Here is a 72,089-nt window from a genome sequence, read left to right on the forward strand (position 1 = left end):
CTCTACTATGAGAATGAAGAAGGCTGTATGCTTCAGATCATTCAACCCCAAGATGGTTGAGCCTCTGTCAACCCCAGGGACTGTGGGGAAGAACCACCCCCTACTCATGATGGACATTCAACAAAGCGAGAATCAAACTTTTGTTCTGTTAAGCCACTCAAGTTTTGGGGTTGCTATGGTTGTAGCACATTATCAGCCTCTATTGATTAAAATAGATGCTCAAACCCTCTTGCACTGGTGGGAGTGTGAATTGGTACAGCCACTATGGAGAACAGTATAGAGGTTCCTTAAAAAACTAAAAATAGAATTACCATATGACCCAGCAATCCCACTCCTGGGCATATACCCTGAGAAAACCATAATTCAAAAAGAGTCATGTACCACAATGTTCATTGCAGCACTATTTACAACAGCCAGGACACGGAAGCAACCTAAGTGTCCATCAACAGATGAATGGATAAAAAAGATGTGGCTCATATATACAATGGAATATTAATTAGCCATGAAAAGGAACGAAATTGAGTTATTTGTAATGAGGTGGGTGGACCCAGAGTCTGTCTTACAGAGTGAAGTAGGTCAGAGAGAGAAAAACAAATACCGTATGCTAACGCCTATATCTGGAATCTAAAAACCCGGTACTGATGAACCTATTGGCAGGGAAGAAATAAAGACGCAGACATATGTATACATATAAGCTGATTCACTTTGTTGTACAGCAGAAACTAACACAACATTGTAAAGCAATTATACTCCAATAAAGATGAAAAAAATTTTTTAAATAAAATAGATGCTCAAGACTTCAACTATTTAGAGAGTTAGATATAATCAGGTACAATATTGCATAATTATTGCAATTAGCAAATATGCTAAAAAATCAACTTCCAGGTAAAGATGACATATTTAACATAAGTATGTACTTTTCTTCCCTCCTGAAACCCCATTAAAAGGCAAAGAGAGTAACTTGTTCCAAACAGAAAGAGAATCAAGAATACAACGGGGAAACATCGTTTCCCGTTATCTAATCAAAACATCGTTTTGATTAGTTAAAACAATGGCATCTAATTCTGGTAACAATAACATATCCCATAATTCTTTAAACCATTTGTATCTGTGGATAAAAGAAAACATACAAAAAAAATTTTAAGGGCAAATAAAGGGAGATTTTATAAGACATACACTCACAAGGATATAGCAGCGGGGACAATAGCAACAAAATTTTGGAATCTGAAAAGCAGGTGGATAAGTATTGAGGGACATATTACTTAAGAAGGCTGAATCTAAGCCAGCAGTAGAGAAAACTGAGGTTATAACACAGAATCCTCAAAAGTCTAAGTGAGCATGCAAACCGGCTACTCTGGAAGTGGATGTAAAGGGAGGGGAGGAGGCTAAAATAAAAAGGCTGGGTTGAAAGCATTTGATTTAATTAATTAATTAATTAATTTGCTGTGCCACGTGGCCTGTAGGATCTTAGTTCCCCGACCAGGGATTGAACCTGGGCCCCCGGCAGTGAAATCACAGAGTCTTAACCACTGGACCTCAGGGAATTCCCTGAAAGCATTTTAGAAATTAGTTTCTATTCATTGTGACTCGGCAAATGCTCTTCTCTTCTCTGGTGGAGGACTAGAGGGTTATGTTCTGAAGACAGTAAACCAGAGAGTCTCAGGGCAATGGAATATAAATGAAACTTCTGGACTATGGAGAGATGGATTAAGTGAGCACTTACACAGAAAATTCTGAGAGACACAACCTCTTCCTCTTCCATCACCCTGGGCCTCAAAACTTGCCAGAGTCTTTGTTAAAGAGCTTGGCTAGTTCAAGAGGAAAGATGTTGGAGATTTTCAATAAAACAGGGTATCTAGCTCAGAGCTTCCAATCAACTTGTAAGCTTCCCACTCAAATGTGAGCCTAGGATGAACACTAAACACCAAAACAGACAGATGGACAAAAGTAACTGGAGAAACTGAGACCACATAGAAAAAAACAAATCTTCAAAAATTATCATAATATCCTCACATAGATAAGAGAACATATTGCAATCATTAAAAAGGCTATAAAAATAAATATTCAGAAAAAAAGTTCTGTGAAATTAAAAATAGAATTTAAAAAATCAATAGAAAGATAGGAAGATAAAGTTGAGATAGTCTCCTAGAAAAAAGATGGAAAAGACAAAGTAATAAGAATTGAAAAATAATAAGGAATTGAGAAAAACAGTCCAAGAGGTCCAATAATCAAATGATGAGAATTCTAGAAAGAAAGAACAGATAAAATAGAGGGGAGGAGATTATCAACAAAATAATTCAAGAACATTGGCAAAACAGAGTACATAAGTTTCCAGATCCAAAGGAACTATCATCTGAGTGACCAGGAAAGAGAATGAAAAGAGACACACATCAAGGCTTTTCACTGTGTGGTTTCAAAAGACTGGGAACAAAGAGGAAATCCTACAGTCTCCCAGACAGGAAAAAAAAAATGAAAAACAAGTTTTATACAACACATCAGGAATTCCAGTGGCTTCAGATTTCTTAATAGCAAATATTGAAAACTAGAAGAAATGCAAAAAATATTTTCCTGTTCCTATTTCTATTCTTAAAACTAGATACCTAGCTTAACTGTCAATCAAGTGTCAGGCAAAAATAAAAATAGTCTCAGAAATTGAAGGTCTCAAAAAATTTACCTTTTATATATCCTTCCAAGGAAAGTCACCAGAAGACATGCTCCACCAAAACAAAGGAGTAAACCCAGAAAGAAGACATGAGATCGAAGAAACAGGGTATCCAGCTCAAGAGAGAAGTGAATAAAAATCCCCAGAAGAGTGAAGAAGATCAGAGACGCTAGGATAACCCTTGCAGACGAAAACCTTTCCACACTGCAACAAGTCATGGAGAAACTTCTTCAAAAAGATGAAAGTATTAGAATACCTAGTGTGAACGTATTTATTGAGAAAAGATCCAGATAATTGCTGGAGAATATGAATCAAATTGGTGATAAATATATGGAAAACTGAGCAAACAAATGAACAAAAAGATAATTATTGATTCCAGGTAATGTAAAAAGTTGTGCAGGAAGGGAAAATTATCCACATTTACTAGGTTCAGCTCTTAGTGGCATACATATGATTTTAACAATTTAAGCAATTTTTAAATTAATTTTTAAAAGTTCTCAAATTCTTATTCATCATTTGATTCATTTTCAAAAGAAGCTTTTCTTTCTATCCATCCATCTATTTATCCATCTATCAACCATCTATCATCTATCTATCTATTCAGTATTCTATCATGTATTTTTGATGATTCCAGTTGAGTAGCTAAGTTATCCTCTGGTGCCTTTGTTAATCTCTCAGAGACCATCTGCTCCACTGTGCCTATAGATGCTTCTCTTTAATGGTTTGCTTTTCCTCAATGCCTGCTTGTCCACCTATAATTATTATTGAAAGATGAGAGTGACCACTGTTGGTCACTCCACTGACTTTCCCCAGCAATTGTGGAGGGACCATTCCTATCCCAGGCCTCTGCCCTGAATGGGAGCGTGCTTCAGTCCTCTTTGGGTGGATGGGAGGTGATGTTCCCACAAACGGACTTCTTTTCAGGTTGGGCAAGCAGAGAGCACATGCGCAGGTTAAGGACTCATCTCAATAAATCAGAGCAAGCCAAGCAGATATTCCTCTAGGAGCAGAAAGCTTTAGGGCATTTCACTCATCTACAGAGCTGCTTTCCTTTTATTTTTCCCTTTCTGGGAGACAGAGCCTCCCCTTTATTTACAGAATTCATCTCATCTTCTACCTCCTAGGAGAAAAGACCACAGCCAGCCCTCTGTGTACTAGAACTGAGGACCAGTCCAGCTGGGCTGGCAACCCTTCAATTAATTATGCTGCTAATTGCCACACAGGCTGCCCATTCATTCAACATCATTCAACAAATATTTCCAGCTCTTGTTGATGACCTTGGAGTTTTTCCAGGGCTCTGTGGGGAAGACTGGTACTAGCTTCTTCAGTGATCCATTGCAGATGTCTCTATTTGTGATTTTCTTGGCTCTATTTTCCCTGTCAAACCAGTCTACTTTATAATTTTCCAAAATTCCTTAAAATTTCTGCAGATAAAACTGTCTCTGTTTTCCAGGACTGCTGAAGATTTAACCTCATTCTTATCCTTTTTTAGTCCTTTTCCTGGGATTTGAAGAGAAAATGGAGAGATATATACATGCTTAGTCTCCCATCTTGGTATAGAAGCTATGTTCCTAATATTTCTTAATTTATTAGAGTTCTCAGAGTACATTCACAAGAAGTGTATGTTGGTTGCTATATTTTCTGCATCCTTGCATTTCTGAGAATTTTTAAGCACCCTCTCACATAAACAACAGCTGGGTATAAAATTCTGGTCTCACAATCTTTCCATCTCAAAATCTGTAACAGTGTTTCCCCACAGTTGTCTGATACTTGGAGTCACCATCTGGTGACAAACTGCTTTTAGCTCTCATTTTAGTTGTTGATCTCCTTCTTTTTAGATACTTACTGTATTTTTTCTACAAAATACGACGTTTTAATATATATATCTATAATATAACTCAACGTGGTTCTCCTTTTTCTCCATCATGTCTCCTATCTCATATCTCTTTTCAAGGCATGAGATGTAACACTTTGCCATTCATTAATCACCTCCCTTCCACGTACTTCTTTATACCTTCTCTTAAATCTCTCCCCTTTCTTCCAAGGAATTTCTACTTTGCCAGTTGGAGCTCCTCTTCAGTGAGAAATGGGCTCTTCTAAATCCTCTGTCACTTCACCTTCATGCCATGTTTGAAACGTAGTTCTCCCCTTAGAACACCCTTCCCTGCTGTTTTTCCAAATACTTGGGTTGGGGGCAGGGAGGCAAACTTTACTACATGTCATTTAAAGCCTCAATTTTTCAACCACATCCTGGCAGCTACCATCTGCCTAGTCTCCTGGTTGTGACCCCCTCACTGCTGAAAAATAGGTGCAGAGCCTTCCCTAAGACTCCAGTTGCAGGGATCATGTGCATCCTTTTAGTGGAGGGCCTATGAGCGCTCGGTGTATAAATGGTAAATGATGCTGTGGGAGAGGATGACATTGGTAAAGAGGGTGGGGGGGGAGCAAGAAAAGAATGATGTTGAGAATGAACTTCTCTTCCATTCTGAATATCATTCTCTTTTACTCTCCACTCTCGTAAGCAGTGTCATCCTCTCCCATGGCACCATTTACCATTTATACACCAAGCGCTCCCAAGGCCCTACCTCCAGCCTAGATCCCTCTTCCCATTTCTAGATCTAATTGCCTCTTTAATGTCTCATTGACACATCAACTCAGCAAGTTCAAAGTGGAACAAATAATACAACCTTTTACGAAAGTTCCCATCTCAGGACACCTGTCATCCTTGACTCCTTCTTCCTGATGCCCACATGCAATTAATTTAAGGTTGATTCTACCTCTTAAAAACTTCTTGCATCTACCTACTTCTCTCCATTTGCATTGGCCACTCCCCTAGTTTAGATTCCCTTTCCCTCCTTAAATTTCCGTGACGGCCTCCTAACTGGTCTCCCAACTATTCGTCTGGCTCTTCTGCTGCTCATTCTTCACTTCATCACTAAAGAACCCGTTTTTGTTTTTTTTTTTTTAAGATTTATTTATTATTTATTTATTTTTGGCTGTGTTGGGTCCTAGTTGAGGCATGCGAGATCTTTCATTGTGGTGCACGGGTTCTTCGTTGTGGCACTCGGGTTTCTCTCTAGTTGTGGCATGCAGGTTTTCTCTCTCTAGTTGCGGCATGCAGGTTCCAGGGCACGTGGGCTCTGTGGTTTGCAGCACGTGGGCTCTAGTTGAGGAAAGCAAGCTCAGTAGTTGTGGCACATGTGTTTAGTTGCCCCACAGCATATGGGATCTTAGTTCCCTGACCAGGGATCAAACCCGTGTCCCCTGCATTGCAAGGTGGATTCTTTACTACTGGACCACCAGGGAAGTCCCTAGAGAACCTTTTGAAAATACACATGCAATCATTATTTACCGAAAGTCCTTATCTTTTTGTTACATCCTTAGTCGTAGCAAAAGGGTTAAAGTGAGTCATACAGACAAGATCATTTGTAACACTGCCTCTGTTTTTCCATCAGCCTCACTAATTCATCTTTTCTTTGACTTTCCAGGCTTACAGGAATTTTTTAGTTATTCGAATGTGCCATGCTCTCTTTCAGTTTCAAGACCTTAACCAGGTTGATTACATTCCTGCTCCCCTACTAAGACCTTTTTTATTCAATCAGATAATGCCTACATATTCCTCAAGTCTGCTAAAATATCACTTCTTCTGGAAAGTCAACCCTGATCCCTTTAAACCAGTTAAAGTTCACCTCTTGTAAGCGTGTCACCTCTGTCCCAGCACTTTCCATGCTTTACGCCACTGATTGTGATTTGCCTAAGTAGACTCAGCTCTATTGGAAGAGGGACCATGCCCATTCTGTTTAATTTTTTTTTCCTTGCTAAGAGCTAATATATAAATGTGCTTGATTATTTTCATCCAATGAGTGGCTTTATTAAATAAATCTTTCCTGGGATTTGCTAAACCTTTTAAATAAGATGGTAACCCTTACTCATTTTAGCAACTTTCTCTTCCATCACTGTTTTGGTGATTTCTTCTCTCTAATCTGTTCTGTTGTATACTTTTAGAACTCATGATGCACAAAACACATTTCTTTTCTTTTCTTCATCCATTTAGTGTCAGTACGCTTTTCCTCTGAATTCTGAGAGACTTTCTTAAACCTCCTTCAACTGGAGCACTTCAGTGTTCCATGGCAGTGATCTTCCTTTCACTTCTTTCATGAGGTTTTAACATTTAACCAGCTGGCTTTTTGTCTGTTAACAATCTGCCTGACTTCAGCTCTGTACCTTTTCATGACTAACCTCCTCTAGGCCCACAGATGCCACTGCCTCTCGAAATTGGTCAGAATACCGATTAGAGATTTTCATACACTTTATTCTATCTCATGTAGGAATTTCATTTCACAGGCTGGATTTTTCAGATTGTTTCTCTTCTTTGGCAGAATCGTGTGTGTGTGTGTGTGTGTGTGTGTGTGTGTGTATTTCCCTCTGTTTGCTCACATTTATAGAAGTGAGTCTACCTGACAGGGGTTTAGTTTGAACCACTTTAACTACAATAGTTTAACTCTTTCAGACTTAGGAAAAGGAAAAATGAAAAATCTAGGTTTGCTTTGCTGAAATTGAGGTCCACTTTTCTGTAAGGAGTAGGAAACAGCCAGTGGCAACACGGCCTTCGGGCCTCAGGTTGTACTTCTGGGTTTGTTGTAAAACCGGAAATCAGCTGGATCGGCGCCTGCCTTCATGACTAGTACCATCCCTGCTACTGTAGGTCAAAAAAAATAATCACACCTGGTTTCTCTGCCCCATATGATTCTGGGTGCTTTGAGCTCATCAAAGGTAGAAACAAAGCTCATCTTTCCCTGATGCTAACCTGTCCAGGTGGATGAGCACGCATGACTCCCAGATACATGGGGTCCTTTCAGGGAGTCCTAGCATATTCTTCAGCCAGGCTGCAAGCAGTGAAGTCCACAAGCCAATAAATTCTCCTCTCCAATCTGTGCTGTAAAAAGCACCTTAAGATTTCTGACATATCGATGGCAACCATCAGCAGATTGGTGAAGAATTTTCTCTATTTGTTCTTAGTCACATAAATGGGAATGTAAAGACAGCCACCTTTACCCAAATGTTCATCCCAGAATCTCGTGTTAATGGCACTGATTTCATTTGTGGTGTGCCGCAAGTTATGTAACCTATGCTGTGTATCATCCATCCAAAGACACAATCAATTTTTAAAAAGTCTGAATGCCTAAGATATAACTTTAAGCTCTGGCTCCCCCTGCTGGTTCTGCAAAGAGCACTAAGACCCTCTGGAACTCGGCTGAATCTCTCCTCTGTTGCACTGACAAGGCTTTGAGTAAAGCTGAGAAGTTCACAGCTGGAGCTAGACACATCTCTAAGAGCTGGTTAATTTAAATTCCTAAGAAGATTTTAGCATTTCTTAGGAGACTGCCAGCAGGAATTTCAGTACCACTTCAGGGAAACTCTTCAGGTCTGAGCCCAAGTTTGTGAGGAAGGTCTTGGCTTGGTCTGGACTCTTCAGAGAGTCAATAGGGAAACACAGCCCTGTCCTCCAGGAGGGCATAACACATGTGTTTCCATAACACATGGAAAAGAGAGTATATCCTTCTCGCCTGTAACTATGCTGCCTCAGATTGCTGGGAAACGGCTTCTGCGAGTTTAGAAGAAGAAAGCCTTCTTTGTGATTGAAAACACACACATGCATGCACAATTTCTGATTTTTCTTAACAAGATAAAGATGGGATAATTTAATACTCTTAGTGAACTCTTATTAATTCCATCTTTCCCTCATTATCTATAATGGTTATAAAAACTACAGTCTGACTGGTGTTTTATGATTTGATCAAATTCAGAATTATGAAATTTAATCAATCAGAAGGGTTTCTGCTATTCGTGACTCTAAAAAACTTGATGAAAAATATGAGAATCAATTTGTTTTTTCCTCTCAGCTTATGGTGCTCTCAACATGCATGTGTTTTGTGTTTGGAAGACTGACCTTTTCTTTCCTCATTACCTCAGGCTATGATTCAACTAGTAATAATAATTATGTGTGTACGAGTGTGTGTGTGTGTGTGTGTGTGTGTGTGTATACCTTTTGAAACAGTCATTTCTATGTATGCATATGAAAGTGTTTCCATTTGAAATTACTGTCAAAATATTAAAAAGGCACTTTTGGGATTATTAATGAACTAAAATAATGCGTTCCTTGTGCTAAATAGAGACGGACTTTGCCTAATAAAATCACTTTGTTAAGGATAACACGCTTAGAGGTTTCCATTGTGTGATTTTTCATGCAGTAACTCCCTGAGTCACTTCACTGATTCTCTTCTTATTCTACTTGAGATTCAATCTGCAGCCTCTGCTGTCTTCAGGGCTTGCTTATGTGGGTTTTCTAAAGACATTATTGATATATTTCTGCATGATTTGAAAATATTTGACATTTAAATAAAAATGTGTATTGCTTAAAAAAAACCTTGGTTACAATTAAGTTATGTTAGAAAACTTAAGCTGCAGAGAGGTGACATTTGTCCCTGATTCTTTCTTTAGACTCACGAAGGACAGACAAGGCTGCAGGAGGGGTCACCCAAGGAACCATATTTCCTACTGTCTTCAGAACTTTGTGTATAAGTAGTCAGAGGAGCCAGCAGAGATGTTACCAGCGGACCTATTGTTTTTTCTACACGTCAGGAAATGGTGCCCTAAGTCAGAGCACCAAATCTCCCCTCCCCAGTGACTGGGATCTACAGGACCAACGACTAAAGCTGGCCCAATCAGTAAATTCTGGACTTTCATGGGTGTGACCAGAGAGGGAAGACCAGAAAGGGATGATCTGTCTTATGCTGCACTGAACCTGAGAGGCAACCACCTGGTCACCACCTGGAACCTGAGAACGGGACAACAGGAAGCATGGAGATGAGACGAAACCAGTTACATCACCTGAGGCGCCAGACCCATCTTAGCCTAAAACCTTCAGCTTCTCAGGTACATGAAAAAACACCATCCTTTTTATTGTTTGTAAAGTTCCTTGGGTTTTCTATCATTTGCCACGGGAAGAGTTCCAACTGATAAAAAAAAAAAGCGCTAAATTTGAATTTTACAACTAAAGAATCACAACACGTCGGGATGAGACCTGCACAGGCCCCACAGCCTGGTGGTGTGAGGAACCAGGAAGAGGGTGGCTGGACACAGAGGTTCCCTTCACTTTCTTTGCCACCGGCTTCAACAGGCCGAACGTGGCCCAGATGTGAGCTGAGTGCTTCCATGCACCTTCCGTGCATGTCGCACCTTCCAGCTCAGAGCACACGACCTGTGGATCTAGAAGCTCCTCCTACTGGCTATCTGGTTTGGTTTGGGCTTTTTGTAGAACTAGAATTATCAGTAGAGAATTATTTAGCCCTGCATTTTTCAAACTTGGTGTAATGTAGAAGGACATCCAGGAATTCCCCTTGGGAAGGATTTGAACGGGGCTGGGGTCTTGGACCACCACACACACACACACACACACACACACACACACACACACACACACGCACGCACACACTCAGTTTTCTCTCTGGGCTTCCTGTACCTCCTTGTCCCTCTATTCCCAGACACTGAGTCTCGGCTGACAGCCCGGGGAAAGCACAGACCCTGAGAGGAATTCCTTCATCTTGACCAAGCACCATCTCCTTCTGATGAGAAACCGCCTCCAGAAACCTTGAGGAAATGCCCTCAAGTATTCAACTAAGGCAGGCTGAGCACTACCGGGAGGTCATCTGATTATCGTACAATTTTTTAAACTTTTATTAATATTCAATTTCTGCAAGCAACACATGAATACATTCTAACAGGATAATATTTAACAAATAGTCCAATAGTCTAAAAATAAACTTCCTCTTAAGTCTTCTGCCTCCTCCATGGAGGAAACTACTGTTAATACAGTGGAAGGGGGCTTCCCTGGTGTGGCGCAGTGGAGAAGAATCTGCCTGCCAGTGCAGGGGACACGGGTTTGAGCCCTGGTCTGGGAAGATCCCACATGCTGCAGAGCAACGAAGCCCGTGTGCCACAACTACTGAGCCTGTGCTCTAGAGACCGCATGCCACAACTACTGAGCCCAGGTGCCAGAACTACTGAGCCCGCGTGCCACAACTACCGAGCCCATGTGCCACAACAATGAAGCCCGTGCACTAGATCCCGTGCTCCGCAACAAGAGAAGCTGCTGAAACTAGAGAAAGCCCACGCACAACAACAAAGACCCAATGCAGCCAAAAATAAATAAAATAAAAAATAAATAAAGAATTTTTAAAAATACAGTGGAAGTTTCAGGCTCTTTCATAGGCATATTTAAAAATCTAGAGTACTCCTTTGTGGGGCATTAATACAAAAATGGTCAAAGTAAAAAGGACCTTGAATGTGTTTACTATCCTGATCTTAGTAATCATTCCACAATGAATATGTGTATCAAAGCATCACATTGTACACTTTAAATATATACAATTAGATTTGTCAATTATTCCTCAATAAAGTTAAAAAAATTAAAAAGGACCTTGAGCATATCGGTGAGCTTTTCCTGTTTAAAACTCCATGTTCTGTATCTTATTATCATTATACTCTCTCTGTTATAGGGCTGTTTATTGGTAAAGCACTTGTATAAGACTTGTCTCTATATTTGCTCTGAGACTAGTTTAGACTTGTATTTCCCAGCCATTTAAATTTCTGCCTTCCTTTGGAAATATAAGACATTGAGTTCTTTTTTAGTGTTATTTGAGATTTCAAAATAATTGTTACAAATGAAAACAAATAAGCAATTGCAGCATGAAATACACCGTTCAGACTACACTCCCCACCCCAACCCCCCTACACTGCTCTTCCCCGGCCCCTGCTTGTTGGACATAGCAGACAGCTCTCTCTCCACGTAGGGATGCCCCTTTTACCCAGCAGCAAGACATGCCTGGGGAATATTCTAGTCTCTGGCTCAGAGGTGACTAGACGTTTATATTCCACATACACTGATAATCACACAGCTGCATTTTAGAGTACTGGAGCACACATAACAGGACTGCTAATAAAATACAGACTGATAAACTCATCAGGAAGGCTAGAGTGGGCCATTCCTGAGAATTAATGGGAAAATCCTACAAGATTCCCCATGGTTACTCAGCACAGTAAGGGAGCTGGGATGGTGTGATTTTCTTTTTGTACACGTTGCTATTTTGAGTTGAGTTCTCTGGTGTGTCATGTGGGAAAGAGCTGAAGTCACCAATCACCTTGACTTTTGAACTGCTTGCCCGAAAATGTTTCTTTTCCCCCAACTCTTTAGAGTTTGATACAAACTAAGAATGGCAAACACTATAGATGAGGTGATGGACATGCTGTAAGGAGCTGAGCCTGTTATCTGAAGATTAACCACAGAGGTCCTGAAACGGGGCTGGGGTGTTTCAAGAAGAATCTCCCACGAGGTTTCCGGGTCAGCTTATTGGGTCAGGCTGGTTCTACTGTGAGCTCTGCTTTGTCAGGGACTCTGCAAGACCATTTCTCATCGTTGACAGAACATGGGCAAGAGGGGAAGAAAACATACGACATGCTGCTAAGAAAAGCAAGGTGATCTAATTTATTTTAGATGGGGTTCTTCTTTATTGGGGGAAAATGACTCATGAGCTAACCGAGGAAAGGTTTGCATGGATTTCTCCCAGCCTCCATTTCTATAATTACCCACTAAGTATAACGCTGATCTCTCTCCAATACAAGTCAGCCGCCGGATGGGTTAGTAAGAGCCTCTGCAGACACACTCACTAAATTTCAGGCGTTCCCCTTGTCCACCAGACCCTGCCTCTGAGAACAGGTCCAGGTCCCACGAATTCATGCCCCATCACCCAGCTACAACCGTGCACCTCCATGAGGTCTGCAGGAGAGCCCAAGCCTCTCCGGGGTGCCCACAACCTTATTTTTCACTGGGATCTGGACCTCTTTGCATTAATGACACCCTCATTAATAATTTAATCAAATGAATTCCTCCTGCTCTGATTTCACAGTCATCCAGCAAACCTATGACTATAATGTGACATTCTATGAAGATGTTGTTCTAGCATAATATAAACAGTTGGCAATTAATACTTGGTAATTAATAAGCTGGCATTCTGGCTCTTGTGAACTTCTGAGCACGACCCCAAGCCCAGGGATTGGGCCAGGATTCTGACCATGAAGTTTCCATGCCTAAAAACCAATAATCCTCTCTTTCACAGCAGTAATGCTACCAGATGAGATGTCCTGCTAAATTGGACAACTGGATGTCCCAGTGAGATCTTGCAACTACAATGGACTCATGTAGGGGAAAATAGATCTGCTGCTGTGGGCTAAAAATGTGTATAAGGAAATAGTGGGGAATTACAGCAGGCAGGTAGAGGCCCTAAATGACAGGCTCATGTCTTTGGCTTTACCAGAAAGTCATCAAAGACTTCTGAATGTTTAGTAAAAGTGGGTGAAGGTAAGAAGGGTGAGAACAGAGAAATGGATGTTTTGTTGTACTATTAATTTAGGTCTATTCCCATACATAATTTAACCTAATCCTATCGACATTGTGAAGTGGAAATGTCCTTCCCCACTTTATGGATAAGTGAACCAAAGCTGAGTGAGCTGTGACTTGGCTGAGATCGCTCAGATAGTTGAACATGACATAGAGGCAGATACTGTGATTTCAAATGCAGTGTTTATTCCCTGATTATTTAAATAGCCCTGTATTAGTGTGAGGACACAACTATCCTAGTCAAGCCACCATAATAAGGTTATACTTGCCTGCTAGACCCTGAAATAATACAAACAATACCTCTTTCCCCGCTGGAGTGAAAGGGTCTATAAATCGTTTCCTATTCTATAAAGCTGAACATGAACTTAGGCCCAAGAATCCTATGAACTGCATGTCCAAGCAGCCTTCATGACTGTCCTATGCCAGCATGTTCCCTGCTAGGGTGGGCCCTTGTCCTGGTTCCTTACTGGCTGAGCTTATGTAAGTTTATTATATATCCTGGCACTGGCCTGGCCCCTCCATCTGCCCATCTAATCAAAGGATACCACGTTATGTTACTTTGATTTTGTCAAGAGCAGGACTAGAGAAAAACGTATTTTCACTACAACCAACTGACTTAATGATTGATGTCAACGTTACTCCACAAACTCACTAAAAACAGCCATCATTTTTGTTGTCTGATCAACAAAATGAATATATAAATAAAATATAATGTGAACACAAAAATGGTTTTACTCTCATCGGATAATAATTATCCAAAATGAGGGAGTTTGGTGGATGTTGGTAAAGAAAAATGAGAGGCTTGCTTTGTATTTATAACAATGAATGGGGATTTATGTGTTTTGGTCTTCGAGAACTTCATGATTCTAAGAGGGGGCATAAAATGTAGATCTAGGATGATTAACGGTGTTATGCAATCTCACCTGAAAATCCTAGAGACTACAATTTGTTAAAAAAAAAAAAAACTTAACTGATGATCAGAGAACAAGCTCATGTCACCAAGTGTGAAATGAGAGAAGACCTCTAAAGGCTGGGGATTTGCAAAGACCTTCCCATTATAATGGCTTAAACAACTGGGTGGTGGAGAAGGACTCTAAATCAATGGCACTCCTCACTCTTCTTACAAAAAAGCTTGAAAGAAAAGGTGTTCTATAAGGTACATACAAAGGTGGACAGGAGATTAATATTTTATGTGAATTTTAGACAAGTGTACTTCTGCAGCCTGCTCTCCAGACAGGACATATCAGCCAGTTTTCTAAGATACTGGTCCCACTGAATTCCCCTGAACTGATGCTCAGTTCTGCATTATACTATAAACTTCTTGATAGAGAACATTCTATATTCTCCTGATTGGTATTTCTTATGGGGTGGGGGATGGTAATAAAGAGGGGTAAGCTTATATGCCAAACACTGTACAGATGTCATTTATTTTCAGCCTCCCAATAACCAGGCCATGTTTCTGTTTAATAGAAAATGAAAAGAAAGCTCAGAAACACCCAAGAAACTTTCACAAAATCACACAAAGTGTATGTATGTGTCTGGGACCTAGAATTGCATCCAACTCTGTCTGACTCTGAAAACCACGTTCTTTCCTTGATGTGACATGTTCATATGTTCTGCCCCACCTCTCATGCGTAGAAACCCCTCAGTCAAGCTCATTAGATCAATTAATGAATGACTCTTCAAGGGAGATACCAGCAGCCTTTGACCATGCAAGGCGCTGCTGCGATGGACTAATGCGTTATGTCTCCTGACGGTGACTCTAAAGGGAAAATAGGATTTGGTCTGTCCTTAGCATGCACAAACATAGACTCCCGCCTTCAACACACAGGCACCCCTCCACCTCCAGACCACATTCATTACTTTGTTCCTCTGCATCTGTTTGAGTGATTTTTGACCCCTGACAGTGACTCGGTGGATTTTATTTCTACATCCCTGAAACTCTCAAGAAGGCACAGATCTGTTTGCTCAGGGCTGATCTGTGCCTGGGGTGAGAGGCTGGCATGAGACAGATGAACCTCGAGGTGGAGACTCTGAAGCCTTGAACTACGCCACGCCTTTGAGTGCCTGGCTGAGCTGCCGAGTCCCGTTTTCTCGCATCTGGAAGCCAGTCATCTGTACCCACTCCCAGGTTTAGGGCAGCCTGTGCCTCCATCGTGTCAATGTCTTTAATGAGTACTCTGATCTTGCTGGTTCCCGAAGCTCATGCAATGCACATAAATCTAATCAAACAGGAAATCTAAGTTACTCTACACTGGCGAGCTAAGTTTTACATATGGATCTAAAAAACAACAACAACAAGCCCTAAATCAGAAAATCCCCTTGCTTTTGTGCATTTGCCAAATGAACAGATTGCCACCAAAAGAGGAATCTCTTCATTTCCTACAAAAGACCAAGGAAATGCTTTGTGTTGGTTATTTCCCTTGCCATGCCACATTGGGATATGGATGGGAAGAGATTGGAAAGTGTCGTTATCAGTGATTGTGTACTGCCATGGGAAGAAGAAGTCCCACTAGATAAGAGTGTAAAGCATTGGGAGGGGGGCTGGCTGAGTTCTCTTAAGTTCCTGTCCTTCCTATTTTCAGAATTTGCCTGGACTAAACGAACACAGATGACAGTGCGGAATCAATAGGGATTTTTTTTTTCCAAGTCCGTCAAAGCTGTGGGATCTTTCACATCATCACCATTTTATTATTCCTGTATTGAATTGTTCCATGAGGACCTTATTCATCTCCTACTTTTTTCCGTCCTGAGGCAAAGACAAAAGCTCTCTTGGGCTGTGAAGACACTGCTGCTTTCTTCCCTGTCTGCTCTCTCCTGCAGTAATCAACGTTTATGGCCGCAGTTACAGTAAAAATAGCAAAAGTCAATATTTGTGCTCTGTATCTGTCAGATAATAAAGCTGGCTAGAGGCATGGCTACATGACATCTGCATGCAACACACAGGGACTGGTCCCCCCTATCCTTCCAGACAGTTTGTCTAAAGATGGCGTCATATTTGCACAGCTGAGATTCCCAAATCCCCCATGTGTGTCCTTAGGGAAGCTCAAGATTTTTGTTTGATTTTTGATCCTGTTGATTCTGGCCTTTGGACTGGGAAAGTTGTTAAAAAGAAGCAGAAGGATGAGAAAAGAAATATGAAAGTAAGAAAACGAGACAATAACTACTCAGAAAATCTATCTAACAGTCCTCTTTGAACTATTGTTTTTTACACCTTGCCTACCTCTAAGAAGAATAGTAAGAGACAAAGAAATGACAGAAGAATTAAGAAGAAGGACCCTAAGACAAGATGGAAAATAAGAATTGATTTCAAAGGTTTGGATTTTAGATGAAGACCTGGGTTTCAGTTTTGGCTCTGTGATCTGGGGCAAGTATCTTAACGTAAATTAGCCTCAGATGTCCTAAAAACGGGAATATTAATAGAATCCAATTTGTATAGTTGTTGAAAAGATTAAGTGAGATAAGGTGAGGAAAGCATTTAGCACAGCAGGCGGTAACAATACCAGTGATTGCAATTATCAAAGCAAAGTGATTTTTAAGGGAACCAGTTTACTTTTCCTTCAAATAAGTCATTAAATGACTAACACAAGTCTCCAAAAAAAAAAAAAAAGCAAGTGTGGAGGGTTTGCATTATGTTGCATTTCTTTACTACTATTATTATTAATCTCCTACGGCTTAATTCTTATGCATTTCCATCTTGTTCAATATTTCCAAGTCAGAATAATAGTCCTCGTCTGGGGGCACCATTGCTATAGTTGTTCTTCAGTTTGATCACTCAGGAATCCTGTAGCATTTCACAGCCACTGTGCACTGTCCCCCCCATATAGGCTGTGTTCCCTTCTTCCCTTTACTGCAGTTGATTGCATGCAACAAGCTCATCTGTCTCTAAAAGGGACACATTTTGTAATATGTGAAATAATTTTAGGTGAATGAACTTCCTTATTTCTAAAAGTCATTCATTTTAATATGTATTAGAGAAAATGTAATAGCAGACCAAACCCATGATTTCCTAGATATTATCCTTTAGGCTGAAGATAAAGCAATGTATGGCTGAAAAATTTACAATGTATAAAAGATTAAATAAAACATTGATTAGGCTGGGGGTGCCTGCTCCTATTTCCCAGCTCCTTGCAGTGCAGTGGGGTCACGTGTCACTGCTGAGCAGAAGCCTTCAGGAGCCTGCATGTACTTCCCAAGTTATCTCTTACAGCTACAGTGACTGATGAGGCTGCGTGGTCCAAATGATGCAGGTGTACGATGCCGAGCCTCCATCAGCCTGGGTCCCTGAGTGACTGTGGAGCAAAATACCTATCGACCCATGACCAACGGGTAGTATGAGTGGGACCACTTCTTTTGTGATAGTCTTCTGTTTCCAACAAATATTTATTTAATTTTCATTTAATATTTTCTAGTATCTTGTTCTGAGTTATTTTCTTCCAATTATTCAATGTCTCCTCTTTTCCCTTCTACTTTATACTCATTTCTTTCCATCTGATATTATATATATATATATATATATATATATATATATACACACATATATATAGAGAGAGAGAGAAAGAGAGAGAGAGAGAGAGAGAGAGAGAGAGAGAGAGAGAGAGAGAGAGAGAGAGAGAACTATTATTAAAATGTAGGCTCATTGTTTAACAAATACTTATCAGCACTAATTCTATGCCTTCTATGCCAGGGTCTCTGCTAGCCATGTAAATATAGTGATAGGCAAGACAAATTTGGTCACCATCTTTACAAAACTGAAAACGATGCTTGGACAACCACTGGTTTCTTTAGACACCCTTCTGTTTTCCTTCTCATCAGAATTATTGTCATTTGTGTAGTCAGAACGTTGAAGGGTCCCTCATCCCTTCTAAGCTAAGATCCATTCAAATGCCACTAGCTACAGAATAATGATCACCCATTCTCTGAAAATCCGTCCAAGTCTCATTCTAAGCACTGCTGTCATCTTTTAAATATACCTATGTGCTCCCAGCTGAGAAATCAGCCTACTCAAGCAGAAGGTGGATGTGCTTGGCTCAGGTGAAGAAAGACTAAGACAAGGATCCCTGAGTGAACATCACTGTCCATGAACATAAAGGGCTTCTCAAGATTTGCTTCCTTCTCAGACTGAAGCATGTTGTGTGAAATAACTTACATGATGATTTTCCCAGCTGGTAGCCTTTTGGAAAGGAAAGCCCTGTTACGCTACTTCTTTCTGAACTAACATATTTCAAGAGATTCACTGTATTATTATAACGACTTTTAGAATTTTTATTGCAAATGTTCACTGTAGCAGTATTTGAAAAATATAAACAGAAAAAGAGAGTAATCAATACTGTGTGGTACTGGCATAAAGCTTGACCTAGAGATCCATGGAGGAGAATTGAGAGTCCAGAAATAAACTCATGCATTCATGGTCTCTTGGTTTTAACAATGGCCTTAAGGTAATTCAACGAGGAGAGAATAGACTTTACAATAAAACAATGGAGCTGAACCCCTACTTCATGCTATATGCAAAAATTAACTAAAAACAGATCAAAGACTTAGCGGTAAGAGCTAAAATCGTAAAAACTCTTGTAAGAAAACAGGTGAAAGTCTTGGATTAAGCAATGTTTTTGTAGATATTGTTGTCAAATCCAAGTTCATGTGCCCAACACACAGTGAGCCCAGACAAACTGAAACAACAGAGTTTGGCGCAGAGGAAGGTTTATCAGTCAAGGAGGTGCCCACTGGGAAGATGGGAGACATATAATCATCTCAAATCCATCTTTCTTTCTTTTCATAGGAACACAGCTGAAAATTTAACAATTTTATAAAATACACCGTAGGGGACTACCAGATAGAACAGACCTCTGATCACCCATACTTAATTATTCACAGCCCATGTTGTCAAATACCTAGAAAACAAACCAATGCAATGCAAAATCATCTCCCAGGGTCACAGTTCCCTAGCCTCCAAAAGGGAAATTTCCAAACAATGCTTCATCACAGACAAAGCCAAATGACCAAGCTTGAGTCCAAAAGGGAGAACCCCAACCAATGCTCTGCCATAGGCAAAGCCAGTGCAATAGGGAAGAATACCCTGGTGTCACATATGAGCTCTGTTACTTACCAGAGAGGTCTCAACTTGCCAATACAAGTACATTGTTTTCTTTACCACAAAAGTCAAAAGCACCGTGGGTCAATGCCAGGTCTTTCGAGCATTAGCTGCCTACACTCCTTCTTCCTTGACACCTGCAATAAACACTGCACTTTCCTTCACCACAACCCAGTGTCAGTAGATTGGCTTTACTGGGCACGGGAGAGCAGACCCCAGTTTGGTTTGGTAACAATATCACATCAAAAGCATCACGTCAAAAGCACAAACAACCAAAACATAAAAAATAAAAAAAGATAAATTGAACCTCATGGGGACCCACTCAGAGTATAAAAATTATTTGTAAGTGAAAGCATTTGAGCTAGGAAGACGCAGAAAGAAATTTTATCTGAACTTACCTTATCTGACTGAAGCAGACCCTCCAGAAAATACAGCTGCCATTTGCCCCACTCTTAGGGCGTTTCCTGTGAGTTCAGCTGAGATGCAGACAGACTACCCCATTCCATTAGCACTTAAAAGTCCAAGAGAACCTTTCATACCTTCCCACTGAAGTCCTAAAAGCAAATACAAGAACAAACAAACAAACAAATCTTTGTTAACTTCTGCTTACAACACTTTTACCTCTGGCTATTGAGGGAGTTACTCTCCGCTGAGAGCATAAAAAAAACCTTGATTTTCCTCCTGCTAATCTATTGTTAGCTAATTTGCATACCCCGGACCACTGGGCCCAAGTTGTAAGAGGAAAAGTTTTCCTCCCAACAATCTCATCCAAAATAAAAACTTTCATGCTTCAGAGGACACTATCAAGAAAGTGAAAAAACAACCTAAATAATAGGACAAAATATTTTCAAATAATGTATCTAATAAGGGTCTCATATCCAGAATGTATAAAGAACTCTTACAACAAAAAGACAAATAACAGGGGCTTCCCTGGTGGCACAGTGGTTAAGAGTCCGCCTGCCGATGCAGGGGACGCGGGTTCGTGCCCCGGTCCGGGAAGATCCCACATGCCGTGGAGCGGCTGGGTCTGTAAGCCATGGCTGCTGAGCCTGCACGTCCAGAGCCTGTGCTCCACAACGGGAGAGGCCACAACAGTGAGAGGCTCGCGTACTGCAAAAAAAAAAAAAAAAAAAAAAAGACAAATAACCCAATTAAAAATGAGCAAAGTATTTAAATATTTCTCCAAAGAAGATAGGCAATGGCCAATGAGCCAAGGGAAAAGCTGCTTAACATTACTAATCGTTAGGAAAATGCATATCAAAACCACAATGAGAATGGAGTATTACTCAGCCATAAAAAGAAACGAAATTGAGTTATTTGTAGTGAGATGGATGGACCTAGAGTCTCTCATACAGAATGAAGTAAGTCAGAAAGAGAAAAACAAATACCGTATGCTAACAAATATATATGCAATCTAAAAGAAAATGTTTCTGATGAACCTAGGGGCAGGACAGGAATAAAGACGCAGACATAGAGAATGAACTTGAGGACACAGGGAGGGGGAAGGGTAAGCTGGGACAAAGTGAGAGAGTAGCATTGAGAGTAGTAAAATAGATAGGCAGTGGGAAGTAGCTGCATAGCACAGGGAGATCAGCTCAGTGCTCTGTGACCACCTGGAGAGGTGGGATAGGGAGGGTGGGAGGGAGACGCAAGAGGGAGGGGATATGGGGATATATGTATACATATAGCTGATTCACTTTGTTATATAGCAGAAACTAACACAACATTGTAAAGCAATTATACTCCAATAAAGATGCTAAAAACAAACAAACAAAAAAACACGATGAGAAAAAGGATGCTGTTTCTTAGATTGGTCCTTGGTGTCCTGCAAACTAAACTGACAAAAGACAGATTGGCAAGGGAAAGGACACTTTTTTTTTTTTTTTTTTCCTTTTTGCGGTATGTGGCCCTCTCACTGTTGTGGCCTCTCCCGCTGCGGAGCACAGGCTCCGAATGCGCAGGCCCAGCGGCCATGGCTCACGGGCCCAGCCGCTCCGCGGCATATGGGATCCTCCCAGACCGGGGCACGAACCCGTATCCCCTGCATCGGCAGGCGGACTCTCAACCACTGCGCCACCAGGGAGGCCCGAAAGGACACTTTTGTTCACACGCGTATAAACGCAGGAGTTCACAGAAAAATGTGACTCAAAAGGGCAGTTAGAAATGGGGGCTTGTATACCATCGCAATAGGTTAGGAAGAGGGTGAGAAGGGCACTTCTGAGAAAACAAATGACTTACTGGGAAAATAAAGGAGCCCTTAGGAGAATAGGTGGGAGATATGTTAGTTTTGTAACAATGTCTGTTTGGGTATGATACTGACTTCTTCTCTCAGAGAAGAGAAAATTAGACTTGCTCCCAAAAAAGGGGATTTATGACAATTGAGTTCTTCTGGGGGTCTCTGCTCTCAGGCAGATAAGGGATTTCAGGAACTCAAATGCCTTCAGTTCAAAATAATCGTGCCACAGTGGCTTATTCTGGATCCTTTCAATGCAATTTACTCAACAGTCACTTAGCTAGTTAGGAAGCAAAACAAAGAACTAGAATCCACGTCTTCTGGCTCTAGTTACGAACTGAACTGTCTCTTTGATAAGGTAAAATTATCATCTTTTCTTATTTCTAAAGCCATTGAACAGTTTCCACCAAAGACAGACAAACCTTGGTTTTGTGTTTTATAGGAAAAAAAAATCATTGCACAAGCGTGAATGTAACGGCTCTTTGGATCTTGCAATTGTTTCTGAATGTCAAATATTTCACTCTGTAACCTGCCAGGCATTTATCTTATTATGGTCATCTTCTGCCTTCTGATTTTTTTCTTTTGGAAACATATTTGAAGAACAAAAAAGAGAGAGAAATATGTACCTTTCCATCCACCGCAGACTAGCCCTAGGTGTTTGCTGGCAGCCCTCACAGTTCGATTGACAACCCCAGCTGTTGACAGGCTGCAGGGAAGACAAGAGAGAGAGAATGCAATTCATCAGGACCCTGGGCAAATGGGCATGTCTTAATGTTACCATTTTCCTTATGGTCATAATAACCCCCTGCATAGTACACCTGGAATAATTTAACTAAGTTTGACCTATCAGTTGAGAAATTATTGGGAAAGTATGCACTCTCTCTTCTTCTGCCAGGAGCTGGTGGATTCAACAGTGAGCAAGCCAGAGCCCACTCTCCAAGGCTGGTGATGTGCTGACATATTTCTGAAACGGATTCGCTTTCCTCTCAATTGTGCCCTTTACTGTCTCTGACCATGCTGTATGCAGCAGACACGAAGGTTACAAATTGGCTGCAAAGAGGTCTATGTTATTGTTTTCAATTGAATTAATAGCCATCATGTAAAATTCACGTGATCATATTTAAAAGCTTCAGTTCTGGCTTCTCTTGAAATATCAGTATGTTTGGTCCAACCTGGCTTCCATTTGCACAGACAGTACTTAGCTGGAGCTGGGTGGTAGCTCTCACGTGTAGACGGGAGGCATGCCCTCCAGGTTACTGGGATCACCACTACAACCTGACACCCCATTTCTTCCATTTCTGCTATCTGCTTGGGCCCTGGAAATATTTGAGTTTGCTACCTCTGCAGCAGAAAGCAACAAAGAACTGCTTGCAAAATTTCTCTTGGCTGTAAGATTATCGATGAGGTTCATGTTGTGACCAACCACTGTCTTAGATACTAGCTATTCATCCAGATGGGACTGTTTGTTTCTAATCCCATTTCTCTCTGTCTCTGTCTCTCTCTCTATATATATACACACACATTTTTTTTTTTTTTACTTCCTTCTTCTTTTTAACTCCATGAGAAATACCCAACTTCTAGTGAGGAAGCCCACATCTGAAAGGGATGTTTGAAGTAATAATCAGTCATAAACTGATTTTTCATCTCAGTCTCACAAATGGAGAATATTTCTTGCTATCTCTAGCCATGTGTTAATGGTTTCTCTGAGGTCACCTGTACAGATAGATCTTTTGAATTTCACTGGAACATGTGGTTTTAAGCTAGATGTTAATTGGAAACATTTACAGTGTCAAACATTTGATTAATGCTCTGGGTTTTAATTGAAAGGAATAAGCATTTCTTAAATCAACTCTTCACAGTAATATGTTTTTTTAAAAAAATATTCCTAGAGTAGATTCAACATTTATTTGAAAACTGAGTAATATTAAAAAACAATCTTCGGGCTTCCCTGGTGGCGCAGTGGTTGAGAGTCCGCCTGCCGATACAGGTGACGCGGGTTCGTGCCACGGTCCGGGAAGATCCCACATGCCACGGAGCAGCTGGGCCCGTGAGCCACGGCCGCTGAGCCTGCGCGTCCGGAGCCTGTGCTCCGCAACGGGAGAGGCCACAACAGTGAGAGGCCCGCGTACCGCAAAAAAAAAAAAAAAAAACAATCTTCATCACTGAGTACTGATTTGCTAGCATCCTTTTTATTTATTTATTTTAACATCTTTATTGGAGTATAATTGCTTTACAATGGTGTGTTAGTTTCTGCTTTATAACAAAGTGAGTCAGCTATACGTATACATATATCCCCATATCTCCTCCCTCTTGCATCTCCCTCCCACCCTCCCTATCCCACCCCTCTAGGTGGTCACAAAGCACCGAGCTGATCTCCCCGTGTAATGTGGTAGCATCCTTTTTAAACAAATATTTTGGGGACAATTACCAGCCAACTGGTAATTAGAAAAAAAAACAATCAAATGGCAATAAATGCAATACTGCTTTTGGCCGATGGCCAATAACCATTCAGAAACACACTGAAGGTGATTTCACTCTACTGTTGAGTTTTTGGTATAATACGAACATTCCACATGTTTATCCCTTGGATAGCATGGTCTAAGAAAGGGAAACCCATAGTCTTCACAGTGAGAGTTGCTCTGTGTGGCTGGGACCCTCTAGACTGGAAAAGTCAGGATGTGGTTTGGGGACTGAGCATAGGGTAATATTCTCCAGGTGTGAGAAGTCCAAAGTGGGACTCAGTTGAGCTCAGAAGAAGGAACATTTTGACTTTAATTTTTGTTGGTAAAGAACCCAAATTGGGTCTCCAGATGGTGCCCTGTAGACATAATTAAGCATTGCAATAAATCACATGCCAGTGACAAGGCAATTATTCTTGGGCCTTCCACCCCTGCCTTGTCAGGTGCGGGGAGAGGCACCCAGGCATTCTTTCAGGTGTTCTCAAACAGCACTGTGCTATCTATTAGGGGCCTGAAGGGAGATGCCGCCATTACTCCTTGCTGTCAGCCAGGACAGATAATAGGTGCAAGATGTCGTCTGGTGCTGGGATATTAGTCCTCGCGGCTGCCCTGCACTTTGTATAGTCAAAGAGACTCAGAAGAGAAAAGAAGAAAAAGTGTTACAAGGCCATGGCCACATAATTGCCACAGTTTGAGATGGAGAAAATTAAATATGCCCATTAAGTCTTTGATTTCCACATCACCAGGCAACCTGCTGTACATTTTTTCCCACTGAATTCACTACCTGATTGTTGTTTCCGAAACACGTATTCCTCATCCCTTTGTTCATTTAATGTGCACATATTTCAATGTCCTTCAAACCTGAATAATGTAAAACCTCTTTAAAACTCCCAAGAATATGTCCACAGACACATCTAGGGATATACATGGACAAGTTTGGGAAACACTGACTTAAGAACTTAAAATGTGATTCTATGAAAATATCTTATAATGCAGAATAATCAATGCAAAATAGAAATAACTTTCATTTTTAAATGGGTAAAAATATTTTCTAATATTTTAATGAAATGGACAACACAAAATGTTAAAAAGTCTCTTTAGTTTGAGAAACTGCTGTTGTATTAAATGTTCTCTATGTAACAGATACCATAACAGGCCCTGGGCCTACAAAGCTCTTTTTTTTTTTTGCATTACGCGGGCCTCTCACTGCTGTGGCCTCTCCCTTTGCAGAGCACAGGCTCCGGACGCGCAGGCCCAGTGGCCATGGCTCACGGGCCCAGCCGCTCTGCGGCATGTGGGATCTTCCCAAACCGGGGCACAAACCCGTGTCCCCTGCATAGGCAGGTGGACTCTCAACCACTGCGCCACTAGGGAAGCCCTTACAAAGCTCTTTAAGGACTGCCCTGGTCTCCAAAAAGAGAAAGAGGATCACAGAAGGTCTTCTGTGTTCTTACGAAGCCTGTGTATGGTTTTGCATTTGGGTCACCTTAGTGGGATTACATGGCTCCCCACTTCATTGTGGGTTCTTGAAACAGAAACCAAAAGATTCTCCAAGTCTTGGAAAGGACATTTTTCAGCTCTAGGGTCTTCTCACTCTACGGTTAACTAGAATCTTATATAAGCTTCCTGTGACTGCTGTAACAAATGACCACTAACTTGGTGGCTTAAAACAACACACCTTTATTATTTTACGGTTCCAGAGGTTAGAAGACTGAAGTCAGTTTCACTGAGCTAAAGTCAAGACATTAACAAGGCTGGTTCTACCCCGAGGCTTTAAGGGGGTATCTGCTCCCTCACCTTTGTGAGCTTCTGGAGGCTGCCTGCATTCATTGTCTTCTGACCCCTTCCTCACGTGACTCAATCTTTTGCTTCCATCATTTATCTCTTACTTCCCTCTGATCTCCTTTATCCCCCTTGTAGGACCCCTATGATTATACTGAGCACACTAGGATAAAGCATCTCAAGACCCATAAGTTAATCCCACCTGCAAAGTCCCTTTTGCTACATAAGGTAATATTCTCAGGTTCCAAGGATGAGGATGTAAACATCTTAAGGGTCATTATTCAGCCTACCGCAGAGCCTTAGGAGCCAAATCTGTTTTTTAGTCCTGACCCCTCACTTCCCGGTTCATGTCATCAACCATACATCCCAAGTTGACGCTGACATCACTTCGTATGAAAAGTCCCAGACCAGCTCATCTTCTCTTCCCCCTAAAATCTGTCCCACAACCCAAATTTTCTTTCTCTTATGCCTTTCACACAGCTTTGGAGTTGTAGTGTTATTCGAAAACTCAATATGCTTTCTTTATTCCCTATATGCTCTCTGTCCTCTAAGACCGGACACTTTGCCTTTGAAACGCCTCCCAATTTACCCCTTTGCTCACCTCAGTTACAACCAAACTCCCCACACTAGTCCAGTGTCCTGCTAAGAATTGCATGACATTTCTAGTTAGATTTTTATATCTTTGAACTAGTGTGCTTTTTATTGAAGTTAGTAGCAGCCAGAATAGAATAAAATTTAGGTCAAAAATGTCTGCATGAAAATTGGCAGCATCTGTGACAAACCCAAAATGAAAAACGCTGACATCTTTCCAGAGTTTTATTTTTCTTTTGGAATGCCTTTGATATGTCAAGCAGACACTACAATAGATACTGACCTGTACTTCAGAGCTTCTCCACACTGGCCCATCACACTGTCCACTGCAGTGTGTTCTTTGAAACTTTCTCCCTATTCCTATCCAGGGTCTTAATCACAGGACAGGGTTTCACATCTTCCTCTCCTCTCATTCACTGACACAAAATATTGGCACTCAGTTTCACCCTCTCCCATTTTTAGCAGGTAGTTTTATCTCCATTATTAAAACAGCCATCTAGAATAATGTCTCCCAAACAAACCTTGCTCTTAATGAATCTAAGATGCCACACTCTTGGAAGCCCTTGATGACCCAGCCCCATAGAACCCTCAGAAACCAGCATAAGGCATGCAATAGTCAAAATATGTGATTTAACAGTTTCTTGGTTGAACAACTTGTCTCTTCCTTAAGTTTGGAAATTCTTCTAGGACAGGAACTATGGCAACACATAGCAAATACTATTACATAATAAAACTACACAGAGGGCCTCCCTGGTGGCGCAAGTGGTTGGGAGTCCACCTGCCGATGCAGGGGATGCGGGTTCGTGCCCCGGTCTGGGAGGATCCCATGTGCCGCGGAGCGGCTGGGCCCATGAGCCGCGTCCGGAGCCTGCGCTCCGCAACGGGGGAGGCCACAGCAGTGAGAGGCCCGCATACAGCAAAAAAAAAAAAAAAAAAAACTACACAGAAGCATTTGTATTTATATTTCCAGTGTCGGTAAGGAAGCTGATCTCAGAATTTAACTAAATTCCTACCAGCCATAAGCAAACCACACCTTTGTAAGTAACGGATACTTACAAAGAGTAAGTTTAGTCTTTCAAGCATGTAAATTCACTGTAACATCAATTTTCTGGGATTTGTTAAACCTGGCTCATTATCAATCTCTTAATCCTAGTTCATGTGAATAGTGTAAACCTTTAAATATGAAGTTTCCATCCCTCCGTTTTAATCCATAATCTTAGCTGTTGTATAAAAGGAGTAGCATACACTGTTAATAATGGATTTCTGTCTCTATCTCACACACAGAAAGAAAACTGTGCCTTTATTTAACCATTTACTACCTAAGGATATACTTTGAATTCCTGTTTATACAACCTCTTGAATTTGTTCTTCATTGGAATTCTTATTGAACCACCTGTAAATTTTAATTTCAAAAAGGAAGGTTCAAACGCATCTCGGGATAGACTTCTGCACTAAGAGTGTGCAAGCATCTGTGTTTGGGTATCAGGAAGAAGCAACACATCTAACTTAGTGCTTCACTGGTTTGAGATATTAGGTCTTCTCCAGAGTTGGCTGAAGTGTTAGTACACAGAATTTACAAAAACTTAAATCTGTCTTCCTTTCCAAAATTCTTTTTATTAAACTCACTGGTATTTTCTTGAAGTCTTAAAGACCTGCAAATGAGATCATACATGAAAAGTTCTTTATAATGAGAAAGAAGAGCAACATTTTAAGAAATCTCAGCTAACCTGTCCCTTTTTATCAGTAAGCTGGTCTCTTTTCCTGTACCACATCATCCCGCTGAGTCACGGAGCCCACTGTCCCCAGGAATAAGGAGGATGTGAGGTAGGAGTATGGGAAGTAAAAGACCAATGAGGTAGGGGGAGGAAATGAAACATAAAGCCAGTCCTCCACTCGCTTGGGGCTGATTCATAAGGAGGGGAGGTTGTAGAAATGTCCATGTAAGTGTGGGGAGGGACTTCCCTAGCAGTACAGCAGTTAGGACACCACGCTTCCACTGCAGGGGGTGCGGGTTCCATCCCTGGTCAGGGAACTAAGATCCTGCATGCCATGTGGTGTGGTCAAATAAAAAAAAGTGTAGGGAACCCTGGAAGGTCAAGATTAGGGCCCTGCTTTTCCCACTGTGCTCTGCAGAAGACCATAAGTTTCTAGGGGAGCCATCATCAAAGGTGCAGCATTGATGGATGGAAACAATTAGAAAAATGGACTTGAGCTACCACTATTGAAAGGAGCCCATGTTCTAGATACGGTGGGCAGGGAATCCGGATGTTTCTGCATCCCCAACGATGATGTCAACATGCCAAAAGCATCAGGGGACTGAGGTCCACTGGATATGAAATGGAGACACAGAACATCGGAAATTAGTTACCAGAGGTTAAGAACCAAGATCATGTGCTGCAGCTATGGGTCCCCCCGAGGTACCACAAATGGTCAGTCCTCATCAATAGATTAGACCAGCCTGGTGCGAGGTCAGCACACAGCTCTCAGGCTCCTCCTGTCATTGCCAGGAGGTCATATAAGTATCCCCATATGTATGGACAGAAGTGGGGGAGGGGAGATGAAACTGACAGACTAAGCATTTACCCCCAAAAGATCTGATTAAGTATAAAAAGACGTTAAGTCCCCAAATCCTGAAATATTAATTGGTAAGTTTAGATACCACCCTCCGGCTCCAGCCAGAAGATAGCAGGTAGGGGCTTATTAGAAAATTCTATCAGTTATAGAAAACAAAAACAACTACCCTTTTTTGTATATATGAAATCTGAGTCGTGGGGTTTTCAAATTTTCTACCTCTCTGCATACCGGTAAGGTTTTTATTTTCGGCATTATTTAACACCTGATATCAGAATGATATACATCCTATATACATGTTTAATAAATATTTGTTAAATGACTCAGCAAACTCCGTCGCTGACCCAGTGGTATACTGTTATAGAGGGCAGTAAATGCCAACACCTCATTCCATCCCCCTTTTTCTCATTAGAAGCAACCATAAATACATAAGAGAATTGCCTGGGATGAGTTCCTTGTCAAATAGGCATGTTGGAGCCATCACTCATAAATATAGAGTCTAAAGCAAAGTGTTAAAACAGCATATATAATGGGCTTCCCTGGTGGCGCAGTGGTTCAGAATCCACCTGTCAATGCAGGGGACACGGGTTCGAGCCCTGGTCTGGGAAGATGCCACATGCTGAGGAGCAACTAAGCCCGTGGGCCACAACTACTGAGCCTGCGCTCTAGAGCCTGCAAGCCACAACTACTAAGCACATGTGCCACAATTACTGAAGCTCACGCACCTAGAGCCCACGCACCACAACAAAGAGCAGCCCGCTCGCTGCGCACAGCAACAAAGATCCAGTGCAGCCAAAAATAAATAAATTAAAAATTTAAAAAAACCTGGCATACATAATTATCCATGACAGGGACTCTGACCTCATTAAGAGCATTCAGTAAAAAAGACTTCTGTCTTTTCTCTCTTTCCTTCCAACCACAATTGGAGAGGAAGGAGGAGGGCAGGGGAAAGAGAGGGAAGGGGAGCTGCGTGAGAGCAGACCACTGGGCCCGTCCCTTCTCCTGCCTAAGCCCCTGCAGCCCACAGGCTTAGCCCACCCAGGCAGGAGGCAAAAGACAGAGGTTAGTAGGCATTAGATTGAAGGCTTTAAATAAACAGGACTGATTCTTCAGAACTCAAATGAGACACTTCAAAACCCAAAAGAGACTGAAAAGCATGGAATCTAACTGAGATGTCATTAAACATCCTCGCTGCCCAGAATAGAGAATGTGGTTGGGGAGGTTATTAGAAAAAATAAAACTGTCTCATGCTTGTCCCACAAAGTTTAGAGTCCTCAAGAAACCGGTTATACGAGGCTCACGACTCCTACATCTTACGGTCACTCTGAAAATTAAATGAGGGAAAAATTATGAGACCTAGTACATAGGAGGCACTTAATAGATGTTACTAACATTACTCTTTTCTTCTAAATGGTTTTTCACATATATTTATATTTATCTTCTTTGATGATACAGTCATTTACATATAAATTTATAGATACAGTCATTTACACAAAATTCTTAAAATAAAATTATTTATATTATTTATACTGATGCATAGTGCATATGTGTGTGTGTTTAAATGAAATGGCACCACCACCAGCATCCTCCCCTTTTTCCTAGGAGACAAGTCTGCACATCTCTATCTTGACTCAGAGACAACATTGGTCTACAGTTGCTTAAGGAAAAACCAAGAGATTTGGGTCAATCTAGCCAAAAAAAAAAAAAAAAAAAAAAAGTACGAGTCAACGCACAAAACTGGTAATGAACACAGTCTTTTGAGAGATGGCTAAGGGACCCAGTCACATTAAAGAAGATGGTTCCCATTGGCAGTAGTAAAAGTTGGGTAAATAAGAATTGCAGGGCTTCCCTGGTGGCACAGTGGTTGAGAATCTGCCTGCCAATGCAGGGGACACGGGTTCGAGCCCTGGTCTGGGAAGATCCCACATGCCATGGAGCAACTAAGCCCGTGAGCCACAATTACTGAGCCTGCGCGTCTGGAGCCTGTGCTACGCAACAAGAGAGGCCACGATGGTGAGAGGCCCGCGCACCATGATGAAGAGTGGACCCCGCTTGCCACAACTAGAGAAAGCCCTCCCACAGAACCGAAGACCCAACACAGCCATAAATAAATAAAATTAAAAAAAAAAAAAAAAAAAAAGAATTGCAGTTGGAGGGTCAAAACTTGATCATTCTTTCCTTCATTCCTTCCTTCTCTCTCTGTCTCTCTCTCTCTCCTTTTTTTTTTCTTTTTCTTTAACACCAACAGGTAGGTTTTCTACAAATGAAATCTCACTGAGAAGTCCAATACTTACAGCAGATAAAGGCAAAACTGCTCTGGTTGAAGCCGGGATGAGAACCCAGAGCTTACTCTGCTGAGACCCCCAGTGCGCCTACCCCAGAACACCTAAAATCCCTCAAAAAGGGAAAACACCACCACTCCGGGCAGTGCCAAGCCATTGGAAGTTCTTAAATAGCATGGTGGTTAAATAAAAACTCAACATTCCAAAAAGTCAACCTGGTAGAAGGGTGACACATGATGTAGACGCGACAGTAATAGCCCTTGGGGGACCGGGGGGAGTGTCTGTACTGTGTCAACAAGACTAAGCTAGAACTATGTTTCTCAGAATTCTCTTCCCAGTGCGATGCCATGGGAGAGTCCTGGGTGAGATCTGGAAGGCAGAAATGATGCAGCACCCGTGTTTATGACTGGCTGCTCCAGGGGCTTGTGGCAGCTGAACGCACATGGCTACATCTCCTCCTGCAGCTTCTGTAACTGCTGGACCAGCTGTGTGTTTAGATCATGGCACAGGGCTCCAGCCTGTCAATCATTGCCCCCTCTTCCTCACACTTCACCATCCATCATTCCTTCCCAACTGCTTGCTCTACTGAGTTCAAGCTCCAACACCAGAGACAGAAGCAACTGACGTCCGCAGACTGCTTACCCAGCTTTCACCGTGTGCTGAAGTCAAATCCCCGTAATGAACCCCTTCTTCTATCCCCACCTAGTGCCTCTGCCCCTCTGACAGGGCCTGGATAATGCACTCAGACTGACTGCTGCAGTAGCAGGTGGTAACCTCTGATCATGGTATATTAAGTTTAAAATCACAGTGATTCTTCCAGGTGAAGTGTCCATTTGGACATGGCAGGCTGAGACTCCAGGATGTAAGAGCTTTTGGTTCTGATTTAGGCTTCTTAAAGAATGAGGATGAGCACAGAGCCGTGGGTCTTCTGAGAGAAAAGGCAGAACAGCAGAAGGCTGAGAACACAACCCTGGGGACTTTCCATAGCAAGAAGCAGGGAGACAGACATCAGTGTGGGACACAGGACAAGTCAGAGATGGGGTGCCTGTCTAGGGGAGCAAGTGTCGTGAAAGCAGCAGAGGTGAGATTAAGGAGGAAAGGCTTGGTAGCCTCAAAGACTCAGAGAGGTCAAGGAACAGAATCCGCAGTGCACGGGAGAGGACCAACACTGGACTCTGCAAAAGCAGCCACTGTGCAGGCCAGGGATGCCCTGGCATACAAGAACTGACACACATAGGCAGCCTGACTGACCTACACCCAGGCAGCGCTGGGCTGGGGGCAATCACTCCATGCCTGCAACGGCAAGGCGGCTTTTCTCAGGTTGATTGCAGAGACTTGCCCTTACCATGTAGCCTAGCAGTTTATCAAAGCATCTCTCTTTCTTCTCTGAGAGTAGGAGAAATGTAAGAAAACTGACCCAAGGGGTTGAGGTGGGAGGTGGGGAAGATGAAAAGGAAAAAAGAATACATTGTTTTCAGAAAATGGTAACCTACTCATGTCACATTTTATGTTATATGTCACAGGTGATTTCACTTAGCTATTCCATAAACAAATATTTAAGTCCAAATTGTGCAAAACTCTTTCCTATTGGCTGTACGGTTCTGACTGGGAAAGATTTACCTGATCATCAAGTAAGCTCTGTGAAATTCTCATTGGTGGTTTTGTTTTAAAGCCATGCCCAAGCCCCACAATAAGTAAATAAACTTACTGTGCCCCAAAGTAAATAAACATCTGAAAGGATGGTGGGTAAATGACTATTAAATGGAGAAGACAAAGTGTACAATTTCCTAGGTACAGAAATTCTAACCCAAGCAAGGAAACAGCTTGTGGTGGAAAGAAGGTGGTCACTCATGTAATTTCCACTGAAGTCTTCTTGAACTTAACCGCCTATTACCCCATTAATTATCTCAACAGCTCCCAAGCTTTCTCCCCCACACACATGATGGATGTCATGTGTGACCCATTACCGCAGGCGGGCTCTGAGTCATGCAGGACTCCCAAGCACGTGCTGTAACTCCATGACTTTGTCAGGCTCAGGGAAGCATACTGGAATCCAAGTGAGAGATGGATTTTGTTTTAATATAGAGAGAACCTCTAATCTACTCAAATACTGGGTTGGCCAAAACTTCATTGGGTTTTTCCGTAAGATCTTATGGAGAAAACTGAATGAACTTTTTGGCCAACCCAGTATACTTTAAAAAGTAAATGATCCCACATATTAACATTAAAATGCTATTACTAGCGACACATGTAACAGGTGATGAAGGCAACAGTGTTTTGCAACTCCAGAGCTGAGAACTGGTGGTTTACAAAAAAGAAAACTAGCTTTCCTCCTGAGATTTTAGAAGACCAACTATACTGCCAACATGGAAGGCACAGGCTGTCCCACTGACTGAGAAATCCTGCGTCTTGGATAGCTCCTAGCTGCTTTAGTAATTAGCCTCCCAAAACCACGACCGCAGTCGCTCTCTGGCATCTTTACGAGACCTCCAAAGCACCTGGGTGTAGAAGCTGAAGATATTCTTTGTTCTGGAAAGGCCAAATCTTGGGTGATGGAACAAGTTTGGATAGATGAAGCTATAGAAAAGCATACTTTCTCATTGGCATCTCTTCTCATCCAATCCTCAATAAAAGTCTCTATTAAAACACCAAATAACACCAATGCAAAGAGAACAGATGTGGAGAGCAGAGGTTAGTCAAGTTAACACCTGTAGGTCAGCTCACTCCGGGTTCTCCTTCCACGTGCAGGGAAATCAGACTCTTAGGAGTTAAAGATCAAAAAGACTTCACAGCTCATTGGATCCAGCCCCAGACACCAAGGCAGGCATGCCCTGGGTCTCACTTTGGAGGGTCTGGTTTTGTGAGTTTGGGGTGAGAACAGCTTCCTCTGAGATCGCATTGCTTGGGCAGAAGGAAATTCTGATCTCCCAAGTAAGGAGAGGTGGGCACTGTACAAAGAGGAAGAGTTTTTAGATGTGCAAAGCCCTTTATTTTCAAGGGGCTCAAAGAAAATTTCCCATGTATACTGTTAAGGGAAAAAAATGCCGTTTAAACGAAAACTGACTGCAGATGTGTCCACTTTCTCAGCCAGTGACATAATTTGTCTTTGGGTGAAATGGTTCTTTTGTTTCAGCCTATTTGGGGGCACCCTATGGAGGAAAAAATGAAGACCCATAGGTACAGCATAGATGAGTTAGTAGGAGACAGAAAGTATAGATGTCCATACACACATACATACATACATACTCACATACATGCTTACATACACACATACATACACACATACATACATATTCACATACATGCATGCATACATACATAAAATATCTGAATTGCTCCTAATGAAATGAGAGAAATTTGTGGTTTCTTTGGGACCCTGAAGACTTTAGAAGTCTGACAAAATGTAAGAGGGAATTATAAAAAATATCTAGAGCAGTGGTTCTCAAAATTTGCTGAATGCTAGAATCAATTGGGGAGCCTTAAACGTGATCTCACCCCAAGAGAGGCTTATTTAATTTGGTCTGGAGTAAAGCCTGGGCATTGGGATTCTTAAAAGATCTTTAGGCGATTCTAATGTATAGTCAAGATTGAGAACCACTGGTATAGAAAGACGGTAACAGAAGGCTCTACAGAGGGATACAGCCAATAAGTGTCCCTGTTTTAGGAAGTAGCCATGCATTTATAGAACTAGCATGTCTGGCATTTGACTGGAAATTGTTTTCTTCTCTGTAATATAATTGAATTTCAAGTCCCCCGCTCTAAACGTCATTAAAACTCTCCCACGTTCACTCACACGGTAGCCCCATGTGAGTGGGGTTCTACAGGAGAACAGGGGGCGGAGCAGTGCAGACGTGAGGCCTCCATGTAGGGGCTGTGACCGAGGCAGGGCACCTGGGAATTCAGAGGGATGGGGACTCAGGAAGTAGATTTGAAAATATGACATCCTCCACCCCCATCTGCCTAACTCTAGAGATTTGGGGGAAACACTGACATATACCAAGCCATCTATATTCAAATGCTTTAGCATTTAAAGGATGACAAGAGAAAGCTGAAGCTTGAGAATATCCAGACAACAAATATTTGGGTTACCCAAGGCTATCGGGCAAAGGGTGGACTTGATGATCACGGTGCAGAAAAAGGATTCACACTGAAGGGAGTCCCCAGCCAGGGTGGGATGAGAGATGTGGCATTCTCAGCCCCCAGTCTGGGTCCATCTCATTAGATTCGGGAACTCCATGACCTGTGATCATGGTCCATCCTTGCCAGGGATGTTAAAACTGGACCCCTCGATAAGTAAACAAAGCTAGTTGGCAATACAACCAGACTTGGCCTCTGTAGAGACTCAATGCTGTGGACAAACAAGGACATTTATGTTCTAAAGTAGATAATTTATTAATGGGCCCATGTGAATTCAAACTGTATGATCGTGACTGATTAGCTATTTTTTCTTTTTTTTTTTTTTTTTTTAAGGGAAAGAACCTCACTTTGAGGTGAGCATGCAAGGACAGGGAGAGAAGGTGGTAAAGAATTTGGATAATCTTCAAGTGATATAACTGACTATTGGCAATATGTTGCAAACAGCCCTGTTCAGAGATTTTATTAAAAATATGTTAAAAAATTTTTAAATGTGTCTTCAGGCAGAATGGACTCTGGTTTCTCAGCTCCCCATTTTCTTTGACTTATTTTTCCTCCTTCTTGTCCATATTTTTCTGAGCTCTGTTGTGTGAAATTCACAGAAACCAGTTTTAAAATTTCAGGATATCACATATTCCAAATTCTCTTGTTTGCAATCACTGAAAAGTTTGTCTACAAAGAGCCATGAAATCAAGTAACGCGTCTCTGACTGCACCAGATATATTAAATGAGATAAACGTGAAAGTAGCCAACTCATGTTTGTGGCACATAACAAATGTTCCATAAACATTTACTTAAACCTTTTACAAATAAACACTTCAAATTAATGAAGCAGTATTTTGTGCCTCTTTCCAGCTCTCCTTTTGACTTTTATATTTATGTTCTCCGTATTTTTGACTAATTTTGTATATCTTTTTTGCCAAATTTAGTATATCGTTTTTTGCTTAATTTTTATTCCAAAAGTAAAAAAAAAATTACCAATGTACTGCAACCATGGAAATGATTAGAATACATAAAAAAAAATACTTTCTTCCCAAAAATATGCATGTGCATTTTGGTATAATAATCATAAATGTGGTATATCAACTTGTTGAGACATAAACATGAAAGAAAGGACTTCCCTGGTGGTCCAGTGGTTAAGAATCTGCCTTCCAATGCAGGGGACACGGGTTCCATTCCTGGTTGGGGAACTAAGATCCCACATCCCGCGGGGCAACTAAGCTCACGCGCCACAACTACTGAGCCCACGCACTCTGGAGCCCGTGTGCCACAACTAGAGAGAAGCCCACGCACCACGAGGAAGATCCCGAGTGCTGCAACTAAGACCTGATGCTGCCAAATAAAAATAAATAAATAAATAATTTTTAAAAATAGATAAATAAACATGAAAGAACTTTATTTTTCCAATAACTGATTCCAACTATGCTCTGTCAAATCCCCCTTTCCATAAAAACCCCATCACAATTTGGTAGCTTTTATTTGAAAAAATAGCCTCATTTGAGTTCAGAAGATTCAATCTCATTTGTTTCAAAACTTGAATTTTGGGCCTCCCTGGTGGCGCAGTGGTTGAGAGTCCGCCTGCCGATGCAGGGGATACGGGTTCGTGCCCCGATCTGGGAGGATCCCATATGCCGCGGAGCGGCTGGGCCCGTGAGCCATGGCCGCTGGGCCTGCGTGTCCGGAGCCTGTGCTCCGCAACGGGAGAGGCCACAACAGTGAGAGGCCCGCATACCGCAAAAAGAAAAAAAAAAAAAACTTGAATTTTATGTTTGTGTCGAAGCTCTGCTTCCTCCCCTCCCCACCCCCAGGCCCCAATACTGAGAGTACTGGTGTCTCTAGTGAAATGCCAACATTGAACTGAGAAAGTGGGAGTATTTAGCCCCTTTTATCTCAACTCAGTTTTAATCTTTAGAAAAAATTACTCAGCCCCCCATACCACTCTGCTAAATATTTTTAAATCCTAAGTCTCTTATTCCTGTGGAATAAATGTGCATAGGTAGAAAGCTGTGTCAATGGACGTGTATTTTTCTGCTGTTGATATTAATAGATTACTTTCCTCCACTGCCAAACCAATTCACGGTCCCCAAGACAATGTTTGAAAATATCATTCTCTTGTGCCCTGGCCTTTAGTAGATGTTTATAATTTTCACTTTTAAATCAGTTATTTTGATAATGCATTGATATACACTACACTAAAAAATATTCGTGTTTTCATCTTTGGACCTTTACGAGACTGAACAAAAAATCGAAGACATTGAATACATGGACATGAGTCATTGAACAAACATTTAGCAAGATGTACGTGTCTTGATTTATACAGTGAAGAAACTAAACAGCATGACTTTCATTATCAGCTCTTGAGGATACTGATGTTAATCACAACTCTCCTTATGTGACTGGGGACCGCTTAGCCAAGACCCTGCTCCTCCAGGGTGAACAAATAAACACATTTATAAGAAACAGATGGTTGTATGAAGGCTTTTCATTGTAACAAACAGCGTGTCAAGATGATGGCTTTCTCCTCACAGTACTGCAAAGAACTGGGTTTCCTGCAGTGTGGATGGTAGATGCTGCATGCACCAAGCAGACCTCTAATCTGACTGTACAAAGGATGAAGATAAGGATGAGGAATTGCCCAAATATCTCAAATACCAAGGTTAAGATGGTCTCCAGATCTGACTGCATCAGAAATGAGGTGGACTCATGTTTCATTTCTTCTCAATTTTGGTTGATTCTCCTTTGATAGATGATTGCCTTTCTACTCTCAGGTGTTCTTTTGATAGATCTGTTACTTTGGAAAAGTTCTGGGTTAGAAAAAAGAAATTAGAGTATTTCTAGAAAGTAATGGCAATAGGCTTATGGTATTGATAGGGAATTTTTAAGGTGTTTCTGTCCAAGGAAAAGCAACTTGTGGAAGTCAGAATTATGCATCTGTTGCTGTAGGTGATTACAATGCCACTCATGTAACTCAAGTGCCATCTACCACTCTGATGCTCACTCCCGGGGACACTGCCTGAACACTTTATTTTCTCCCCAAATACTGCGACCCATATCTTAAAAGCAAAGCTCTTTTTAGTTATTGTGGGGCATCAGGGTTTCACCTTCATACCAATCAGAAATTTGGACTTTCCTAATTACCGAGTACTGCTGAGGGAAGCTTAGCCAGCCTACCTAGCTTTTAAATTCCAACTTGTTCCGTGTACAGACTAAATGAATTACTTTCCCCATTCATAAGATAAAAAGGTAATTTTCCACAGAACTCTAAGAGGGGTTTGTTTTTGTTTTTGTTTTTTTGGCCGCACCCCATGGCATGCGGGATCTTAGTTCCCCCACCAGGAATTGGACCGGTGCCCCCTGCAGTGGAAGCGTGGAGTCTTAACCACTGGACTGCCAGGGAAGTCCCACTAAGAGGATTTTAATTCCTACATTTAGGTCTAGTTGCTGTTTCCATGTAACATCCTGCCACCTGATACGATTATTCTCATTCCTGGATCCCGCAGGCATACTTCATCCTATCGAACATATATTTATTTTCTTTTATAGAAAACCAAGAAAAATCACAACACCGGAAACTGCGTCTGAAAAGCACTTCTAGAGAAGTTTCTACCAAGTTTAACATCAATGGAGCAATGCAAATCAAAACTGCAATGAGGTACCACCTCACACAGGTCAGAATGGCCATCAGCAAAAAGTCTACAAATAACACATGTTGGAGAGGGTGTGGAGAACAGGGAGCCCTCCCACACTGTTGGTGGGAATGTAAATTGGTGCAGCCATTATAGAGAACACATGGAGGTTCCTTAAAAATCTAAAAATAGAGCTACCATATGATCCAGCAATTCCACTCCTGGGCATGTAACCAGAAAAGACAAAGACTCTTATTTGAAAAGATACATGCACCCCAGGGTTCATAGCAGCACTATTTACAATAGCCAAGACATGGAAGCAAATTAATGTCCATTGACAGATAAATGGATAAAGATGTGGTACATACATACAATAGAATATTACTCAGCCAAAAAAAAAAAGAATGAAACAATGCCATTTGCAGCACCATGGAGGGACCTGGAGATTATCATACTAAGTGAGTCAGACAGAGAAAGACAAATATCACATGATATCACTTATATGTGCAATCTAAAAAAATGCACAAATGAACTTATTTAGAAAACAGAAATAGACTCACAGACACAGAAAACAAAATTATGGTTACCAAAAGGAGAAAAGGATGGGGGGAGGGATAAATTAGGAGTTTGGGATTAACGGATACACACTACTATATATAAAATAGTTAAATAACAAGGACCTATTGTATAGCACAGGGAACCATATTCAATATCTTGTAATAACCTATAATGGAAAAGAATCTGAAAAAGTATATATAGATAATATATTATATATAAAACTGAATCACTTTGCTGTACATCTGAAACTAACACAACATTGTGAATCAACTATACTTCAATTTTTAGAAAAAGTAAAGCTCAAAAAAAAAATCAATGGAGCCAGCTTGAGCAAAAGATAGTAAGAGTCATTTCAAGGGCCACCAAGTGTCTTTCTAATAAATCAGAGGTGACACGAGAGTGGCTAGTAGTGACACCTTACACCGCTGTTTTTCCCAACATCGACTACAACCAAGAATCAATGTAACTACTCTTTCACCTCAAGCATAGGAGCTACATTTTGATGTGACCCAACAAAGTAGAAAGTGAAAGAAAGAGGATGATTTTACAAAATCGATCAAAACATAACCCACAATGAATATGAGTTATGAGTATTTAGATGGCAAGTTACAATCACTATAAATATAAAGCAAACACTGAGAAATTAACAGAAACACAATTCTAATGAGGCTTTTTATATTTTTTTAGACTTGACAGATGAATTTGACAAAAAAATGAACACAATAAAGGATTTTTAATAATTTAAGGATTATCATGTTTTTTAATATATTTAATTTTCTGCACTACACATAAAGACTATAACTTGTTCTTAGACATCTGTAGAACATTTATAAAGATTGATAATCTATGAGAACATGAATAGGAGCTTAATGAATTCCAAAAAGTGAAAAGTAAATAAATTCCTTTAAATACAATAGAAATATAAATTCGTAACAAAGGTTTATTACATTTGCTGCAACCAATGAAGAATTAAAATCCTAAATAATTACTGAAGAAGAGAAAAAATTAAAAGAAAACACTAATATAGAACCTATAGGGAATGGAAATAGTACTTATCAAAATTTACAGCATGGGGTCAAAAAGGTATTCAAAGGCCAGATCAAAATACTAGATGGTTTCACAGTTAAACAAGAAAAATCAGCATGGACACACTGAGTACTCAAACACCAGAAAAAAAATTCTAAACTTAGCAGAGAAAGAAAATTAAAGATAAACATTGAATTTTGTAAATTAGAAGATAAAAAGCATAGAAGGTTGATTAGCCTAAGATTCTCCAGAAAATTTAATGGAGAAAATGGGAAAAGGACTCATTAGAAATAAATTAAAATCTATGTGATATTATTTTGCTAATTTATTAAAATGGTCTTTGCTTTCTTTCTTCCCTCTTTCCTTCTTTCCTTCCTTCCCTTTCCCCTTCCCCTTCCTTCCTTCCTTCCTTCCTTTCTCTCTCTCTCTCTCTCCCTCCCTCCCTCCCTCCCTTTCTTTCTTTCTCTTTTTGGCCAATGAGTCTCTTACAAGATTTCCAAAATGAAAAGAAAAAGCCCAAAGGAGTTCTGATGTGCACAAATCACAATGAAGAGATTAACTCCTAATATTCATGCAACTTTGGTGCCATTTGCATTGCTAGTAGCCATAAGTCAGTAAGTAGGTAAGCAATTTTTGCTAGTTACATTATGTCTGCTATCGTACCAAGAGAAGGATCCTAGGATTTCAACTATCTGGATTTCCATCATGCCAAGTTGCCTTTTTTCCTGATTAAGTCAAATAAAAGTGGTAATACTCAGCTAAAATTGAGTTTGGGGGGGAAAAAGCCCTTTTGTGTAGCTGCTTCAAGGGAATACTCTGCTGAAACTAAAACAGTCTCAGAACCATGGAATCATCACCTTATTTTCTTCCACACCTAGACAACTTCATACAAATCATGCCCATGTGCAGAACTGGTCCACTGAGAAAACCTTGGGAGAACAATATTTAGCAACCATATGGACCAACCACGGAAGCTCTTTTTGATTCTAAATGGAGTCAAGCCAATATTCTCCAATGAACCACTTTCAGATTTATGTCTGAGAGCCATAATAATAAGTTGGTCTTATTATTAGGCAGATTCATAAGTTACAGTCTCTAACTTTTGTAAACTCTGGGCCTAGCTGGGGGTCCAGGGAAAAACTGGAGGTATGAACCTTCTATGGCAGTGGGCTCTCAGTGTCTTTCTAGGCTCCACAATTCAGCTTGAAAGGGAAAGAAGAAGGGGGAAAAAGTGCTCTGATGAACTTAGCAGAATGCCAAAGTGAGAGAAATGAGCAAAAAAAGAAATGGGACTGTGTGCAGAATGATAAATTGACTCTACGTCAAATGAAATAGATTTTGAAATAACTGCAAAAAGTATAAAACGTCTGAGCATAAAGAGCCTGCCACTGACAAAAGATGAATAAATGGAGCACTTCAAAGAAGGAATTTCCCAGCTGTGGCTCACAGGAATCTTCAAAAGCTGTTCCATATGAAACAGCACAAAAATATTTTAATAATAAATAGAAACAAATAACAGTGTATAAGCATGTCAGAGCTAAAGTCTGGAGAGAGCTATTTGCTCTATATCACAATGACCAAATAGAGGTGATGCTGGTTGCCTTTTAAGACATTTACGTTTTCAATGACTGTAACTTAAGTTCAGACAATAGAATCTCATGTGATTTTTTTCCGTGTTCCCAGGAGAATGAACGTAAAGTAATTCTTCAATAATCAAAGGGCAAATACTTGAGAGACCACAGAGAAGTTAGAGGAAAAGAAAGCAGGAGCACAAAAGACTTGATTTGGGCACAAAGAAAAGTATTCTGGGTGCTCAGGTGCTGTTAGGGATGAAGCCGATCTCACAAATGTGAGCAGGAGTCCATGTCACTGGAGATGACGTTGAGGTCCAGGATCAGGTGACACCTCACCTGCTGGTTCGCAGCTCAGTGGAAGACGGTTTCCCTCTTCCCGGCCTCATGTGTCTGGGCTGGGCTGGGCTGCTCTCATCATTCACACAGCAGGGCCTCCATCCCTTTCCCTGGAGTGCCTGGTCACCTGTCTGAGCAGGAAGTCTTTTCTCTGCTGCAGCTGACACTGTCCTCTCATTGTCATCTTCATCCTCCTAGCTCTGCGTTCGGTTCCAAGCCAGACTGGCCAATGACCCAAGAAGAAGCCACCCCCTTTGCTTTTCCTGAAAGGACTTCATGCCAACAGCCATTGCGCTCATTAGGCAGCCTGCCATTCTCAGAAGGGCTCGCCTGCTGTTTCAAGCTCTGCGGTGGCCGTACTGACATTCTTAATGTCAGTACGGCCTATTGTAAAATTGGTATTTTGTAAGTGAAGTCTGATGGGACCTCGGGACATGCTCCAGGGACTTTGAGCTTCAATTCATACCCCGTCTCACCTCCTCCCACCTCCCAGTCTCCCCAGGATGGGTTCCTGCCCTGCCCCCTTGCCTACCCCTCCACCCATGGATCACTGCCACACAAATGGCAGCTGGGTCACATCAGCAGAGGGAGGCCCACATCTGCCATGACCCTCTGCCCCCAGGGAAGAGTCAGGGTCATGCTTGTGCCCTGCTGTTCCTGGAGAAGGGGCAAGGTGACAGCAGGCCCCAACCCCAGTGACACTGAGGAGTCTCTCATCCCCCCCCTGTCCAGACATGGGGCATGTCCTGGCCTGGGGGTTGCAACCCCCTGGGGGTCACTCAAGCGCAGTGGGTCAGGGCTGTGGGAGATGGACTTCCCTGACCTGGCAGGAGCCCCACATTTTCACTTGGCACTGGGCCCCGAAAAAAGATTTTGCTGGATCTGAGGAAACCCTTCTTCCATATCTTTACCAAATGATGGCCCAGTCTCTGTGTAGATATTTGTGAATAACAAGGAACTAATTAGTTTGTGTTGTAACACATTGAAGCCCTGAGGGATTTTCACTGCAAAGCTCTTTACATTAAGCTGAAAGCTTCTATTATGTAATTGCTACTCACAGTTCCTAGTTCTACCATCTGGAACAGTACAGAAAAGTCCGTGTGCCTCTTCAACAAACTCATGCCAGCAGAAGGCTCACACGTGCAGAGAAGCTGTGGTTGGTGGTGGGAAAGAGCAGGGCCGGAGCAGATTTGCATGGGCAGCATAAGGAGCAGAGACTTAAAAGTGGCCAACTGTCCCCAAAGAGACTGAGGCTGATGGATATTCAGGTGAAGCAACCTCTGGAAATAAGGTTGCCAAATAAAATATAGGACACCCACCTAAATTTCAATATCAGATAAACAATGAATGATACTGTGGTACAAAGGCCCCAAACCAATACTATGTGCTGCCTGGACATTTAAAACCGAGAGGGTCTCAAATGACCTACCTGCAAATCCCCCTCCCCATTATGCTCCTGCAGGTAACATTCTCTAGTCAAACAACATTCCTTATCATGGGGACCAGTAATGGGCTTCAGCTCCTTGACCACATATGGGGCTGACCATCCAGGGGCTTCAACAAGCCAATCCATCTTTCCTCAGGGACCAGGGGCCACCACCATCTCTTAATACTACAAAGCCTGTCTCCTATAGCCCCTGTTCTGTCCACTCTGTTCCCGAGTTCAACCCCCATGTGGCCCTGCATGGTGTATGATGTCCTCCTGCCCCGGGCTATGAGTATATATGACTAATAAACTACTGCTAATCTCAACTGTCCAGTGTTAGATGCCAAGGGTCTGGCCATGCTCATACCCCTAGAATGGGCATCTCTCCCTCCCCAACACAGTGGAGAAGAGACAATCAAAACAGATGTCCCAGAACTTCCCTGGTGGCGCAGTGGTTAAGAATCCACCTGCCAATGCAGGGGACACGGGTTTGAGCCGTGGTCCGGGAAGATCCCACATGCCGCGGAGCAACTAAGCCTGTGTGCCACAACTACTGAGCCTGCGCTCTAGAGCCCGCGAGCCACAACTACTGAAGCCCACGCCACAACTACTGAATCCTGCATGCCTAGAGACTGTGTTCTGCAACAAGAGAAGCCACTGCAATGAGAAGCCTGCACACCACAACGAAGACCCAATGCAGGCAGACATACATAAATAAATAAACAAACAAACAAACAGATGTCCTACTGGGAATACACTTATTCTAAAAAGATTGTGCATTGTCTCTCATTCAAATTTACCTGGGAATCTTGTAATTTTTTTTTTTTTTTTTTTTTTTTGCTAAATCTGGCAATTCTACCTGAAAAGTGCCAGGGATAATTGGGGTAGACTTCAGCAGGAGTGGAGGCCCAACAGTCTTGCACTTGGGGATTCAGCCTTGAGGCCTTGAAGGGGTTTTTATTTTGGTGTCAGTACAACTCAGACTTCATTTGTATCCAGTCTGAGTTTCTGGGAAACTCAGGTTATACTGTGTTATTATCTGAATTCCTCCCAAGCACCCTGAGGGATAGATACTGTCTTACCTCTTAACCATATGAGGAAACTGTTGCTTGTACCCACTTAGGGCCTCAGAGTTGAAATTGTGCCCTTTCCCTTAATGGCAACCTGCACTTTGATTAACACTAAGAGTTGATGGAGCTTTTTCTCATGTGGCATCTCACTGGATCACGATCACATTGTATGGACTGTACTCAGTGGTCACTGATCTCACCTGTGCCCCTTCCTTTTCCATTCTGTCACTACTTAATGTTTGTCCCTACCATCAGCTGTTCTAAAAACATCTACCAAACTAATTTTCCTTATGCTCATCTCAGATTTCTGTCCCTTCCCACCTCGAAACAATAATTCACTTATAGAATAAAACTCTGAATCTTACCCAGAGAAAACCATAATTCAAAAAGATACACGCACCTCAATGTTCACTGCAGCACTATTTACAATAGCCAAGACAAGGAAGCAACCTAAATGTCCATCAACAGAGGAATGGATAAAGAAGATATGGTACATATATACAATGAAATATTACCCAGCCATAAAAAGGAACAAAATAGTGCCATTTGCAGAGACGTGGATAGACCTAGAGACTGTCATACAGAGTGAAGTTAAGTCAGAAAGAGAAAAACAAATATCGCATAATATTGCTTATATGTGGAATCTAGAAAGATGATACAGATGAACTTATTTGCAAAGCAGAAATAGAGAGACTGATGTAGAGAAAAAACTTATGGTTGCCAAGGGGGTAAGAGGGGGTGGGACGAATTGGGAGATTGGGATTGATATATATACACCACTATGTATAAAATAGATAATGACATATATATACCACTAAGTACAAAATAGATAACAAATGAGAACCTACTGTATAGCTCAGGGAACTCTACTCAGTGCTGTGTGGTGACCCAAATGGGAAGGAAATCGAAAAAAGAGGGGATATATGTATACGTACAACTGATTCACTTTGCTGTACAGCAGAAACACAACACTGTAAAGCAACTATACTCCAATAAAAATTAATTTTAAAAAAGTCTGAATCTTTAAACTGACTCTTAAGATTTAGTATTATCTAGAACCAACTTTCTCACCTCCTGAGAATTCCTGTATACAAAATATAAGTTCCAACTGCTTCCTGGAGGCTGTACACACTTTGAGTTTCTGTTTCTTGATTCTTCTGCTAGATCCTTCTCCACCTGGCTTCCAAACTTCCCTATACCCCCAACTGTCCCAAGATATCAGAACTTGCTTAAGGGTCACCTTGAGAATCTCCATGGTGGAATGAAAAACCTCTTTAGTATAAGCCCCCAGAACATTTTATCTGCTTCTCTCGTGGTTGATATCACCATGTAGCTCAGATTATGTTTCCATATGCATCTTTCCCTCCCTGAAAAGCTTCTTGAGGCCAGGATCCACATGATGTCTCTTGAAAATTCTCAACAAACTAAACAGGATTTGTTTTTTTCTGTTTATTTTTATTTAATAAATTGATGACCTTTTATGAATAATGTCCTGAGGCACTTTTTCCTCATCTAATAATGTGCTCAAATTGTGCTTCTCCAAAGCTCCAGTCTTGTGGAATTCCACCTTATTGGTTTTTAAATTTTTTTTGCTTTTTGCTTTTCTTTTATGTTTTTCTACTTTGATATCTGCAATATACAAAACATTTCCATAAAATTTGTAAATATTTCCTCTAATATTTTACTAAATACAGTTTCTTGTTAAAAAGAAAAAAACTTTCTAGATGACTTTGAGAACTCTAAGAACATAGTTGAAAACAATTAACAGTTTAAAGGTATTCACAATGTGTTACAAAGGAATTCCACTACTGAGGGCCACCCAGGAGGGCTCTGCAGGCAAGACCCCAGACTCCAGGCTAACACCCACGAGAGGCATTTCAAGTCCTCTGCTCCACGATTAGGTTGAAAGACAAAAGAAAACAGAAGGGGCTCTATTCAGAACATGTTTCCAAAACACCAGACGGAAGACTTTCTGGTCTCTTCTTGCTCTACTGTTGGATGAGTCTAGATTTTCAAGTCTGTCTGAAGTAGGACTTTCTCTACCTTCTGGTCCTTTCATGTGAAGAGAGGCTCTCCGGGGCCAGAATGTTCTCAAGGTCTTTTTAAAGCCCCACACCATTTTTGGTTGTTAAACGTGCTTGTTTGCTTGCTTGTTTGTTCTCATGCTGTGTCGTTCCGAGCTAAGAGACACACACCCTTCCTTCTGGGTTGAGGATGATATCAAGTGTCATCAGAGAGAGAGAGATGGGTACTAAGGACCACCAATGTGGCACCACTTCAAGCCAATAGCATTTACTATTTGTCAACATTTATTTAGAGAAGAGGCTGGGCACTGCATGGGGGAAGGGCTGGTAGGATCTACCTGCTGAGAAACGTCCCCTGCTGCTGCTTAGTAGATTCAGTCAATTCTGCAGTTCATAGAGCATGCCCTCAGGCATGTGCCCCCTCACCACTTATTAAGTATTCCCTCTATCCACAGAGGGTAGTCTCCTTAAAGGGTCAGAAGGGTACAATCTCTCCTCATCTCCAGATATTTGTAGAGTGTAAGAATTGGTGGCTCTAAATCGAGCCTGGTAATGCTGGTTGCTTTCAATTTCAGGCATAAAGCAGTTTTGGTTTAGCGATGACCTACCTGTCCCCGCTCATCCCCTCTCACAGCCTGTATATACTGTGTCTTATTTGAGGGGATGCATGCCGTTCAGATGTGGAAAGAGCGGGGGCTGTGTGTAGGAGGCCATATCCACGCAGTTCTGTTCCCTAGACTTTCAGCTCAGTCCCATTCCTGCCATGGCAAGTGATATGCAAAGGACTGCATATTCCTGGGGAGATGCAGAGAGAGACGTAAAGTGAAAGCAAGTTCCTAAGCTCTTTTCACTCGGTATTCACCCCAGAGAATTTTGTCACCTGGATTTCTTCCAGAAATTTCTGACACCTTTAATTATTTCTGCTCGTCCATCAGGAGCAGACCAGGTGCTACTGATGGAAGGCTTAAGGCTTCGCATTTGCAGCGAGCTAACGCAATGCCAGCCAGCAGACTTCTCCTAAGGAATGAAGGATTCGCACTCTGTTGACCCGAGTAACCTCTGCCAGCATCTCCCCTCCGGAACGGATGATGAATCGTTTATAGCTGAGATCTCGTTTCTTTTCTTCCTTCTTCTTGGATTTCAGTTGGGATTGGCATCTTCCCCTGGGTTTATAGCAGCTGCAAAATAAAACTCCAAAATGGTGTTTGGCTCATTCTATAGAAGCCAGTTGGCCAAGTCTTGTCATTCCAAGGTGAGTGGCAATGATGGTGATAGTGACACTAATTCTGGGGATATCAAGTATCATCAGCAAATCGGAGGCTTCACTCTCTTTCCAGTGGAAGGGTGGGAGATTCACTGTCTTTGTGTTAAGAAAATTTCCAACCCTTCTTCCCAGGCTCAGTTTACAGAATGTTTACATTTTAGTATATTGCTCCATTCCCAGTGAAAGCAGCCAGCTTTGTTTATTACCAACTTCCATTTTTAGCTGAAATGTGATTCTTCTGAGCTTTATAGCCTTATTACACGATATCCTATCATGCAACACTGTAAAGTAAGATGAGATGATGTAGGTTAAAGGGTAATTCCAAGGAAAGAAATTATACCAAGCTTATATGGGACTCATTTTTTTTTAACATTTCAAAAAACACTTCATTTGAACCCTTGGCAAGAATGGGTACAGGAGCATTGTGTTTCTCTTCCTGAATGACAAAATGAAAATTATAGGTTCCAGATATCTCAGGACATAGCTTCTCTGAAGAAAAATAGGATCAAATGCTCTAAAATGTTCTTCAGTTTTATTTCAGCAATACCAAAGTTTCCGTTAATGTGTATAATTCATTTATATCCCTCTCCTCCTCCTGAGATTTTAAATTTAGGGCCTGGTGTTTTGGCAAATTGTTGTCATGTCCTTTAAAACTGTAACTTTATCTTCATATCCAGTGGCACCCATGTGGTCTTCTTTTTAAAATACGGTTTAAAAGTTTCATTTCGCGTTTGTGAGCTCACAGCGTACATATTGCTAGAGAACCAAATGGGAAATTTCTGAAGCAAATGGGCCTTTTGTTTATAAAAGGAGAGGATCAGAGTCAGCAAACAGGCCGCCAGCTCTTGAATGAATCATGCTAAGAGTTGCAGTGGAAACCGAGGTGGGCGTTTGGATGAAGGCACTCCGTCGTGTGATACAACCTCGCGGGAATGCAATGTGTGCTGGGGTGGAGGGCTCACTGCAGAATTACCTGAATAATACATCATGAAAGACTAACTAGTCCAAATTTTCCCTCTCCTAATTTTTGTAATCAGGTTGTTCCACTGGCTAGCACTTCATAATGTTTATAGCTTGTTTTTGGAGATGGAAGTCTCAGATTTACAAATGCTGGAGGTGGCAGTGGGTTTCTGGAGAATGTCCAGGTTAGTGTGGCATACTTTTACATTATAAAATTGCCACATCGATACAGCTACCATACTGAAATACTCTCTCCTCCATTCCCCCATTCTCTTGTACTGTCTCCTTTCATCCATTCATTCATTGATTCAACAAATATTTATTAATATTCCAGTGAACCAGGTGCCAGCCAGTCAGGTACCAAATAGGGCTTAAAAACTATTCATCATCTGTAAGGTAATAAATATGTGTATAATCCCTACCATCTTCTGGAGTCTGTCATCTAAAAATATGTCCAAAATATTTGGTTTTAGCTATGAGTAAGTTCACCCAGCCCACCATTTTGCAGTCACACTTAAGAGAGCCAAAACCAATAACATGGTTTGGAAAAACAAGTTCCCCTCCTCACCCTTTTTGATCTAAGATTCTAATAACCCAGGGCTTAGATATTAAGGCATAGCCATTTTCCCAGGTAGAGTACTTATGACTGCAAGTAATAGAAAATGCTCTTAAATAACAAAGGGTATATATTTACTCATGGTAAGGAAATGTCCAAAGATAGGTTTGGCTTCAGGTATAGATTGATCAGGACCCCTGGTGCTGTTTCTCTGAATGCCTCTCTATATATCAGGTTTGCTCTCAGACAAACTGGCTTCAGTTTTGCTGTTGAGGAAAGATGGCTGCCAGCAGCAACTCAGAAAGAGAAATTAAGAATACAATCCTATTTACAATTGTATCAAAAGTAATAAAATATCCAGAAGTAAATTTAACCAAGAAAGTGAAAGACATGCATACTGAAAATTACAAGATATTAAGGAAAGACATTGAAGAAGACACAAATAAATGGAAAGATATTCCATGCTCATGGACTGAAAGAATTATTATTATTAAGATGTCCATACTACCCAAAGCAATTTAAAGATTCAGTGCAAGCTCTATCAATATTCCAATGGCATTTTTCACAGATATAAAACAACCCTAAAATTTGTATGGAAACACAAAAGACCCTGTATAGTCAAAACAATCTTGAGAAAGAAAAACAAAGCTGGAAGCATCATGCTTCCTGATTTCAAACTTTATTACAAAGCTATATTAATTAAACCACTATGTTACTGGCATAAAAACAGACACACAGATCAATGGAACAAAATTAAGAGCCCAGAAATAAACCAACACGTATATGGTCCACTAATTTACCACAAAGTTGTCAAGAATATATAATTGGGAAAGAACAATCTCTTCAGTAAATTGTGTTGGGAAAACTGAACAGCCGCATGCAAAAGAATGAAACTGGACCCCTATCTTATACCATACACAAAAATTAACACAAAATGGATTAAAGACTTGAACATAAGACCTGAAACCATAAAACTCCTAGAAGAAAAAAAGGCAGTAAGTTCCTTGACATAGGTCTTGGAGATGATTTTTTGAATCTGACACCAAAAAAAAAAGCAATGAAGACAAAAATAAACAAGTGAGACTACATCAAATTAAAAAGCTTCTGCACAGCAAAGTAAACCAACAAGCTAAAAAGACAACCTAATGAATAAGAGAAAGTATTTGAAAATTGTATACCTGATAAGGGGTTAATATCCAAAATATATAAAGAACTCATACAACTCAGCAAAACAAACAAAACAAAAACAAAAAACCACAATAACAAAACAAACAACAATAAACAATCTGATTAGAAAATGGGCAGAAGATCTGAATAGACATTTTTCCAAAGAAGACATACAGAGGGCCAACGAGCATATAAAAACATGCTCAACATGTTTTCAATCATCAGGATAGTGCAAATCAAAACTATAAGTTTTGATATATTGTGCTTTAGTTTCCACTCAGTTCAAAACATTTTCTAATTTTCATTGTGATTTCTTCTTTATGCATGTGTTACTTTAAAGTGTTTGAGAATTTCTCGGTTTTCTTTCCATTATTGTTTTCCGTTGCTATTTAATACATTGTGGTCAGAGAACACACTTTTTATTATTTGAATTCTTTTAGATTTATTAATAATTTTATGACCTAGCATATGATCTATCCTAGAGAATGTTCCATTTGCATTTGAGAAGAATGTGTATTCTTCTTTCGTTGGGTGGAATTTTCTATAGATGTCTGTTAAGTCAAGGTAATTGATAGCATTGTTCAAATCTCCTATACCCTTGCTAATTTTCTGTTTAGCTGTTCTATTAACTATTGAGAGTGGGATGTTTGAAGTCTATTATTGTTGAGTTGTCTGTTGCTTCTTTTAATTCTGTTAGTTTTTGTTTAAATTATTTTGGGGCTCTGTTTTAGGTGTGCATGAACTTAAAATTGCTTCATCTTTCTGATGAACTGATCCTTTTATCCATCAAATATGGCCCTGATTGTCACTAGTCATATTTCTAACCTTTAAGTCTATTTTGTATGCTATTATTAAAGCCATTTCAGATCGCTTATTGTTAGTATTTGCATGGTATATCTTTTTCCCATCATTTTACTTTCACCTTACTTAAATCTAAAAGGTACCTCTTATAGAGAGCATATATTTGGATCTCGGATTTTCTCCTGTTCAAGTATGATAATCCCTGCCTTTTGGTTGGATTGTTTAGTTAATTTACATGTTAAAAGAAATTATCTTCCTTTATGTTTCCTTTTTTTGTTGTTGTTAAATAGCTATATTTTGGTGTATCATTTTATTCTTTTGTCTTTTTTTTAACTATATACAGTTTTAATTATTTTCTTAGTTTCTTCAGGAATTATATGTGCATCTTAGTTTATCATAATCTACTTCAGATTATTTTATTTCAGGTAAAATACAGAAATTTTGCCCCAATATAGCTTGCCCCCTCTTTTGTGTTATTGTTATCGTATATATTACATCTATGTTTGTTATAAACTCAAAGGTACAATGTCATAATTACTGTTTTATACAAGTTAATATAAATTTTAAAGAAGAGAAAAAAGTAAAATGTATATTTATACAGTCTTTTATGTTAACCTACTCCTTTAGTCCTATTCCTTTTTTCATACATATTTCAGTTACTATCTGATATTGTTTTCTTTCAGCTGGAAGGATTAGTATTGCTTCTAAGGCAGGTCTGCTAGCAACAAATTCCTTCATTCACTGTTTGTCAAGGAATATTACTTCTCTTCTTAAAATTACATAGAAGGAAAGAAAACTAGTCTCTGTAATGGCTAATTTTTAGTTAGGAAAGAAATTAACTTTATCTATGTATTAGTTTAATTTATACCAATATTTATACAAAACACTTCCAATACAGTAAGTGTTTTATACAAAACACTTCAAATACAGTAAATGGTGATAGAGATTAGTTATGTACATAAGTATTTTGAAATGAACATTTTGTGTAAAATCACAAAGCTTAGTTATTTGACCAAAACATGTGATTTTTCAGAAACTTTCAGGCACCAATCTCATCTGGTGGCAACTTAATCAAATTTCAACCAGGTATCTCAGAGACATTCTACATTTAGAAATATGTACAGATAATATGAGAACATAATTTCACAATATCTTCGTTATATAACCAACAGGGTCCCCTCTTAGCTCTGTTTGCATTTCAGATCCTAAACAAGAGAAAACCAAAACCTAATAATAATAAAAGTAAATATAACTCAGAAATTCAATTGGAAAAATTAGAAAAGGTAAGAAAAACTGAATTAAATCATTAATAAAAATTAGAATATTAAACTGATGGCCTTGTTTATTTGAAAAGTGTGAGTGTGAGTGTGTGTGTGTGAGTGTGTGTGTGTTCTAAGTTCAGGAACAATCCATGTGAACTATATACTCCACTTTATGGGAATTACCTATATCACACATGCTGGATGGATTAATGGTTTATAAAAAATCTGTTAGTTTTACTTCCTAAAGTTCATTTTTCCTTGTGCTGTCATATAATAGTTCATCTTCAGTAAGTATCTGTAATTTGGGACAAGGGCCTCTGGGGGCTTGGCACATAATTTATAACAATAATGGAAATGGCATGCTTAGCAGTGATAGCCAGGGGACTCCTGCAAGTTTGGAGGGAAGGAGAAGTTATATCACCCATGAAAAGGCTAATGAGATAGGCAGATTTCAGGGGAAAATGATCTTTTTGTCCTGGCCTTAGACCTTGTTCTACCAGTGAGACTCGTGTCTGAAGCATAATGATTCCAGCATGTTCTTTCTGAGTATAACATTATATGGCATATGGGGCGAGCTACTCAGAAGTCAGAACTTTCACCAATAAATGCCAGCTTAATTGGATGCCTTAATTATGTCACCTTCCCTCCCAGGACATACCCCCAGGGACAGACTGAGGACTAGTTTTTGGTTCAAAATCTCAGTCTCTGGTCCCCAACTTTCAGGTACAGTCTTTCAGACAGATAGTTATTGTCCCCTGCAATTTAGGAAATATTTGTATATTTGGCAGGTGGAAATATAATTCTGAAGCTCAGGAGAGATTGCAAGGAAAGGGACAAAGATCTGAGAGTTAAAACACATCTAAACCAGGTTAGCCTGTTTTACAAGGCAATTCTGATCACCTTCCTTCTCTTTACTCAGCAGCTGGGAGTCAGCCATCTTGAAGCAGGTGGAATGGAGGGATGCTATTGGTGTTCTCCCAGGCAGCAATTATTCCCCTTTGTATCCAGATGTTGCTGCAGTACAGGACTGTTTCAAAATGACCAGAGAATCTGTTACTGTTTCAAGTGTTTCTGAAACCTTAGGATCTTAAACTGAAAGCCATTCGCCAAGCTAACAATGTGCTAGCTAGTGGGACACAGGAACTAATCAGAAAAAAGGGGCATTTGGGATACATTAGAAATTCAATATCAGCTTTGTAAAGTTGTTAATAATTAGCCACAGCTTTTGTCTCTACCCCTGCAGCTAGTGACATGAAAGTGATTAGGTTTCTAAAAAACAGATTAAGCTTACCAAATGTATTAAGTAACAAGGTTTTTAATCAACAGCTTATTGATTCCAGCAGGACAGTTGTGAGAGCAAAAAGCTCTGAATGCTGGTGGAATGAATTTGTAGGCCAGTTCACTGGTACTTGAAAAATCAAAGTAAGAGATATTTTAGAGGAAATTAATTCACCCCCCTCCCCCTGCGCCTTTGGTAAAAACTCCAAGACAAAGAAAGAAGTTACCATATTATTCAAAATAACTTTCTAATATAAAATCAGCTTTGTACCTCTCTTTTTTTCCCCCTCTTTTCTGATTTACTCTTTTTCTTTTCTTTTTTTTTTTGGCCACACCACGCAGCTTGCTTGATCTCGGTTCCCTGACCAAGGATTAAACCGAGGCCGCGGCAGTGAAAGTGCCAAGTCCTGACTACTGGACCACCAGAGAACTCCCCTGATTTACATTTTTGATGAAAAGAGGTTAGTAATGTGTCACTTTTAGAATCAGTATTCAATAAATATTTCTAGAGGAGATTTCCAATTTGAAATAATATCCCTAAGGCAGCCCCCCAAAATAACTGAAAATTGAGAAGTAAAAAATACTTGCAACCACACCAGAAATGATAGTCAACAAGAGGCATGAAAGCTCTAGGCAACACGATGCCCGGAACTTGAAGGATTATTCCCTCACTATGAAGAACTGGATTGAGAAAGACAAATCCTGGCTTTTCCACATGAAGCGCAGACCTCCTGCAAACAGACAGTAAATCCAGGGCCATACCAATCAGAAGACCAGGTGGCCATCCCTCTATCAAGTGGGTTTTACTTTTTGAGATTTTTGCACTATTGGTCACCATGTTTATCCTGTCCTACTGCCTGCATCCATCCTGTATGAACTCCACGTATTTCTAAACAAGTCATCAGCAGATTATGTTTCTAAAATAAAATATCATTTTCACCCACAACTGTGTTTTTACAAAGGCAAAGGGATTTCATTTTAAATGACTCTCTTCTTGCTGAAACTAGAGCAAATTAACAGCTGGGAGACCCATGGAGTCCTGTGGTCCATTTGTTTAGAGATGGTAAACATCTGCCTCACAGCACTGATTCCCACTTAATATTTGGGCGAGTGCCTAAATGCTTCGTTTTCCAAACACATGCCACAAATCATTGTTTGGAGAGCTACATTTTTACATTTACATTGGAGACCAGTGAGTAGTTCCCTAAGGCAATCTCTGAAATGCCATTTGCAAATGTACCTTTGTGGAAGTGGAAGATACATCAAGAATTTGGCGCTGTTACCAAATATTTCAAATTCTGCGTTTGGCTATTGCTGTAATGAAAAATGGAGTTTGTGCAACTACCTACACGGGCCATGTTAGGGTTATAGAATCTGATTCTCACCAAAAGTTGGGGACATCATTTAAAAAAAAAAAACTTAGACAAAATCAAAAGAACACTGAGTTGTAATATTACACTAGCTTGCTTTCCAGCTTAAAGAAAATCCACGGTTGCCTCCAGGAGCCATGAAGATAAGGGGAATAACTTCTGTAGTAGAAAGCACAACAGTTTGATGAGATCTCTGGGGGAACTGGGGAATTCTTTTTTGGGTGGGACTGAGGTAAACATACCAGGTGTCATCTTGGTAACTCTGATAAAATATTTAGCTTCAAAACTGAGAGTAGGGCCTCCCTGGTGGCGCAAGTGGTTGAGAGTCCGCCTGCCGATGCAGGGGATACGGGTTCGTGCCCCGGTCTGGGAGGATCCCATATGCCGCGGAGCGGCTGGGCCCGTGAGCCATGGCCGCTGAGCCTGCGCGTCCGGAGCCTGCGCGTCCGGAGCCTGTGCTCCACAACGGGGGAGGCCACAACAGTGAGAGGCCCGCATACCGCAAAAAAAAAAAAAAAAAAACAAACAAAAAACTGAGAGTAGAGTAATCAAGTGGGAGCTACAAAAATACATTTTTCAAAACAATTAGACATTGGTAATGTATATAATGAAAAACTGTTTAAATATACACAAATACATAATATATATGCTTCTATGAAAATGTGTCACACTATAATCAGAAATTAACTCCAAATAGATCATAGATATAAAACTACAAAACTTCTAGAAGAAAATATTTGAGACTTTGAGTTAGACAAAGACTTCTTAGATAAGACATCGAAAGCACAATCCATAATAGAACAAATTGATAAACTGGACTTCATCAAAATTGAAAACTTCTGCTCCTTGAAAGGTGTTGTTAAACGAATGAAAAGTCAAGCCACAGACTGGGAGAAATCATTTACATATCACATATGTGATCAAAGATTTGTATCTGGATTATATAAAGAACTCTCAAAGCTCAGTAATAAGAAAATAAACAGTCTGGTAAAATTGAGCAAAACATTTAAACAGACATTTCACCAAAGAAGAAATACAGGTAGAAAATAAGCAACTGAAAAAATGCTCAACATCATTAATTAAAGAGATATAAAAAAGTAAAAACACAATGAAAAACCACTACAAACCTACTAGAATTACTAAAATTAAACAGACTGATCATACCAAATGTTGGTAATATATATATGTCAAGAATACCTATATATATAGGTACTCTTGATATTTTACAGTTTAATCATCCCCAGTGGAAATCAGTTCTGGACCTCCAGTTCGAACTTTATTTGGCTTCTGAGTTTTGTGTTTCCTTAGAGCTATATGTTTTTCTTTAACACAGGAAAACAATGTAATTTTATAGTTACCAAGTGAACAATTATTTTCTTAAATCATTATTTGGAAAATTTTATCACACTCAAGCTGGATGTTCAAGTAGCCCTTGATAGTAGTAAGTGACGGCCCTCTGGACTTATGTGTTGGTTAGAAAGAATGTGACAACCACACCCCTTCTGGCTCATTAGGTGGTGATGAAATCACTTGTCCTTTCCCCACCCCAACCTACAGTGTACACAACACACACACACACACACACACACACACAATACACTTAAGAATTCTTAAGCAGGAGAAACCAAATATGTGGGGGGAAATAAACTATACGTTAAATGTATAATATGATATAGACTTTCCTATTCCAATGCAAAAGCAACTGCACCTCTTCTCTCTCCCCTAATACTCCCATGGGACACAGGTCCTGTCCTTGCTTTTCCTGTGGGCAGGACTGAACATTCACTATGTTCAGGGATCTTCAGGAAAAGAGGAGGAAGAACAGAGGAAGATGATGGTGTGGGTGCTTTCCAGCAGAAATACAGATGGCAATTTATGACTTTCAGCCATAGCCTTGGAGAACCAAAGCAACAAGGGATTCAGGCAAGTAGGAGCACTTGTGTTGAGCTCGATGTGAGAAGGGGTCTCAGGCTGCAGCAGCTGACATCACAGAAGACAAAATGAGATTACTACTAGGTCCTGTGACATGGAAATTCAAGAAGATAGCATTTCATTCTGAGACTGTATGGTTTTCTTTATACTGCATTAGTCATGATGGCTCTCAAGGGGTATTTCCCTGAGCCATGTCCCCATGGCAACTTCCTGTTCTGGTTCCTATTTAATAGGCTTCAAAGGTGACTGTCTCCTTGGGCTCAGATATGGCACTGGTCATCTCCAGCTGCTCATCACCCTCTGCTGTTTCCATGATGGCCTCGTGTTACTTCCCTCCATGGCTTTAGGAACAATGTCCACCTCTCTACCGCGTCAGGGACCACTGTCTTTGTAATTGGGCTCCTAAAAGAGCCAGTCCTTCTGGGTCTCTTATCTGCAAATGGGACTTGGCTTTGGATGGCCTCCACCCCAATTTGGGAGATAGCCTAGACACATTTGTGATGGAGCTACAGGTAGTGAGTGTGAGGGGAGGACCTCTGTCTGCTGCCTCTTGCAAGCTTCAGCCTTTTTTCTTTTCATCATCTTTAGAAGTTCGACAGGTGGCTAAGAACTAATGGAGAAATTATTTGGGGGCTGGTTTGTCCCCTCCTCCTACCTTATCTGGCAGTGACTTTTACTCATTGTATTTGAAGAGCACTCCTCCTACTACAGAAGTGTGTTTTTAGAGTAGATAGTGGGCATGCCATGCAGAAATGTATGTGAGAGATGTATTGGATTCCTTGACTCCTGCATAACCAGAGGAGGTGGCTCTAAATGTCTTGAGACACTATGAAGGCTCTTGTGAGCAATCTAGTGTTGCTATGATGATATTTTGTAGATATGATTAAAATCCATAATCAGTTGATTTTAAGTAAAGGAGATTATCCTAGGTAATATGGGTGGGATTGACTCAATCAGTTGCAAAGTTGAGGCTTCCCTCAAAAGCAAGAAAACTTGCCTGTGGACAGCAGTGTCACCCTAGCCTGTAGACAGCAGTGCCACCCTTGCCTATGGACAGCAGTGCCACCGTTGCCTGTGGACAGCAGTGTCACCCTCGCCTGTGGACAGCAGTGTCACCCTCGCCTGTGGACAGCAGTGTCACCGTTGCCTGTGGACAGCAGTGTCACCCTCGCCTGTGGACAGCAGTGCCACCCTCGCCTATGGACAGCAGTGTCACCATTGCCTGTGGACAGCAGTGTCACCCTATAGCTGAGTGTTCTAGTCTCTGCTTTTCCTGGCGACCTGCCTAACCAGCCACACAATCATGTAAGCCAATATTTAACAACAAATCCCTTATTGGTTTTGTTTTTCTGGTTTAATCCTGACAGATACAATATATAAGTTTTAATTTCAGCCTAGTTAAAGAAGGAATGAAAGAAAGAAAGAAAGAAAAAGAAAGAAAGAAAGAAAGAAAGAGGGAGTGGGAGGGAGGAATGGAGGGAGGGAGGAAGAGAAGAAAAAGGAAGAAATGTCCTTGAAGAGAGAAAAAATAAATATACCTAGCATAGAAAACTAGAAATCAAATCAGATTTCAAAAACATATATTTGAGTGAATTTGGAAATAAATGACTAGGGGAAAGGATTTAGGTACATTTGCAAAATATTAAAAAATAATATATCACTTAAGTGTACATATATATCCAGTAAAATGGACTGGACACATTCAGATTCACAATAGCTGTTACTATGGTATAAAAGAAAGACTAATTAATTTCAACTGGAAGGATCAAGAACAGCTTCATGCAATAACTAAGGAATGGAAGAGCTGAAGTAACTAAATTTTACTGAGTATGTGCAAGAATCTATGCTACATATTTTCATAGGCATTAACACATTTACTAAAGGGCATTGTTTTCTGACATCTTAGAGATTTAAAGAATGTTAATGAGGAGAAAGTGGATAATGGTGGGGTGGAGACGGAAAGTGCATTGCTGAAAACATGTAGATTTTTAAAAGTAAACTGTTCAGGGAGGAAAATCTGATTTGTCTGCAGTATAGGTCTGTAGAAGGATGGAGGAGACATAACATGGGTTGTGGACGTCATATTATGGAGAGTGATGTTATTCTGTAGGCAGTGGGGAGACTTTTTCAGCCACATCAAGATTTTTTCAGTCACTAAATCTGAGTTTTGAAAATTTGATAATAACACAGATGTCTAATTACTAGAAGAAAACCAGCCCTACAAGCCTCAAAAAAAAAAAAACTTGAAAGTCTCAGGGTCTGGAAGATAACTGATAAGAAAACAAGTGGGTATTGCTGCTAGGGTGAAAGGCATTAACTCCCTACCAAAGTCTTGGACAGCCCCCTACAATGAAATTAAGTGAATTCTTGCTAAGCAAATGCCATTTTCGCTGTTTATGAAGCCTCAGATTGTTTTTATGAAGGTACCACCCAAGGGAAACTTCTTTATCAAAAATAATCTCCTGGACTCCAACCTTTTATTCCCTATTCACCTCTTATGCCTCTTTTTCCTTCCCTTTGCACTGAAGTACAAAATGCATCAGAAGTTCTAGCTTGTTAGCTGTAGCACTACGGGCTAAGTGCTACATAGAGCCAAAATAAATCAGACACACATTCCTCTTTCCCTCTGCTTTGAACATTTCTCAAAGTAGAGGCAAGAATTTCCAACCTCAGACAACCTAAATGTAAGGTTTTAAGCATACAAATGCATCCATGAGAACCTTACCAGGGATTTTCATTAACTAGTCAAAAAGAATTTCAACCCTCGTAATACAGGATGAATGTAGCCAAAATACAGATACAGAGTCTGATTCTGGGGTTTGCTGAATTACAGTGAACAGAAGAAGGGAAAAGAAGCATGAAATGGATAACGAAGGAAGCAAAAAATACAAACTGTGGTTTCGTGATCACTGTCCCTAATCTTTGCCATTTTCTATAGCATATCCTGGTGGGGGTGAATTTCACAACTTAGTACATTGGTTACAAACGATTAATAAAGAAAATAGTGATGGAGCCAGAGGAAGAATGACCATCACCCAGAAAGTCTATGACCTTTCCCCCTTTGGGAAAGACAATTGATTCTATTTTTACTGATATGAAGAATAACACTTGGATTATTTTAGAAAAGAGCACTGTTCATCTTATTTGGAAATGTAAGCCAAGGGGTTGACTGTAGCGGGCATATGTAACTTACATCCATCCTGCATCTTTGAACATGCATCCTAGTTTTGCTCATTTTCCACATTAAGTGATGCGCCTTCCTAAGGTAGAACCCAGACAACTTGCATCCTCCCATTCTCTTGTAGCAAGGACAGAGATGGGGGCGTCTAGGTTTACCAATTAGAATCATCCAGAAGACATCTGGACCCCAAAGCAAATATCAAGAAAAGTCAAAACTCATGCTCATGCAGCCCTCTCCTAGCAGGCATGATGGCAGAGGTGTCTAGTTCCTCAGGGCAGCAGTCTCAGAGCTCTTGGCATTCAGCCTGGAGTTACGTATTTTCACTTAAGAGGGACTCTGGCTCTCCTGGAGATTCTAAAAGCTACTTAAAATCCTTTAATATATAGGTCTGCTTAAATGAAACATAGAGGATTATTTCATCTAAAAATAGAACACCTGAATTGTATATATTATACTTGGTTATACACTATATGAGCAGAACAATAGTTGCTTAACACTGTGATTTTTTATTTGTTTAAAAATGTGTGTGCAACAAAATATGCAAAAAATGAAATTTTTAAAAAGCTTGTAGAATTCTGAGTGTTATGATCTTGTTGTTGTTTTGTTGGTTTTCATTAAAATTTTACTTGGATAATTATAGGTTCACATAGAGCTGTAAGAAATAATACAGATAGATCTCTTCTACTCTTCACCCAATTTCCCCTAAAGATAGCATCTGCAAAAGTGCAGTACAATATCACAACCAGGATACTAACAATCATACAGCATGTAACCTTTGGTATTGACTTTTTTCACTAAGCATAATGCCCCAGATACTCATTGATGTGCACAAATCAATAGTCTCTCCTTTATACTGCTGAGTAGTATTTCATGGTATAGATGGACCACAATTTACTTAATCATTCACCTGTTGAAGGACATCTGGGTTGTTTCCAGTTTGGGAATATTACAGATAAAGCTGCTATGATCATTCAATGTGCATGGTTTTGTACATAAACATCAGTTTTCATTCTTCTGGGATAAATGCTCAAGAGTGTAATTGCTGGGTTGGATGATAATTCTATGTTTAGTTTTGTAAGAAACTGCCCAACTGTTTGCCAGAGTGGCGATAGCATTTTATGTGCTTACCAGTGATGTATGAGTGATAGTTTCTCTACACACTAACGAGTATTTGACGTTGTCACTATTCTACTTTAGCCATATGGCTTTAGTGTGCATTTCCCTGATGGCTTATGAACATACTTCACATATTCATTTGCCGTCTGCACATCCTGCAGCCTTTAGTTCAAATCACCATTATTTCCTAACTGGATACAATTTCTCCTGAACCAGTCTCACTTTTCTGTGTCTTGTTCCAGATTACCTAAAATCCATAAATCTACTTCCAGTAATGGCAAAATAGCTAGCTGTAGATAAATCCCCCTTCCAATAATAATCATAAAAGCCCCCCTCAAAAACACAAAGAAACCTGTTGGAAGTCTTGAGAGAGTTACTCAGTCAAGAGGTCCTGAAGAACCCTGATCTTGGAAAGAAGGGAAAAGCAAAGATATGGGCCTAATATGAAGCATTAGTTTTCCTTTCAGAGTACTTGCTGATTCAAAGGTGGCAGCTGAGAAGTGGAAAGCAATGGTCCAGAAGCTGAGCAGAACTTAATCTACTGTGGATGGGTAACGGGAAATAGATTTCAGAGCCCACCAAGGAAAAGGAGGTCTGGGGAACACTCTGGATTTCACTGCAACTCACACAGAGACCTTCCCCCAAATTATGGGTAAATAAGAAATATACCAACCTTCACAAAGACTGAAAAACAGCTTCCTATCTGCTCAACCCCTGACGGGTTTAAGCCGATCTGCCCCTGAGCTAGTTGATTGCTGGAAACAATAGTTAATTCTATCTGGAGTAAAGAAACCCCATCCAGACAAAAGCTTCTAAATGTCTCTACAATATATCATAAACTAGCCACCATTCAGTAAACATTATTGTACCAGAAGACCAGACACAAAAGGCCAAAGACTAAGGCGGGGTCGGGGGAGAAAGACAATAAAAACCAAGAGACCCAGATACTGCTGTTACTCAGACATGGAGCTTAAATAACTGTGACTGGTACATTCAAAAATCCATTTAAGGGCTTCCCTGGTGGCGCAGTGGTTGAGAACCTGCCTGCCGGTGCAGGGGACACGGGTTTGAGCCCTGGTCTGGGAAGGTCCCACATGCCGCGGAGCAACTGGGCCCGTGCGCCACAACTACTGAGCCTGTGCTCTGGAGCTTGCGAGCCACAGCTACTGGGCCTGTGCGCTGCAGCTGCTGAAGCCTGCACGCCTAGAGCCCATGCTCTTCAACAAGAGAGGCCACCGCAATGAGAAGCCCGCGCACCGCAACGAAGGGTGGCCCCCGCTCGTTGCCAACTGGAGAGAGCCCACGTGCAGCGGCGAAGACCCAGTGCAGCCAAAAATAAATAAATAAATTTATTTAAAAAAAAAAAATCCATTTAAGGGGAATTTAAGCAGAGATCTGAAACCTATTAAAAAGAATCAGTGAGAAATTGTGTAACTAAAATAATGGTAAAGAACTCAGTAGATATGTTTAACAATAGATTAGCCCAGGGATCAGCAAATTTTCTCTGTAAAGGTCCAGATAGTAAATATTTTAGGCTTTGCAGGCTAATAGACTTGTTATAACTACCCAGCTCCACCACTGGAGTACAAAAGCTGCCATAGGCAATACACAAATGAGTGGGTGTAGCCATGTTCTAATAAAGCTTTATTTATAAAACAGATTACCTAAGCACAGAAAGAAACAAGAATGGAAATTTTAGGAAGGATTCTAAGAGACCTACAGCCCGTGATAAAAAGTGACAGAAAAAGAGCAGAGCGAGAATGAAGCAGAAGCAATATTTGAAGAGTAATGGCTAAGAATTTTCCAAAATGGACAGAAAACTTCAAGCCAGAGACTCAAAGAGATACTACAAACCCCAAGCAGGAGATACAAATAAGACAACTCACCTTAAGACATCCTCCTCACTGTAGCAGAGTAATTTTCTAAAGTGCAAATCTAATTATGGCACCTCCTTATGGAGAAGCCTTCACTGGTTCCATAGAAATACTCAGAAGCTTAGCCCAACTCCTTAACATGCCTTATAGAGTCCTTCAGAACCTGGACCCAGTCATCTCTCCACACCCCTCTGTCCACTCTCCCTGGCTCTGCGCTCCAGCCACTGAACTTTTAATCATTTCTTAATCCGCCCCAGCTAGTTTCATTGATTTTGCCCAAATAGCTCCCTCTGTCTGGAATTTGCTGCCACTGGTTTTCTTTTTTTTTTTTTTAATTGAAGTATAGTTGCTGTACTACATTACGTAAGTGACAGCTGTACAACACAGTGATTCATAATTTTTAAAGGTTATACTCCATTAATTGTTATTATAAAATATTAACTATATTCCCCATGTTGTACAATACATCGTCGTAGCTTATTTTATACCTAATAGTTTGTACCTCTTACTCCCCCCCACCCCTGTATTTCCCCTCCCCCACCTTCTCTCCACTGGTAACCACTCGTTTGTTCTCTGTATCTGTGAGTCTGCTTCTTTTTTGTAATATTTACTAGTCTGTTGTATTTTTTAGATTCTACACGTAAGTGAGATCATGCAGCATTTGTCTCTGTCTCACTTATTTCACTGAGCATGATGCCCAAGTCCATTTTTCCTTTAGAAAACACCTACTCAGCCTCAAATCTAAGCTCAAAGGTCACTTCCTCTTAGATGCCTCTCCTGATTCTTCCTTATCCCTGATAGAATTGACTTGAACCTTCTTTGTGAACTCCCTGCAACTCAAGCATCTGTCAGGCTCTGCAGTGGTAACTACCTCCCCTCCGGTCCAACAGTCCCATGGAGACAGGGAGCATGTGTTTCTTTACTTAATTCTCAGCACCTAAAATGCCTATTTCAGTAAATAAAAGGCCCTTAGTAGTGCTTTTTACATATCTAAACAGAGTGCAGGTAGAGAATCTAGATGTCCACCAACATTAATGCCAGCTACAACCCAACATCAAGCACTATAATTGTGGGCTGTGCGGAGGACAGCATGTCACACACTCCTGGGTAGGGGAAGAATTAATTGGACAACACTCTACAGTATTTTCAAATGACCTTCAAAATGAGGCAAGTGAGAAAATATCCTCCCGCCACACACATACATCCCTCTCAATGGCATTCCACTTATTTTTTTCATTCTGCTCCTGCAAAATTTCTCCAAGATGGGTATGGGTTTATCATCATTTTACTAATTAGGAAACTGAGGCCCAGGCACTAAGATCACTGCTAATAAGAAACAGAGCTGTGCTTTCCACCCATGTCAACCTGATTCCGAAGTCCATGTTGGTATTTTTTTGTTTTTTCTTTTTCTCTTTGCCACACTGTCTTCTGCCCTGGAATTGACTCTCCTTGAAAACTGAGACGTATCCCAGGCCACTGAAACTTCTTGAGTATCAGAAGCATATAAAACAATTCTCCATGGTTGCCTGTCTTGAACTGTGATACCATTATCCTCTTATGGATCGATTGGTGTGAAATCAGATCCAGCCTGGGAGCAGGAAAAAGAATAGAAAGGGACGATCTGGCTCCAAGCTCAGCAAGACACAAAAACTTATTGGAGTTCTGCAGAGGTCTGTTCAAAGTCTGGGTACATTCTGTCATTTGGCAAGAATTAAACAGAGCCTTGTGTCTTCGAAGATTATTCTGTTACCTTCAGGATTAGGTTACCCATCATTATATTTAACCTATGGGAAAAGCCAACACAAAGCTGTGCTAAAGATGTAATAGAAAGCATATAATAAAGAGGCCTCGTGTCAAAGAGATACAGATTTCCCACAGAGAGCTGGTGCTGAATGAATTCTTTCTGCTCTGCCTACCATCCCTGAGGGGGGACACAGCTTCAGAGGCCCAAAGGGATGCAAATAAAACAGCCCCGGCCCCCTCTGGACAGATACAGGTGCTCTGGTCTTATTCACCCGTGAGGTGAGCGCGCAGAGGGGTGCAGGAAGAAGAGAAAGGGGTTAGAGCTGACCTTATCTTGCTTAATCTGTACGAATTCCAGAAGGCCCTGGGGAATCTGAGATTCCTAGACATTTTCCCTTCTCACATTTCCTACTGGAAACCCCTCCAGCTGGCGGGATGCTAAAACAGGTACCATTTAGCTGGCTAATGAAGTCCATATGCAATTGTTAGAAATATAATTGACACTTCAGACTTGGAATCTGCATTTTGCTTTTGTACAGTTTTCTGCTGCCCGGTGTGGCTGCCTGCTGGGAACACTTCTGTTTTCCAAGCTTCTTTGCCCCAGCTGGAATTAAAAGTAGATGCTTGATGTGCTAATGTCAGGTTAGAATAATACCTATCTGTTATGCTGATTAAATAAAATAACATTTGTAAAGCAAAGTGCCAGACACACACACACAGTGGGCACTGTCTAAATCAGACCATATTTACAGCCTGCCCGACCCAACTTCTCCAGGCTCCTTCCTCAAGACTCTGTCCCTCCCCTAAGGCCCAGCCCAGCACACCTTACTGTCTATGTACACTGAGATGGTCATTGTTCCCGGCAGACAGGCCTGCCCCAGAGAATGCTGCGGTGGACCCAGGATTTACCTCCAGAGCAATAAACTCAAGATGCGTGAGGGTTAGAGAACAGTCTCCACGAACTTGGACCCTCTCTGTAATATTCAACCCTTTTGACCTTTGGGACAGAGTTGGCACTCAATAAGTAGCGGTCAAATGAATGAATACATAAAGGAACTGGGTTCAGAGACATTCTGAAACATCATGTAAAATATCTCCAAGGAGGCCTGCTAAAATTACAGTTTCTCTGCAGTGTTTCCCCTTACAGAGAAAGGACACAGGAAATTCAAGCCTCTGAGTTTTTCAGGTGATACATACGTGCACTCATGCACATGCACTCATGCACACACACACACATGCACTCACATGCATACAATCATCAATTAAATAATATGAGGACATAATTTTCTAACGAATAATGTAACACTGCAGAGAAAGAAGAAAATCATCAGTTTTTGGTTAATAGCCTTCAATCATCTGGAGCTCAAAATAAGTTCATAAGGATCTATCTGTCTTGTTGCTAATCTATGGATGGTAGAGGTTTACTAAGTGTATACTCAGAAAGCAATAAAACATAAGCAGCAATTCTTTTTATTGACGAACAGTACTAAGAACTCTTCTTCAATTAGATTACGTACTGCTTACAATAGCTCTGTGAAGTCATATACACACACACACCAATATATATGCATATATATGCCAATATATGTAGGCATGCACACATGCACCCACATGCCTGCACACACACACACACACACACACACACACACACACACCAATCTTATAAAGCAAGGAAACTAAGGCTCAGAGAGGTTAAGTAACTTGACTAAAACTACAATGCCTCAAGACTCAAACCCAGCACTCTCTGATTCTGAAATTTGTGCTCTTAACCACAATTCTCTACATTATTTTCCAGTAATATTAAAAGTGAAGCCAAATGTAGAAAGACACCACCCCCCCACTTATTCTGAGTACTTCAGTGAGATCCTCCATTGTTTTTAAAGTTAGGAACTCAACTGTACAGTCCACCTCTGGATTTGAAACACAGTTCAACTGTGAATTAGGCTGCATACTTACATCCCCAGATTAATTTTGTTCTTTAAGCTACTGCAAACTGTTTATGTTGTCTGAGTGTTCACTGGATTCAAAGGGAATGGGAAGGGAATTCTCCTGTCCTGAGTGCAAGGAACAGGCCTGGATATTCAACAAACTATCTCATTCAATGAAATAAGAATGAGGGGAAACTCTGGTCTCCTGGAAATAAGAGGAAAAAGCATCTTCACTATGTTATTCACAGTCTTTAGCTAACTTCCCTTAGTATTAGGAAAGGCGCATTTTATTCACAGAAGACAATTTATAAAGTATGATTTTAACATCTCAGAGAAGGTCCCTGAGTTGTCTGCTCCCCCGTCCCCACCTTCATTCTACGTCTGAAGACCCATAATTGAAAAATAAAGTCTTTGCTTTAACATTCTTATTCCCAGTTAAAATGCCAGCACCCAGGATTGCAACAAAGCAATCTTGGAAATATTGTCCTTACGTTAGAATGTATGCAGTTAGAACAACCCAACATGAAGCTTGGATGGCGCAGATCAGAGCTGAGCCTGGGCAAGGTACCGAGGATGCTTGAAAAGATGCTGAATCACTTTGCAACATTTCTGAGGTTTGTTTCTGGTCACTGGGAAGGAGTTGCTCCTACTATCCATCCTTATTCACTCCAGTCCTTCCTCCCTACCGCCTTGCTCTCTGCCCCAGAACTGTGTTTCTATAAAGTAAATTAGTGCTCCAAAATGCCAGTTTGTGGGCTGGTTACAGAAGAACCCCTTGGAGAGATTTTTTTTGGAAATATGCATTTGTGGGCCTTGCTCCCAAATCTTCTCATCCGGTGGTTCTGGAGTGGGGCCCAGGAAGCTGGGTTTTCCACTGATTCTCCTGAGTGGTCCTAAGGCAGAGCCAGATTCTCAGTCTCCAGTGGACAGATCAGTGCCAGAGAAACCCTGCTCGGTGTGAGCTCCAGTGCCCCAGAAGCATGGGGCCCAGTGGTGAGGCCATATTAATATTGCGTCTTTCATAAATCAGTTTTCAAAAGTCATTTAAGTCATAAAATTTGATTTCCCTAAAAAGCATAGTTTGGCTTAATGCACAGGGTAGGACATAGATACACTGGAGCCTGGAGTTTGGCTGCATTCCTTCTATGTTCCACCTTCCTGTCACCCAGACGCTGATATGACAGTCGTCCCTCTGGAATAAAATACTCCATTTACAAAAACAAAAATAAATAAAGTACACAGGAATAAACTTAAGAAAATGCAGTCTCTCAAAGACAAATATCATATGATATCACTTATATGTGGAATCTAAAAAAATGGTACAAATGAACTTATTTACAAAACAGAAATAGAGTCACAGATGTAGAAAACAAACTTATGGTTCCAGAGGGGAAAACAGGCGGAGGGATAAATTGGGAGATTGGGATTGACATATATACACTAATATATATAAAATAGGTAACTAATAAGGACCTACAGTATAGTACAGGGAACTGTACTCAATACTCTGTAATGACCTATATGGGAAAAGAAGCTAAAAAAGAGTGGATATATGTATATGTATAACCGATTCACTTTGCTGTATATCTGAAACTAACATAACATTGTAAATCAACTATACTCCAATAAAAATTTTTTTAAAAAAGAAAATGCAATCTCTCTATGAAGAAAAACCTTAATACAATCCTGAGGAATGCAAAGGAAGTCTTGAACAAATGAAGTCATTCCATGTTTTAGCTAGGAAGACCCAACAGAATGACTGTTAATTCATCCTAGTTTATCTATATATTTACTACGATCCCAACACAAACAGCAACAGGATCTTATGAGAAAAATAGACAAACTGATTCTAAAGTTAATATATGCAAATAAACAAGCAAGGATAGTGAGGACAAAATTCTGAAAAAGAAGAGTGATGCAGCAGACAGGCAGTAGGCAGCAGGGAAGGGAGATGTGGCCATACTAGATATAAAAACATATTATAAGCTTCAGTATTTAATACAGTATTTTATATTAGCAAAGTTTATGAACAGACCGCTTACAGAATAGGAAATACAAATGACTCTTGGACACATGAAAAGATGTTCAACCTTATTCATAGAAGTGGAATTTAAAACATCATAAACAATTTCCATTCAATTATTTACATATCTAAATGTTTCATGTAGGGCATGAGAAGCAGAGCCTGAGACGGGGAGATTCTCATGATAGTGATTTAGGCAGGAAGTGCTCTGAGGAGAAGGAGTGTGGGGAGGAGAATGGGGCAGAGAAAGCAAACTGAGCAAGGATGTGGTCTCAGCCCTAGACTGGCTTCTGCCTGATCCGAGAACCCTGGAGCACACGTCACACAATGGTTTGATCCCACCCCAGGCAAGGAGGTGGTCCCCCTTCTTCATGTCCCTGTGTCAGTCAGTCTTTTACTTCTGGCTGCCTCTCCTCTCTGCCCACCCGCCCCCGGGAAGGAGGATGCAATCTCCTGATCAAGGGAGCTCCCCTTCACTGAAGGATGTCCCTGGAGAAACGACTGATGTGAGCCATTAGGAGCCTCCACCCACAGGGGATAAAGGGTACCGCTGTCCTTGAGAAGGGTTCTGGATGGGGCACTAAGTGCTTCCACTGCACTAAGTACAGCTTTTGCTCATCACATTATATAGAAAATAAAGCCTTAGAGCAAAAATTAAAGAACTATAAGTCTAAGACACACTTAGGCACTTTAGTCACACATGTTTGCTATCTGGAAGGCAGTCAGAGTCTGGGCTATCGAGTCAAATAGACTGGTTTTGAGTTCCAGCTCAGCCACGCTGATGTGGGAAAATGGTCTAACCTAAGGCTAAATTATCTCTTCTATAAAATGGATATAATTATTTTTTAAAATCCTAGCTTATAGGATAGCTGTAAGGATTAAAAGAGACTGTGTATCAATATAAACAGCATATTAGCTGAATTTGGTAGAAGCTCAGCAAGATTTAGCTAATTGTTCCTTTGCTGCTGCCTAATCCAACTAAGTTAAAACTTCTTATAAAATAAACACAAAATAAACAAACAACTAAATAAATTGTGTGCTGAAGTTAATATTGTCTCAGCCCCAGCACTGGCGTTTCTCACTTCAAAATGTCTTAATTTCCTTTCCCACCCCCACTGCACATGTGAACCCAGAAGCACATTATCTACTTTAACCCTGAAACATTTAATTCATACAAAATAAATTATGCCTACTCACTAAGCATAAAAAAACAGCACTTCCAGACATCACTTATGCATATTACCTAATGAGAATTTGGAGATGCTAAAATCCTTCCTCTTAAAAAACTTTGAAAATACACTAATAAAATTATCTATTAATAACCATTTCCTCCTGAATACAAAAGCTTTCCATATACATTGTAAACATTCTAGGAAATACAGATTAGCAAAATAAAGAAAGCAAAAGTAATCCAAATCCTGTCATGTACAAACACTCAATATTATTGTGTATGTATATCTTTATGGACCTCAGGTGAATAAATATTTATCATTAGATTATCTTATACAAATCTACATTCCTAATGTATATAACATTTTGAAACTTTCTTTTATCATTTCAGAGGGTATAAAGTCTTTCCAGGTCATTAAAAGTTTGCAATCTCATTTAAACGGCACAGAATAGCAAAATAATAGATTGAGGTATGGGTGCAGAGATCATCATGTATGTGTATATGAAGACATATACGTATAAATATATAGGTACAAAATATAAATATTATCTAACATATGCATAGATAGATAAATCTTATATACTGTGTAAAAATAGACTTTATTTTTAAATAGTCAAACCATTAATCTTTTATAATGTCTGTTTGCCATTGTGATCAAAGTTCTATGCATATTTTAAAATACAGAATGATTATGGCTTTTAGAATATATTTTCCCTAATTTTTTTTTTTTTTTTTTTTTTTTTTTTTTTTTTTTGCAGTACGCGGGCCTCTCCCTGCCGTGGCCTCTCGCGTTGCGGAGCACAGGCTCCGGACGCGCAGGCCCAGCGGCCATGGTTCACGGGCCGAGTCGTTCCGCGGAATGTGGGATCCTCCCGCACCAGGGCACGAACCTGTATACCCTATGTCGGTAGGCGGACTCTCAACCACTGCGCCATCAGGGAAGCCCTAGAATATATTTTAAATCCATTTAACAACTGCTTTTGGCACCTGCTGGGTAAAAGACATTACAGGTGTTACCAAGATGGATCAGAAACAGATGCTGCTAGGGTCTCCTAGTCAACTCTTAGACAGGTGTGGGCACAAAGACTTCTGAGAGATAAAATGTTATAATTATTCAACCAAATGCTAGAAAAACCACAAGAAAGCGACCACATCCTCTAGAAGTAGAGAGAAGGATCAAGAAAGTTATCACAGAGGAAACAGCTTTGCACAAATGTTTGGTGGGTAGAGAATGAGAGGAAAAATATTTGGGCTGAAGGAACGCATGAGCAGAGACACGGTGAAGTTAGAATCCCAGGGAACTAGTTCTCAGATGATGTCTTTAGTTGATTTAGTTCCAAACACCATGACAAAGCAAAGAGGTTCCTGAACTGTGCTCAGTAAGAGACACCAGGTGGGCAAAAACCTTTCACGAAGCACTTAGGACTACATGTTGTGACAAATCCTTCATTGAGGCCAGCTGGCTCCTCTGACGAGACATCTTTCCTTTGGAAATGAAAAGGTATGGATTAGTATCACCCCTTGGTTTATCCTGGCAGCCAAGGAGATGGACGTGGGTCTAG

This window comes from Mesoplodon densirostris, chromosome 18 (genome assembly GCF_025265405.1).
Source record: "Mesoplodon densirostris isolate mMesDen1 chromosome 18, mMesDen1 primary haplotype, whole genome shotgun sequence".
NCBI classification, from domain to species: Eukaryota; Metazoa; Chordata; class Mammalia; order Artiodactyla; family Ziphiidae; genus Mesoplodon; species Mesoplodon densirostris.